Source organism: Gymnodraco acuticeps, unplaced genomic scaffold (assembly GCF_902827175.1).
Source record: "Gymnodraco acuticeps unplaced genomic scaffold, fGymAcu1.1, whole genome shotgun sequence".
Lineage (NCBI taxonomy): Eukaryota > Metazoa > Chordata > Actinopteri > Perciformes > Bathydraconidae > Gymnodraco > Gymnodraco acuticeps.
In genome coordinates, this window is record NW_022990743.1 from 1,284,102 (window position 1) to 1,356,190 (window position 72,089).

The 72,089-nt window shown below is 39.2% G+C and overlaps 4 protein-coding genes across 7 annotated transcripts; 3 read left to right on the forward strand and 1 right to left on the reverse strand.

Moving 5' to 3' along the window:
• Positions 1-2,590: 2,590 nt before the first annotated feature.
• On the forward strand, positions 2,591-25,618 carry tgm1l1 (transglutaminase 1 like 1). Its single transcript, XM_034232087.1, has 14 exons — positions 2,591-2,879; positions 10,976-11,265; positions 11,345-11,536; positions 14,598-14,849; positions 17,244-17,362; positions 17,840-17,947; positions 18,360-18,537; positions 19,116-19,254; positions 21,684-21,876; positions 21,988-22,141; positions 22,363-22,647; positions 23,307-23,467; positions 24,361-24,497; positions 24,593-25,618. Exons 2-14 carry the CDS (start codon positions 10,977-10,979, stop codon positions 24,735-24,737), a joined length of 2,352 nt encoding a protein of 783 aa, XP_034087978.1. The 5' UTR covers positions 2,591-2,879; position 10,976; the 3' UTR covers positions 24,738-25,618.
• Positions 25,619-26,477: 859 nt separating this feature from the next.
• On the reverse strand, positions 26,478-35,257 carry abhd4 (abhydrolase domain containing 4, N-acyl phospholipase B). Of its 2 annotated transcripts, XM_034232114.1 has the most exons (9): positions 34,909-34,984; positions 34,375-34,429; positions 33,434-33,519; positions 32,636-32,740; positions 32,253-32,541; positions 29,642-29,823; positions 29,450-29,561; positions 28,448-28,634; positions 26,478-28,051 (listed from the first exon to the last, which is right to left on the reverse strand). In XM_034232114.1, the coding sequence occupies exons 3-9, from the start codon at positions 33,471-33,473 to the stop codon at positions 27,962-27,964; spliced, it is 1,005 nt and encodes a 334-aa protein (XP_034088005.1). In that variant the 5' UTR covers positions 33,474-33,519; positions 34,375-34,429; positions 34,909-34,984; the 3' UTR covers positions 26,478-27,961. The 2 variants fall into 2 exon arrangements, with proteins under 2 accessions (XP_034088005.1, XP_034088004.1); XM_034232113.1 differs by lacking the exon at positions 34,375-34,429 and having other exon boundaries at positions 34,909-35,257.
• Positions 35,258-35,565: 308 nt separating this feature from the next.
• dad1 (defender against cell death 1) lies at positions 35,566-38,130 on the forward strand. Its single transcript, XM_034232115.1, has 3 exons — positions 35,566-35,916; positions 37,172-37,329; positions 37,910-38,130. The coding sequence occupies exons 1-2, from the start codon at positions 35,706-35,708 to the stop codon at positions 37,300-37,302; spliced, it is 342 nt and encodes a 113-aa protein (XP_034088006.1). The 5' UTR covers positions 35,566-35,705; the 3' UTR covers positions 37,303-37,329; positions 37,910-38,130.
• A 2,466-nt stretch (positions 38,131-40,596) lies between these two features.
• pigr (polymeric immunoglobulin receptor) lies at positions 40,597-49,307 on the forward strand. 3 transcript variants are annotated; one of them, XM_034231974.1, is made up of 8 exons: positions 40,598-40,782; positions 41,366-41,710; positions 44,577-44,658; positions 45,211-45,434; positions 48,344-48,425; positions 48,550-48,641; positions 48,727-48,773; positions 48,885-49,307. In XM_034231974.1, exons 1-8 carry the CDS (start codon positions 40,734-40,736, stop codon positions 48,966-48,968), a joined length of 1,005 nt encoding a protein of 334 aa, XP_034087865.1. In that variant the 5' UTR covers positions 40,598-40,733; the 3' UTR covers positions 48,969-49,307. The 3 variants fall into 3 exon arrangements, with proteins under 3 accessions (XP_034087866.1, XP_034087865.1, XP_034087864.1); XM_034231973.1 differs by having other exon boundaries at positions 40,609-40,782; positions 48,341-48,425; XM_034231975.1 differs by lacking the exons at positions 48,550-48,641; positions 48,885-49,307 and having other exon boundaries at positions 40,597-40,782; positions 48,341-48,425; positions 48,681-48,773.
• The last annotated feature ends 22,782 nt before the right edge of the window (positions 49,308-72,089 follow it).

Genomic DNA, 72,089 nt, shown 5'->3' on the forward strand with positions numbered 1-72,089 from the left:
TACAGTATATAATTCATCATGATCTTCCTGGAAATGGAAACTTTAGTCATCCACACTGTCTAGTCATCCACACTGGTTTGCTGGCACTTCTGAAGAACTGAAATGATTACATGTTGTCTCATTGCCATTCTGCTGAGAAAATGCTTTTGACTGTTATCACAAAAATACAATCACAAATTCCTTTTGGGCATATGGTTTAAATTGAAACTTTACTGGATGAGAGGTCACAATGGCTTTTCCTCTGAGGTTTCCAGAAGAGAACCAAACATGCACAGGGGAAGTTTCATGTCCTGTGAAGTTTTAGAGATCACAAGAACATTGGCAGGAGATTTCCTAAATATGGGGTTCAACCTTGAATCATCGACACAAATACAACTTTAGTTTTGATTTGATTTTTAGGGAACTATCATATTTGTATAGCCTAAATATACAAAATAGTTTATCATATGGCAGTGATAGAACACATTGCTGACCTTTATTGGCAGATATTTACAGATACACAGCTACATGCAGTGGTTTATGACATACTCAGATTTAGTACGAGAGGAAAGAGTTACTGTTATTGAGTATTTAAGTAAAGATCCTAAAAACAGTATTTTGGTGAGGTAAAAGTAAAAGAACACATTATGTTGAATGGCCCATTTCAGATGTATTAATTATTTCACTGAATTAAAAATGATTTTATACTTGGAGACATTTCTTTAATGTTGTAGATGAAAAAGGTGGGGCTGATTGAAATCACTTTATATATTCCTGGTTAGATTAACCATGCATTTGATCTTAGTTTTTATATTTTGTATTAGTTATAGAAATTGGTTAAAGTGAGCAAATAGCTAGTAGAGAAAAGGTATAAAGTATATAACGGAATTTTTCAAGTTAAGTACAAGTACTACATTTGAAGACATGTGGTGATCACATTATGACTCACATCACATTTAAAGTAACATTAAATGCTTATCTTCCTGCATTGCATTTACTGTTACCACTCCCTTCCTGTATTGACCGCTGAGGTTTCAGAACACAGAGAACCAAAAGTTTGCAAGGGATGGTACTGTAAAGTTTTAGAGATCACGAGAACATTGACCGGGGACTTCCTAAAAAGGGGATTCATCCACAAATCATCCAAATGATTCAAACTGTGGTTTCAGTTTATTTTTTGTGGTTGTATAATGTATTGTTGGAATTTACAAAAAGTTATATTATATGGCATTATATTACAACTTTCCAATCTTTACAGGTAGAAATGTACAGATACACAGCTACTTTGCAATGCTTTATGAAGTTCTCAGTTCTAACAATACAAGAGTAAAGAAATACTCTGTAACAGAGAATTTAAGAAAAGCTCTTAAAAGTACAAACATATTGTAATAAAAATATACCCAAAGTACCAGAAATAAAAGTACATATTGGTTAAAATGGCCCATTTCAGATTTATATATTTTATTACTGAATTACAAATAATTTTATAGTGTTGAATTGGTTAAAGGGGTCCCATTATGCTTTTTGGGGTTTTCCCTGTAGTGTGTTAACGTTTTTTAGTGCATGTAAATGGTCTGCAAAGCATCAAATCCCAAAGTTCCCTCAAGAAGGAGTTTCTCTGATTGATTGATTGATTGATTGAAAAGTTTATTAACAGCTTGTATATTGGGTACAGTACAGTACAGCTCAAAACATACAATTGTTAAGGGGATGCAGACCAGAGAAAGACTTTCGTCTTGTTTACATCAGGGTCCCCCATTTCCAATTCATCATATCATTTAAGACATATAAGACATATTTGACATACAGATGGCTTATTTACAATTTACATACAGGTGGTTTTTTTACATACAGATTGCTTGTTTACAATTTTCATTTTAGATTTCGTTCTAATACATCCTAACCGGACATTTAAGACCTCTCGCACACACTCTCCTGAAACACGTCCATTGCACTCTTTTTGTTTACTTCTGTGACAAAGTGACATCATTATGTAGCACTTGCACTTCTATTGGCTAGTGCGCCAACACATTCAACATAATATGCTAAGACAAGAGGCGGGACATCTCTAAGCGGTTGACCAATCACAACAGAACCGTCCAGCTAAACAATCACAATGGACTGGGCTCTGGTTTCAGACAGAGGGTGAAAAGAGATGCTGCAGCACAGGCAGGATGAGAAAAAATAAATACCTTTTTGAACATTAAAGCATGGAGACATGTCACAAAAAAATCACAAAATACTAATATAAAACCCGAATAGTAGTAAGTAAGTAACTTAAGTTATCAAATATTTGTAGTAAAAAGTGCAATGTTTGACAAAATATTATACAACTTAAACTATAGTACAACAATTCTAAATAGCATACAACTGAAATGCTCCAGTGCTTCGAGATGTGCAGGGTATGCTTTGTGTACCAAATCTTTGTATAATGATTACATTTTGACTCACAACACATTCAAGCTAACAATAAATGCCTATCCCCTTGCAATCCTCTGACTGCCTCCACTCCCTTCCTGCATTGGAAAAATAAGGCTGAATATTACGCAACACACCTCCTTCAGTTTCCCTCTCCTCATGTGTGTGTGTGTGTGTGTATTACTCATCATGTATTATATTCTACGTGCACACTTACGCAGCGAACCAATATCCCTGTCGACGCAACTGGACCTCGTGGTGGGATAGGGAAACTTCAGCAAATACAGGATGGGGTGGGCTTGGATGTGAGGAAGAGAGGGGTGTGTCAGCTTAAAGCACATTCCATGACAGCCATATAAATATTCAGATTCAAGAGCGGCGCGAGTAGAGGAAACAAACAACTTTCGAAAACTTTGACGCTGAGACATACGAACGAACCTGACGTTCCATCGCTGATCCAAAGAGGAATACACGGAGATAAAGTAAGATTTGGAGTCATACTCTAACCGTTATTTCTGTGATGTTATGTGAAGTGACTTGTAGCAGTGCGCGCATGACCTAACGGTTTCTTCTTTCAGAGAGGGGAAGTTTCTCTTCAGTTGAAGATTAGAGAAGATTAAAGAAATACACGTATAAACTTAAAGAACAGATCACAACACAACGTAGTATAGGCTTATAATAGGTCTATGATAAGTCATGTATGTTAGCAATTTAAAAGCTGGTCTTACTATAAGGTAAATATGTCTTTATTGAACTTTGTCATCCTTCATTTTTCTCATGGTCTTGCTCTTTAGTTGAAAATAAAAAAACACGAGTTCCCCTGATTGGTTTCCATCAGAAAAAGTCTTCCCTTTATATCTCTAATAAGTTGTTTTTAAAGGTCCCATGTCATGGCCATTTCTACTGATCATAATTCCATTGTTGAGGTATACTAAAATAGACATAGGCCTACAACCTTCATAATACACAAGGGGACGGGTAATAACCGGAAAATCATGACATGGGACCTTTAAAGCATTTTTCATTGAACACATCAATTAGTTGTAGTATTTCATGCTTTCACTGTAGTTGATTCCCTTTTCTTCTCTATGAAGGATGTGCACTGCGCATATTGATGTATTTGTTATGCATGTGATGTGTGTTGTGACATTTCTATCTAAAGTCAATTCATTAATTTTACACCATTGGGGAGCAAAATCACCAGACAAACAGGGGCAGTCATTTAAAGCTGGTGATGTTGATTGGAAACAGTGATTTGAATTTAAAAAGCTTATCTCGGGGCCCAGTGGGAATACCAGAGGCATGCCAACACAAACTGACTGAAGAGTCAGTGCAAAGCTCCAGAGGGAGAGGCCACAGCATAATGGGAGAAGTGATACACAATAGGCAGGGGAGAAAAGATGAACAACTAACTGTTGTTTTCAAGCTTGGCTGTGTTACAAAACCATTTACATGTGTGCATTAAAGAGTGAGTGAAGAGCAGCCAAAAATGAGGCTTGTGCAATGGATTTGCATGGTTTAAGACGGTTGAGGATGACTAATCGGTGAATTTCAAGCCACCTAAGGCGCAGTAGTGAGATAACTTTGCTTATTAAAGCATTACTAACAAAACAGCTTGAACATTTTTATTTGTGTTACATTTGGTAATATTTCCAGTATTTTTTGCCCAATTACAATCATATCTTGCATGATATCAAAACAAATATTAGATGGCTGAGTGGATGACTTTAATTAGGCAATGCTAGTCCTCCTAAGTTGCAGTAGTGAGACATCTTGGCTTATTAAAGCCTGAGAAAACACCAATTACCAACAAAACCGCCTGGAAATAATATCAGCGCACATATTAAGTCAGCCCTTGTCTGCAGAAAAAGGTATGCAATTGTTTTTAATGAACTTACATGAATTACTTTCTAACTAAAATGTTTAGAGTGCTGTCATATTCTTACTTCATTTAATGAACATGTTGGTTCCCTTTTTTTAAACTAATATTAGAGATGTAGAAAAGGCAGCACTGAATGGGTCAGTGAGCGTGACTTTAGTTTTGGGTGGAGATCGTGTTGCAATACAAACAGCTGACTCCATCCATTGTGACTATCACAATGATTATTAATGTTTTTGGCCAAATATTTAGAGGATCTGGAAGCAGTTAAAGGGAGGGGAATGTTATCTGACCAGCAGATGAACTTAGGAAGTCCAGGAGCTGAAAAAACTGAAGCAAACCTTAATATTTAGCAGACACACAGATGGTGCACACACAAAGACACTCTCACATGGATTTTGAGGGGCTGTGAGGTGCCCCTCCCTAACACCACTCACTCAGATGTTTGCCCTTTTGAACTGCACCACATAACTTCACTATCACTGCATTTTTTACAAATCCAGTGTGCCTGTCTGATACGGCTGTCCCATGCAAATATTTAACAAGAAATCTATAAATAAATGTTACCATGGTTTATAAATGACTCTAACCGATGCTTGTCTGTATAAAAGACTTGCTTTAACCCTTTATCTGCCGGACCAAGAGAAAAGCTATGGAAAAATTATTTTTTTGCTTTTTCTTATCAAATGGGCCACAAATAAGCACAAACTATATAATTTTGTTTGACTGACCACACAGTTTTGTTTTTATGAGCCTCTACCAACTGGTCGAGCTGGCCTTCTAGGTAAAAGTACATTTTCAACAATCATCATATACAGTACAGTATTTGTATGCATCAAACTCAAATAAAACACAAACTCAAATACATTTGTTTCTTTTATGGTAAATGAGCAATGTATACAACCATATATATTCATAAAAGATAATAAATTATAATTGTAAAAAAAAAAAATGGAAAAAAAGTAATATAAAGTGTTTTTCATGATAAAAAAAATACTTGCTCATCTTACTGTATATGCTGAATTGGCCTACAACAACAGGAAACCACTGGCCTAACAGCAAATGTCTATATCCTGTGTTGGCCTAACTTGCTCATCTGTGTGCAACTTTGGGCTGAATGCCATTCATGAAAGGGGCTATATAAATTATTATGACTCTTTCACTCTGAGACTCATAAGGCAGTACTAGATTTAGTAATATTACCATGAATCTAGCTATTTATTTATCATATTTTATTGGAAAACATCTCTGAAATTCTGAAAAACTCATATTGCTAGCTTACCATAAAAGGCCAATTCGACCGATTGGTTAAGCATATTTTCAAAAAAATAATTACACCCTTGTTAAAACTTTTTTTGTGTATCAAGTTATCTAATTATGTTCAGTCAGTGCTCTGACACTAAAATATGTCAAAAGGGATATGGTTACCTTACAAAAGTTGACCAAAAAGAGTGATTTCTAGCATTGCCAACTTTCTCAGTTGAAGTTAGCTGAAGGGCTTTCTGTTCGAACCACAGTGACATCTAGAGGTTGTTTTGTGCATAACATGTCAACCAAAGGGTAGAGCTGGCTGAATCAGATGGAGTTCAACTTTTTTTTTTTTTTTTCAACAAGATATCAAGACACAAAATGTGCTCTACCAAATGGTGGTGCTGGCAGTTAAAGGGTTTTAAAGGTTCCATGTCATGGCCATTTGTACTGATCATAATTCCATTGTTGAGGTATACTAAAATAGATTTATATTGTGCAATTTTCCAAAATCACATTGGTTTCTCATACAGCATCTCTGTATTATGTGTATTCACTCTCTGTCCTAAACGGCTTGTTGGAGCTCCTGCCCCCCCCCCCCCCCCCCCCTCCCTATGAGCCCACTCTGATTGGTCAGCTCGCCCACTCTGTTCTGATCAGTCCACCACCGTTACATCAGTGATTATGTGTTACCATGGCGTTAGCAACCAGAAAATGACACCAGTAATGACAAACGGATGAGAATGCAGCATGGGGTCTGGGTGCCGTGTTGGCGGGACGTTGCGGGGCTCGCTGCTGCGCCCTTTGAGGCTCGCAGAGCGGACAGTGTGAGCTGTATTACTGCTGTCATTTCCTGGTTGCTGCGTGGGTCTGCGAAAGAGAGCGAGACAACGCGAAACTCAGCCTGAGCGCACACACACACACACACACACACACACACACACACACACACACACACACACACACACACACACACACACACACACACACACACACACACACACACACACACACACACACACACACACACACACACACACACACACACACACACACACACTCGTAGCCTGGCTGTGAGTTTGTGTGTGCACGTGCTCAGGCTGAGTTCAGCCTGAGTTTCGCTCTGTCTCGCTGTCTCAGGCTGAGTTCAGGCTGAGAAATCCGCGGAGCTGCGGCTGAGAAAATATAAGGCGTATGTGAGTGTATGTGTGTGAGGAAGTCCGCAGATTGGTCCATTTAAAGCATATAAAGCTAAGTATATTTGCACATATGCTAACTAAGGGGTTAGCACCAGTTACAGCTCCACCACCTACTAGGAATGGCTGGCTATGTGTTTATCTTCTTCCACGCTAGCAGCTAACGTTAGCTTGTCCAGTGTTTATAGAGTGGCGAACATAGACTGTATGGACGTAGTGTCCGTGACGTCACCCATAGGATTCTGCAGAGTTGCCGTGAAGCCCTTAGCAGGCGGAGTCGGCACTAACGGCTTGACAGCAACGTCAGAGTCTAATCCCGCCTGCTCCAAATAAGGGCAAAGAGGCGGAGCCGAGGCGGGACCTGCTGCCTCCGAACTGGAAGTAAACAGAGCTAGCTCAGGCTAAGAAGCTAAGTTAACATGAAATACATGCATACCAAGTTACTGCTAACAGTGTGGTTCCCCTATATAAACGTTACATTCATAATCAAATGAGACAATCTGCAAGAGAATTAGCTATGTTTTATTATTCTTAATGCTTGTCATTCACACGTTGAGAAAAGACGGACTCCACCGCCCGGACCTAACGGAGCCGCAGTGGGCTAGCTCCGGGACGCCGGCTGGAGCTAGCCCCCTGCGGCTTCGTTAGCTCCGGCGGCCACCACTGGGATAATTGGGTCCCCTATTAACACTTGCTCCCGTTTAGCATTATGGGCGTCATAGCCATAGACTATAAAAGTCTTACCCAAGGCTGAATCATAAACTAAAATGTATATGTATGCATAAAGGGTTACGTCCTTAGCTGGCTAATAAGTAACAAGCTAAGCTACCAAGCACACAAACACCTGCGAACGGGGTTAACATGTATAATATTATCATTTTAGACTTCTTGGAAGTTCTGTTAGTACATTCAAGCGCACAGCACGACATTTTAATTGTCTGGTATTTGTAACAATATTCTCTAAAAGGCACAATCACCACGAACACGGCTAAAGCTAAAGGGTCAAGTACAGTGCTATGACTAACTAACGTTGTCGCCTCTATGGTTGTAGCCTAGCAGAGTGGACAAGTTGCTGTTAGCTGACAGTGAGGCATGTACGTGTCCATCAACGTGACCACGCCCTAATTTATGCAAAAACTTTAAGACCTAATATAAATAAAAGGGTCGTGTTAGAAAACAATTCACTCACAGATTCATAATCATGAAGGTGGAATCTAACTATATCGATAATAATATTTATTGCATCCATGGGTAGAAACATGTTTTTTTCTGCTGTAAAGCTGGGCATTTTAACATGGGGGTCTATGGAAATTGCTCCTTTCTGCAGCCAGTCCCTAGCGGCCCATGTATGAACTGCAGTGTGTGGCACTTCCGTATTGGCTTCCCGGCTGTTCCCCAGAGTTTGCCGCTTGGTGGCGAAGTCACGCCCATCTACTTCCGCCCCATGGGACCTTATTTCTGAAAAATTATGTATTGAAGTCAATGGGGAGAGAAAGATTATCTTTCGATCCCGTTTGAATTGTGCCACGAATTACCCATATGATGTTTGTCAATCTTAAAAAATATTTTCCATGTCAAAAAGTCACAGTTTGTCTTAAAACTGTTGAAATATAAGAATATGACAAATACGCAACTAGAAAGACTACAAATCCCAGAGTCAAGTAAGTGAATTTAGCTAGCTGACATTAACGTTACACATTACACTCGTGTTACTCACCGAAACCTTGTAAAGCCGGTCCCGCATGCTGTGTATGTACAGTTCTCAACATGGCCAGACTTGTAGTGATTTTCACCTTTTTTAATACTTTTCGCTACATTCTGAAAGAAAGAGGTGAAATGTGCTAACGTGACGGCCATCTTGGTGTTGGTGACATATGCAAGACCAGAGTTGTAGTTCATTGAGCGCTTCACACAAAACAAAGTGTTACTTCACAGTTTTACGGCACATTTTTATTTTTTTGACTTGCAAAATCATCTTTTAAATTGACAAACATGTGTAATTTGTTGCACAATTCAAACGGGATCAAAAGATAATCTTTCTCTCTCCATTGACTTCGATACATACTTTTTCCGAAATAAGGTCCCATGGAGGTCCCCCGGAAGGGGAGGGACTTCGCCACTCTATATACAATAGTAGCCTCGCGTTACCTTCATACTAGCCAAGTAGAATAGCTATCTTCGTTTCTTTTTAGGGTTACAAAACGTCCTTGGAACTGAAATAATGTCCGCTGTGTGGGAGCTAAGGTGCTCCATTTTTTACGAGTTTACGTTAGCCACTCTGTCCTGCTCTGTATTGGATTATTGGAGGTTAATTCTCAACCAAAAATATGCTAGCTTTAGCTTTAATCTTTTAGCATTAAGTCAAACAAGTAACCATCAAATGTTGCAGATGTCATCATATAAACTGGCTACACTAGTGAGAGCGACTTCAACTGATTTTCAATTAAAAAAAATTACACTTATTACCATAAAACAGTTATTCTGGAGTCCCTTTTATAGAAGTCTGAAATGTTTAGAAATATTTAAAGTAAGCCAAAGACCAATTATCTTACTTAGTAACAGTTAGCGTTAATTAGCTAGCAATCTATGGGTTGCAAACCTGTTACTTCAGCCAAAAGATGACAGTCCATAGTCAGAAAATATAATTCTGCTTCTGTGTATCTCTATGTGACATGCCAACCCCTTTTTTTTAAATAACTTACAATTTTAAAGGGCTAGGTGGCCACCATTATTATTGTAAACCCTATAGGGTGGGTGTCTTACCGTCATGGAAGAATTGACAGGAACAGCATATGGTACAAATGTGGGGAGGGCCTATCAACCGAACATCTCATATACATGTTTAGTTAAAAACAATGCAATTCGTCTAATTATACCACAGCTCATTACATTTTACGAGTGTTTTACTAGAACCCAAGAAACTCCTATAGTGCTTATATGTTTTGGTATGCCTCATACTGTTTTATATTTGTGTGCAGTGACATAGCCCTGTGTGGCTTTTATGATAACAAGTTACAGATGGTGAGAAAAAGGAACGGACAGAAAGTTCTCCTCCCCCTCCATCCATAGTAAACACTTTTTGTTTTCACTTTTGTTTTCAATGTTGACATTTCATAATGTTGACATTTGCTGTACGTGAACATGATTTTAAAATCTGAGGATGAGCAGAAAGAACAGGCTTATTTTCAATGTGACAAATGATCTAATTCCTTTGTGATTATTAGAGAACTGTATGAGAGAGGGGATGTGACAGTGTGGTAAATGTTCATATGATCTACAGTACTGGACACCTACATCCACAGTCTATGTGCAAGCACACACACATAAATGACATCATTCCACAGCTGGGGTGAGACAAATAGAATCCAGCTGTTAGTAGGAGGTATGTTAGATTGCTCAGGGAGTGTAGCCGACAAGGACGAAAGGCTGAATTCCCCAGAATGATTTGAGAAAGCCTGGCGACAGGGCAGAGTGCAATTCTGGAATGTTGTAATTGTGGGAAAAAGTGAAAGAAATAGTACATTTGCTTTTTGATGATGAGGAGATATAAGAAAAGGGAGAAGTGAAACTGGAAACATTTTCTGTTAATCAGGTTGTTATGAATGCAAACTCTTGGCAGAATTAAACATATTGTAGCACACTGCCAATGACCTCTACAGTGTGAACATTAGGGTTTTTGACTTTTGTGCTATGGTGTTGAGCTTATGGCCTTCAACATTATCTCACGTTATCTTTTTTGCAGATAGGTTTGGTTATTTTTTCCCTCTCTGAGATTGTATCCACTCACCCCAATAGAGATGAAGAGAAATTATGTTTTTGGCCCTCATCATGAAATGAAATTGTTCAGAAATTCAACAGCGGCATCTGTTTGCAGGAACAATGTAGGCATAACTCTGGAAAAAAACACAGTGCAGTCAGCAGTATTCTTAAGATGATTTTCCTTTTGTGGAGAAAGGTTCCAATAAAAACTGTTCACAGCAAAATGTTTCAAACCTGAGGAATAATTCTAAAACGATTTGCATTGATAGATAACACTTGTGAAATGGTTCCTAAGCCTACTAAATAGGTCCACAAGTTAACGGATCACAAGATGATTAAGGAATGGTTAAGGTGGTAGCTATTCTGATAGATACCCATTATTGTGTTAACGCCCATAACTTTAAAGCAGGATGATGTTGTCACGTTATCTGTTATGAGTTATAACTGGTATCTGCATTGTCATTCCTGAACTTAATTTTCCAAAAATGTCTCCTAGAATGCCAGGTGAGCGGTTGGCAGTAAGAGGCACGTCAGAGGTGGGGCGTTTCCCTGGAGCAGCCCCACCAACCAGGGTGGAGCTGACCATTCATAAAGATGGGGAGAAGAAACTGGAAGAGGGAGGCTGTCGCCGCTGGTTCAAGAAGATGTGTCCATGCTGCTGTAAGCGCCAGAGCAACACCCATGATGTTACAGATAAGGTGGAATTTGTCAAACCCCCAGCCCCGACCCCGACCCCTGAGCCTGCCAAGCTGACGGTTGAGAATGGAGAGGCTAAGGAAATGGAAGGTAATAATGTCACTAATATCACCCCTACAAGTCAATACTCATGCAGACACATACTTACATTTTGACCCTCCTCTCTCAGAAATGAAGTTGTCAGTGTGTTCTGTGGACCTGCTGAGCTCCAAGACGGATCAGAACAGAAAGGAGCATCACACTGAGCTGTTTCAGGGGGACGATATGATCATCCGCAGAGGACAGACCTTCCAGATAGAGATGGAGCTCAACAGGCCCTTCAGTGCTGACAATGACAAGCTGCACCTGGACCTGAAAACAGGTATGGAACAGATTGACAGTATCTGTACGCATGTCCGTATACCTTAAAAGAATCTCAAATTAATATGGTAAAGAAAGGTCATCAGTATGATCTTTAGGGTAGAGGGGTTTTCTACTGAAAAAGAAAAGATCGATCATACATACACACTCTGGTAGTGAAACAAAAAGGAAAAGCAAAGCATTAGACCATAACTAGGACAATATATTCTTAAAACCTCAAGGGCCACTTTTATTTCTTTGGGGAATTCACAAGGGAGTTTCTTTTTTTTTAAAAGAGAGAAAAAAAGGTAGCAGCAAAGGCAAATATACCCATACTTTAAGTTGATAGAACTGCATCCCGCAGTTCCCATAAAGCAATTCACATGGTTTTGTTAGACCCACCCAGTCTAGTAAATGCCTACTTTTTCACATTCAAACCCCAAGTGTGTTAGTCATCTACAGTAATTCCCAACCACAGGGTTTCTCTCAGCAGAATTCAGGGGTCATGTAGATAGTAGAGTGCATACATTAACTTGAAAAGCCAGAAATTATATTTTTAATGAGAATAATATTCTCATATTTAGTGAGTTTTATTAAATTAATAAATGTTCATAATATTTTTTTTATATTCTGAGATTATAGTCAACACTCTGAGTTTGAAGTCCACTGAAGAATTCAAATTCAGAAATATATTTATTATAAATAAAGTCTGACGACAAACTCAGAAAATCAATCAAATTACAACGTTAACCAAACTCAAACAAATATTTCACATGTATCTTTAATCCTCTTCCTTATATTGCTACTTTCAATAATATAAATGTGGGACTCTCCATTAACTAGTTGTTGCTGTAAGCCCGTGTGAAACCCAGAAGCTGATTCAAAACAAAGCATGGGAACTCTGTTCAAAATTCCAAGTATATATCACATTTAAATCGAGCAGCAGTTCAAACATAGCTGCACCACAAGTTTTGGATTCCACCCACCATCCCACAGTGTTTACAGCTTCAAGTCTGCTGGACACCAGACACCTCGCTCTGATATTTACAGGCCTCATACAACAACCATCCACAAAACACTTGGGAATAAATGGCCCTTACATCACCACAGAGAGACGATTTGCCGTCACTGCTGCTTAGATAATCACATAGCAGTGTTGGCGCACATAGCTATTCGACAGGCTATGATTACCTTTGCTTTCACAGTGCCATTCCTGGCAAAAAGGTTTAAAGTGCATCACTAAAAGCTGGGCTTTGTATTGTAGTTTCACCCTAAGCTGTTATTTTGTTCAACTTGGATGGTCCATAATGATACAGAGTCCATTTTCCTCAAAGGTGAGGTCAATCTGGTCGAAATCAGAGTGTTTTTCATTGATTTCCTTTTGTACAAGTCCCCAGGAAGTCCTGGCTGAAGTGGGCGAGAGAACAATGGTTTCTTGATAAACTATACTCGCTTGGGCAAATGGCAACTAAAGCCCAGCAGGGTGACACGAAGAAAATAGCGCACAGGAAAGCAACCAATAAGTCTTAATACTGCTCATGGGTTAGAATTTACTTTAGATAAACATTGTCTTCAAGAGAAAGTTTGCACAAAGTTGTTTTCACAGTTTGTTAGCCAAGCAACAAGCCATGTAAAAAGGAAAATCCAAGCTAATAAAACACTCACAGATGTTCTTGGCTTTGTGCAGAGATGTGTGTGTATGTGCAGTGTAAGAAATGTTGTTTACTCAGAGAAACCACCAGTCATCCACTGTGGCAACAGACTAACGACTAACAGACTAACTCACTGTGACGTGAATAATCAAGTTTACTACTTTCCCAGCTATATGTGGCAATGAAAGCCTTCCAAGACCACTTCTGCTCTATAACCTTATTTACATAAAACATTTCAAGGATAACTGAACATTGGAAGCATTGTAAAGCACATAGTCTAGCTGCACAAAAAAAAGTGTTTTCACCTTGTGAACAATTGACCAGAAGCTGTGTTCTTCTGCACTGCAAGTCCTTTCATTTACATGCATTTACAATAACATAATAACATTTACAATACAGGAATGGGTTTCTAAAATGCCTTTTTTATTTCCCTTATTAACAAATAAATATGTTTTGCTTGGTATTTTCTTCTAGATTTTTCTGGTAGCTCTAGTGCAGGGGTGTCAAACTAAATGTCCTTGTGGGCCACATCAGCATTATGGTTGCACTCAAAAGGGCCGATTGTAACTTTAAGACTTTATAAATATACATATATAAATATAGTTCTGGATTATGGGAAACGGTATTTCGATCTCTCTGTCTGTACACACAAACTGAAAGATTGACAATAAATATAACTTTGACTTTTAACTTTGATATACATATATAAATATATATAAAATAATGTATTATATTACATTGTTGCCTCTGCATTGGATTATTATCGGATAGGGGGATAACTTCATAATTAACTATGTCTGAAAGCAGAAGTCTGGGGCAAATAATTGCAAGTATTTTCACTGTGCATGTCACAAAATGAGATGCATTGTGGGACATGTAGTTTATGGGCAACGTGCTTCTGTAAAGCGACATGTAACCGATAATAAACTTGTTATATTCTTTCCAAGCTCTTGCGGGCCACATAAAATGAAATTGCGGGCCGGATTTGGCCCACATGCCTTGAGTTTGACGCCCCTGCTCTAGTGGTTCATAGCAAATCAGTTGCTTGTAGTTAACTTTAATCTCCTCATTTTTGGGTTTATATTCATATTGGTTTCTAGCCAAGTTAGATGTGAAGATTGATGCTGCATTTATCTTTTACATCTGAACCAATGTTAAAACCGTTAGATTAGTTTAGCCTAGCATCAGACTACGGGGAAAGAGCTAGCCTGGTTCTACAGTAAAGTCAATCTAACAATTACATTTGTATTTCCCCAAAATGTTTCCAATTTACATTGGGTAGACTATTGTATATGGTACAGAACTTTATCAAATAGTAGCACAAAAGTATTGTAACACATTGGCCTTTTGTTCATGAAAAAGTTTTCCTTTTATTTCTTACTCTTTGGAATACTGGTATCACATGACTCAAATAATACCTGTGTGCTTTAGGTCCCCTGCCCCTGGTGTCCAAAGGCACCCATGTCATTATACCACTGGTGGATCACCTGGAGGATGAACGCTGGGAGGCCAAGATTGTAGAGCAGAACGGCAACAAGATCAAGCTGTCCGTCAACTCTCCAGCCAGCGCTGTGATTGGCCTGTATGGGCTCACGGTGACAACCAGCACTTTGAAAGGCGTGGCGGCAAATACTTACAACTCCGACAAGAACATCGTCATGCTCTTCAACCCTTGGTGTGAAGGTAAGATTGGCATTGGTGGGTGCACACATGGCTGAGGGTGAAACACAAATTGAGGGCAGCAAGGAAGGAAAGACAGACAGAATTGCATAAAAAGTCTTGTATCAATTTATATCTGTCTATCAATATTTTACTTGCAGGCGAACTGTCTAATACAGCCCAACTACCAGTTCTCCCAGAATATAGCTGCTGCATTATGAATAGCCTTAACATTCTGATAGCAGGTGCTGGCACAGTTTTAAGCTGTGAGAGGAGACCTGATATAATTTAACACATGGGCGAGGAAGGCTAACTCAACCCATGAGCGTGTTGCTGTCCATCAAAAAGCTACAGCTGTGTAACTATGAGAGTTATGTAAGGTCACTGGCTTTGATTCAAGAATGCTAGCACTTAAGTATGGGACCCAAACAGATTTTGTGTAGGAAGAAAACAGACCATCTTATGAAATGTTTATACATAAAGACATGATATTTAACCTTTGCTTATGCCTAAATCAAACACTTTTAAACACTTTAATATCGTGAATATTTTTTTTTTAAATAGATAAAAGCAAAAACAAACTGTAATAAAAACTGAGGAGAAAGCAGAAGTGACACGAGTGGGGGAATGCTGAAGACTATTTTACGCAACCAAAATGTTACAAATGACCAATCAAAACACACTGTGAAAGTGTAAGTAAGATTTAAGAAGGAAACACCCAAACAGGACTACGCCCATAGTGAACCCTTATCACAAAGTAACCAATCACAAAATAAAACTGTTCCTTATCATCTATTTTACTCCAAATGAGACCACAATTAAAAAAATTACCACCATGCTGTATTACAGAAGACTTAAACTAATGATTGAGAGGACAAACTCATTAAGAAAATGCTAACTGAGTTGATAAATCAAGTGATAAGTATTGTCATTTTCTCATAGACTTCTATACAATCTGACTTATTTTTGTAACAAGTGGAGTCCCCCCTGCTAGCTGATAGAGAGGAAGCATATTTAAGGCACTGACTGACTTTTAAGGACCCTTGGGTTGCTGACTGGTTTTTCTGTTTGTATTTTAAAACAAAAAAGGTCTTATTTTAAAAGAATATGCGTACTTATTATTCTCTTATTCAGTTAATAAAGCCTTAGGAAACAAGTTCCATTGTTTATCTGGCTGAGTTCAGTTTGCTGAGCATTGCAAACTATCCGCACAGGATATTTGACCAAAAGAAATATATTTGCAACACAGAAAAATAAAAAGAGTTGGAACTGGATTTGATAAAAAATGTTAAATATACGGTCTGTCTTTCATTACACTGTTGCTGCTTTTGGCCCGAAAGTCCAATCTCTTCTTCCCTCTTTCAATCTCTTCTTCGCGAGACCAATCACTTTCTCACACTCGTAAAATTCAAAATTGCCATGGGGCAAGCTCACAGTAATCCTGCAGCTGGTGACAACCTGTCCTCACCCTCGCTTTTACTGCCTCCTGGTGCACTTCCTTGCTTTAAATGCCTTTCCCACCCAGACCCAGTCCTGCTCTCTGCTTGCTATCTGTTGACCTGATCCTCACTGCACTGCTCTGTTTTCTGTCCTCCTCCTTCTCCTTCTCCTCCCGTTTGTGTGTCTGTTTCTCCCTACATTACACTCCCAATATTCAGGAAGAAGTGAAAAACACAATCATCACTGCTGCCAGATGCTGTCAGCCTCAACCTCTACTTTCTCCTGTAAAATCTCAAGAGACTCTGTTATGCTTCACGCCCCACTCACACCCTCCCCCCTTTCCCTCCCAAGCACAACTTCCCCTCTTTCTCTTATTCGTCCCTCATGACTTTGTTAAACCTCTTCCTTCCACTTGATTTTTTCTCATGTCCATCTTCAACAGTGTTTTTCCTTTCTTTCCTTACATCAAATTCCTCTAACCCACTCACGGTGGCAACATTAAAGGATGAGGGATTAGGAAAAACAAAGACACAGATTTGTGAAGTTTATGTCAGAGATGCACTGCATGCCAGAGTCTGTAGGGCTGATGTCACTCAAAACAGGCCGCTTCCCATAAATGAACTTGGGCCCCACTGCAAGGTCCATTGAGTCATTGTGTTTCCTCATCATTTCCTGGCCTTGGGGATCCTTTCAAACAGTTTGTGAAAATAAATCACATTCCTGAGTCACTGAAGAGGTGATTAAAACATGGATAGTGGGTCATTTTCACAGACAGAGGAAGGCAAACATATTAACATTGAGTCTAATCATTAAATATAATTATAGTTTAACATTAAAGTGCCTCTTATTTCCTGTTGAAGCTGGTTTAATAGCTTAATAACTTAACCGTTTCAAGTTTAGGATAAACTGGATTAAATTATATATTCTCAGTATTATTACACTGGATTACTATAATCTAATATCATCATGTCTTTCCAGAGGACGCAGTGTTCCTGGATGATGAGGAGGAGAGAAAGGAGTATGTTCTGAATGACATCGGGAGGATTTATTATGGCACAGAGAAACAGATCGGGGCCCGCACATGGAACTTTGGGCAGGTACGGACTATCAAGACAAGATGGGACTGGAAATGACTAAATGCTTATGGTTTGGAAATGATATCATTGTATAGGGCCGTTCCTAATGGAAATACAGGGTCAAAATATATAGTTTTGTTCTTTAAAAATACTAACCATTTTTGTTTATTTAAAATGTAATACAAGATATAAACAGGGTTATCTTGGGACTATTTTTATGTGCGGATTACTACACATATGGTCCACTAGTGAGTATATCCAGCAGCACATTGTTTTGGCTTTATTTATTATCAGTTGCACATGCTTTAAGTTTCTTCGACCACAAATTATTTTCCTATCTGTGTCGTGTAATATTTCTCAGTTGGTGTAGTTATTGCTATCAATGTTTTAAAGTAGGACACGTCTTCAATTTGTTCCCCAATAATATCATTGAATCCCAATTCGGGTGACCTGCTGTCTGTTGCTCAGGATCTGTGTTTTTGTTTGTTTTGGCTGTAGTTTCATGAGGGAGTTCTGGAAGCATGTATGTTTATCCTGGAGAAGAGTGACATGCCTCCATCTGGTCGAGGGGATGCTGTCAATGTGGTTAGAGTCCTATCTGCCATGGTGAGTTTTGATTTATCAACATTCCACTATCTCAGGATATTAGAAATATGGGGGTCATGAGTCCAAGTCCTTGAATATATTTAGTTAACTTTGTAATGTATCTTTGTGAATGTTGCCGTTTCAAAGCCGGGAATACAATTATGGTGGGACAATACTAAATGCTTTATTTTTGGCCTAAAAGTAGTCGAATTTCCATATATTCATTAAAACAGTTTGCCATGTGTTTCCAATCATGTTTTGTAGCCAACATAAAGATTATTAAAAAAAACATATTCAGGAAACGATGAAGAGGACATGACCCCAAATGTTCTCATAGCTAGCAACGGTTGTGTTCTGCTTGGATAATTAGCATTTTAATGTAAACATGAGAGGATTCATTTGTAATTCACAGTGTCCCTATTTTTTTTTTTAGATAAATGCTCAGGATGACTTTGGGGTCCTGGTGGGGAACTGGTCTGGGGATTACTCTGATGGAGTCTCTCCTTCTGCATGGAGCAGCAGCGTGGAGATCCTGAGAAAGTACCACTCCTCTAACGGAACGCCCGTGTCTTACGGACAGTGTTGGGTCTTCTCTGGGATCACTACAACGGGTTAGTATATCAAGAATTACAGAGCATGTGATGCAGTGTGAAGGAACATTGTGTGTTTATGGAGACAGGTTGAGCTCGTCGAGAGAAAAGCTATATTTCTGACACAGAGGTGTGACAAGAGACTCCTCTATGTGTTGTTTGTGTGCAGGCCATAAAGTTCCCAGTGTTCACGTAAATTTGATAAACAGTCATGATGAGGGGCTCCCTGTCTATCAGGCCCTTTTCATTAGCTCTCACTGCTCTGTAACAGAACACTTCACTCATTGTACATGCATGCAGGAGCCCTCACATGGTAGCTAGCTGACCTTAGCACCTGATAGCAAGCCATAGCTCATGTACACACTCATATAAATACTTCAAATAGGCATTCCTATCATACCTACCACTTTTGTCCCCAATAGATCCACATGTGTTGCTTTCAGTCAGCCATCATTAAACAAGTTCCATGCAAGGGTCATCATGGTAGAAAATCATTATGCTCAAGTTTTAGCATCTGCCAACAAACAACAACATACAATTATTAACGAACTTCTGAATTGAGTTCTAACAAATCTTTCTCTGTCTGTCTTTGTTGCCAGTTCTTCGGTGTCTTGGCATACCCGCCCGCAGCGTGACCAACTTCCAGTCTGCTCATGACACTGATGTATCCCTCACCACAGATGTGTATTTAGATGAGAATATGGAGCCAATCGACTACCTCAATAGTGACTCTGTGTGGTAAGATGTGTAACTTTACCAGGCCAGGGCACCCTGCTGCTGAACCCAAACCTTAGGAATGTGCCTTATATTTAGATGTCCTTCAAAAGCAGTCCGTTATAATTTGAAACTTCCGAGACGTAAAGCTTGTTCAATTATTTACAACTCGGATGCTAATCTGGTATCTATCTGCTATGTGGTAGTACTGTTTTTAAAAATAACTCTAGAAATATTTGTGCCATCTGTTGTTTCCCCATAGCTAAAGTTCACAATTAACTTTTGCAATGTAGCTAAATGTAGCTAGTGTTAGCCGTCTTCATTTTGATCAATAATTCTTGTAAAATATAGGATCCATACTAATTCCTTACTATCGTTCTATCTTTTTACACCATTGTATCAATAATGAAATCTGATTCTATTTTTGCCCAAACTGCACACGTTCGATTCTGTAAAACTATAGTAACCCAAATCTGACTAAAGAGCAACTTGCAGGTTAGAGACCCCAGTGAATAAATGTGTAGGACAATGATGTATACACTAGATAAAAAAATATATATACAGAAATATACACTACAGTGACATCTGGCATAGTTTTTGTAAGACATTTTTACTTCCGCATAAAACAGACCACCCGCCGTGTGTGACTTCACATCAGGGAGAGCGGCCGGTCTAACGTATGAATAAACATGGTTCACAATGCTAGTTTTGACACAGAAGAGGTTGAAAATGTATATTCATATGCATATAATGGACCACAACCTTATAATTATGAGCCTGCTAGGCGTCCAAGAGACCAGGAGCAGCCAAGGATTAGAAGAAATAACAGCCATCGGAGAGAAATGGAGCTGTGGTGTGAGGAGAACCAGTGGAGAACTGGGCGGCTGTTAACAGTTAATGTTAGCTAACGTCACATCACAACATTGCAAAGTTAGCTATCATATATCAGGCTATAACTAAAGTAGTATTGATATAGTAACGTTACTGGCAGAACTGTTGATACTGATCCATAACAGAAACTAATGCGCAAGTATCAGCCGTATCTCGCGTTACCTAATGCAACTCCACACGTGCTGTGTACCGGAGGGGAGAGAGAGAGAGCAGCGAAGGGGGGAGAGAGATGTAATACGGTTTCCTGATAAACGTTTTGTTTGATAGGTCCTTGTGTGGGAAATGCCAGCTCATGGCCTCTGGAGAGAGTATGTGCTGCAGGGGGGTGGATGCACCTCGCACAACGCACCCAGGAACGAACGCTAGCTCCGGTCCTTTTCCAGTTAGGGAAACTGTGGACTCAATGTCCTGACAGGCTGGAGTTTGTGCAACCTGCACAAACACAATAGCTCACCATGATTACAAATGGTGAAATGCAATGTAAAATTACCAAAAAAATACCAGCTCAATAAATCACAACCGCTCAAACCAACTACCAACTACTACCGTGAATAGGGCCAACAGTCTCACGGCATTTCGTGTTATAGTCACGAAATTAATCTATTGATTCGTGTTCACAAACACGATTTCGCCATTTTTTTCGTGTCACACAGAACGATTTTAAAAGCAATGTAAATAATAACAAATTAGAAGGAAAAACAGATAAAACGAAATACAGATTTCAGTATTCTGACACAGAACGATTTTAGAAGCATTGTATTTCTATTGGTAGTAGGCTATGTTTCGTGCCTGCACCAAATAATAACAAATTAGAAGGAAAAAAAGATGACAAGAAATACAGATTTCAGTATTCTGAGGCTCTGAGCCCCATTTATTTTCCTCACGGATGGCGAAAAAACTCCGACATCATACAATTTAAAATAAAAGGGATAGGATTAGGCTTAGGGTAAGATATTGAGTAAGAAAAGGTTTGTATGAACCACACAGCTTCCGGTCTTCCAAGACCCGACCGGACCAAAAGACGTGGTGCAGGCACGAAACACACTACCAATAGAAATACATTGCTTTTAAAATCATTCTGTGTGACACGAAAAAAAAATGCGAAAATCGTATTGGTGAACACAAATAATAGATTAAATTAATTTCGTGACTATAACATGAAATGCTGTGGGACTGGGTTGATTGGGCAGAGAAGGAGTCCGAGAAAGTTGCTCCCCTATGTGACGTAATATGACGCGTTTGAAGTTTTTAGTAGGCTAGCAGAGCTCAAAACGGCTACTTTCCCCTCTGAATTCCTGCCCTTATGTCTCGTAAAACATAATGAAATCCTGCATTACGTTTTTTAATTGTAATTTTCAGGCAAGGTTAAGCATAAATGTAGTAAAAATAAAACCCTGCAAGTTGCTCTTTAAGATGCCTCGTTTTCTTGTTGAGAATTAGACACAAAGATTGATACCGCTTTTCACTTTGTTTGTTAAAAATTAGGCTAAGCTAGGTGACAGTTTTATCCAAGAATAACTTAATCCGGGACCTCAAATAAACATAATTTTGTAACCATATAGGAACTTTCATGTATGGAATGACTGCTGGATGGCGAGACAAGACCTGCCCCCCGGTCATGGAGGCTGGCAGGCTGTTGACTCGACCCCCCAGGAGACGAGCCAGGGCACCTTCCGCTGCGGGCCTGCCTCCCATAACGCCATCCGATCTGGCCAGGTCTACCTCAAACATGACACGCCATTTGTCTTCGCTGAGGTGAGTGCTAGAAATTGGCAAGTGCCGAAAGTTGATTCTAGATTCATGTTGATGCAATACCTTGGTTGAACTCCATCATCAGTATTAACGTCTCATGTACTTGTCTATCAGGTCAATAGTGATAAGATCTTCTGGCAAAGAAACCCGGACGCCGGTTTCACGCAGATCCACTGCGAGAAGAAAGCTGTTGGCCACCACATCAGTACTAAAGCAGTTGGCTCTGATGAGCGGGCAGACATCACACACCTATATAAATATCAAGAAGGTACTGGAGATAATTGCCTTGAACTATCCTAATATGTAATGATTGAATACTATCTCTGCTGCATAGATCACATTCCTCTTATCTCTTTACCTGCTCATATTATTAAAATGTGTATGTATCTGTTTGCTCAACTTTAGGTGTTATGTTCGTAATAACTGCAAATAAATCCTAAAACATCAGACAAAATCACGTGCACTCACATTCTCCTCCCTCTGTACCAGGTTCGGAAGAGGAACGGATCGCTGTGGAGACTGCCAGTCGTTTTGGCAGCAAGCCAGACACTTACTCCACGGCCCTTGCAGAGGATGTGTTAGTGGAGGTGAAGATGGAGGGTGAAGGGCCCAGGATGGGTGCTGACGCCAAGCTGAGCATCGTGGTGAAGAACCTGAGCTCGCAACCTCGCCGCACCACTCTGCATAGCCAGGTGGCCGTCATGTACTACACCGGTGTGCTGAAGGGCACCATTAGGAAGGAGCAGATACCTGTGGAGCTCCTTCCCAATGAAGGTATGGCCCTCCCACAAAGCTGCTGTAGTTAACATTCTTATACTAACAATGGCTACATGTATGAAAGAGGTCGCTCAGTCACAATCTTATAATTTAACTATGCAGATCTACTCATCTCTCATCTCTGGTTAGTATACGCACACTACTTAACCTTTTGACAGCCAGAAGGCAGACAAAGCAGTTGATTATTCTCTCAGGAGTGGGTGGAGACAAAGACACAGCCAAAAGGAGAGTGGTTGATGCTGTTTTACGTGTGCTACCTTTTCAATATCAACTTAAAAAGTCAGCACTGACAAAAAACGCTTAGAATATTGAATTGAGCTAAGGCATTTTGTATTGCTCATGACTTTTCATTTGTATATGTAGGAAGTGTGAATACAGTGGCCTCGCTTTAATGCAGTTGAAAGCACAGGAACGGCCAGGGGAGCTATAATAATAAGCGACTGTGGATTTAACAAAGGAACAAGTTCATCAGTGAGCTTTGAAGGTGTCAGGAGGGGAACTTTTTCTTAACCTTTGACCAGAGACAGGCTTGCTATTTCCCCTGTTTCCATTCTTTGTGCAAAGCCAATCAGCTTAAAATGAAAGAGAAAGTATAACTTGCATTGTGAAAATGTAAAATATTGAAGCATGGCTCTTTTCCTTACCTTACCACACAGAAAAGACCTTTGACTGGGTGCTGCCCTACCAACAGTACCAGAACCAGCTGGTGGATCAGGCCGCTCTGATGCTGACCCTGTCTGGAAGAGTCAGTGAGACCCAGCAGGTGGTAGCCAACCAGACCACCTTTAGGTTCCGTACACCTGACCTCAACATCACGGTAGGTTTTAGACTTACTGTACATTTTTAGAATTAAAGGTCACCTATTATGAAAAATCCACTTTTTCCATGTCTTTTATACATAAACCTGTGTCTCCTCTGTGTAAATAGATTCTAAAAGTTTCAGGAAAAAATATTTGCTCACTTTTTGTCCTGATCCATTTATATAAAAACCTGTCTGAAAATGAGCTGATCCGATTTTGGCCACTTTATGATGTCATAACGATGTTTTGGCTTGTGTAACCATTAGCCAATCACCAACCAAGGTAACCCCCCCCCCCCAACTTATCACCTGAATCTCCTCCTACAGCACCATTGTGTTCTTTTTAACCAAATACCTCTCAGAGGGGCTCCTTATTTTCTTCTAAAGTAAAAGACAGAGAATCAGCACTTTTGAAACAGGGCTGAAACAGAGGGGATTATGGGATGCTACAATGATCTGTTTGGTATTTGGAGCAAAACACTTGAGACATGTTTTGTATATATCTGAGACCTATAATATATTGATGAAAAACAGTATAATCGGGGACCTTTAAGATAAGATGGACCTTTATTAACCCCCCTGGGGAAATTCAGTAGTTTAACAGCAACAGGGTAAGAATGAAAAACAGGACAGCACAGATTCACACAGATTAGAGATGAATACAATTAAAGATCAAATCAAAGATAACATTATATATATATATAAGTAACTTTAAAATAAGAAATTAAATAAAATGAACATATACATATTTGGGTCCTATATACATATTAGATATATTTACATGTATGTGTGAAAACAGTGTGTATTTTATGTCCAGTACTACTTTTTATGTCTAAAGTTACTTTCATATAGAACAAAAGGAAAATGTTGTATTCAACCCTTCTGACTCATTTTTAATTCCCCTCTTGCAGCCTTTGGGAGACGCCATTGTTGGCAAGGAGATGACCGCCAAGATAACCTTCACCAACCCCCTGCCACGTATGCTGAAGGGAGTGGTGTTCAGAGTGGAGGGCCTGGGTCTGCAGAAGGGCCATGAAGTGATTGTGGGGTAAGAACACAAGACACTTCCTTCACCCTCACATTTCCCAACAAGCTTTACTTCTCCAGACTAATATCCCACTCCTCTTCCCCCCCCCCTCTCAGTGATGTAGGCGGCCACTCCACAGTGACACTGACCGAGCACTTCGTCCCAACCCAGCACGGACCCAGGAAGCTGGTGGCGTCTCTCGACTGCAAACAGCTCACACAAGTGCATGGAGTGGCTGATATCGTCGTTCTCGAGAATTGAGAGGCTTAATATCTTCCTCTATCACTATTTCCTTATAAAATATGAACTAAGAGCCTCTAGTTATATGAAAAGTGTGCCAAGTTCCTGTATCTTAAACAATTTTATACTACAGAAGCATTTTTTGATATGAAACTACGAATAGGCGATTAGAAAATGTAGCATTATTATCAGTATTATTGTTTTTGTAACTTATAATATTCTTATTCTGCCTTGCTCTGAAGTGTCTCAACTGTGGTGATGTATGCAGCAGTTTTTAAATGCATGCACAGAAAATGAAGGGCTTTAACTAACATGTGTTTTGTATACTAAAGTTTTAAAACTGTCACATTTCAGACTGTCCCAACACTAGTGCATTTAAAGACCATGACCAAAACATGTGAAGGTTCAGAAAGTCATGAACATTTTGTCATAATGTAAATATTGTGTGCGTTTTTTTTCCTTTAGCTTCTATGAGATTAAAAGTATGTGAAACATTTTTTTCACATTTGACAGAAAAAATGTGTGAAGTGAAATAAAAAGTCATTTCTATGTACCAATTAAGGATCTAGATTTCCAAAAATATAAAGCCACAACAACTCAGCTAAAAGGTTGTTTTAATCACCAGATATTCACGACGTTGAAAAACCAACACATTTCCACCTTTACAACTCTCTATTTGAAGAACCTTAAGCTTGGAATTAGATTGCACCATATCTAACCACAGTGGCCTTAATTCACCTTAGCTTTACCTGCTTCAAGTGTTTAACTCGAGCACTCAAAATAAAATGTGAATGCAAGTAATAACTTTACAGTATTTATCTGCCATATCTACCTGGAATGTTCTTTTCTGTATTGTACTTGTGATATAATAAACCTTGAGGGAGAAAACCACCTGAAATCATGACGTGACTTTTCCTTCTTCCATGCAACATTAGACAAGTCTTTACATGTACAGTTATTATAATGTCATCCTGAAATCAAAGAGGAAGCAAGTGGCTACCTGTACTTCTCTACAGTCAACCATTATTTTATCCGTGTGGATATTTTTATTACATTTGGCTATACATATGTTTTCAATACATAAAATCTAATAAATATGCTAACCCCATGTAAAGAAAGCAGTCAACAGATATTGACGCATATATTTTCAATGTAAAAGTGGGTATGAGAAAATACCAAATAAAGACTAAAGAAAAAACTTGTATAAAACATTACTATAAATAAGAATAATTAAATGTTATCAGATATATAACATTAATTTGGGTAATTCTGCATTCATATATATGATGTATCCAGTCTCTAATAGTGTTACGTTATTATGCTGTGAGTGCTCTCATACTTGTTTGATTATGAAATTGTATATTTATATAAATATATATAAAAAAATAATATATATATATATATCTGTGTGTGTGTGTGTGTGTATGTCCGCATCTGTAGCCTGTCATTGTCTCATTATACCGCACTGTCAATGAATCAAAGTAAATATATAAGTCGTCATGAACACATCTGTCCAGGCTGCTGTGCCTCCCGTCATCATTAATGGACGTCTCTTTAAAATGACTGCTCAGAGGAGAGGAGTTCTCATTTCTCTAAGGGGGAGGGGAAATTAGTGAAATGAGAAAGGCCCTAGGACTTCCTTTCTTCCTTTTCTTCACTGCTGACAAGCAGAATCTTAAAGCGCAATGTAAAACAAAGGTCAATTATATTTGTTACTGCCCTCTACTGGTTGGGCTACAAAGTGCATCACATGTGAATTAGTAACAGTTTCTTAAATAGGCTTTTATTGTTTTCAAGATATAAAATACAAACGGCTGTTTTTACGATGGAAAATATATACGAGAAAGGCGGGGCTTAGAGAAGAAGAAACGCATACAGTGCTTAATGTCAGGCACATAAATAGTGTGAATAAGTGCCATGTGGCCGCTCCGTAACACAGTGATCCAGAGTGGTGTGCATGTTTCACTTAGTTAGAAACACAGAAATTGGCAACATAATTTAGCACTGAATATTGTAGTTCAATTATAACTCTGTATGACCACATAAACAAACAAATTGAGTCATGTTATAAATAAATCATCTTCTATCAAAATAACTTTTTTTCTCCAGCATCCTTTTGTCCAATTTTCCAAACTCTGAAGACAATTAACACAACACCTATCTTTTCTGGACCACACCATTAATACCACACTTCATGATTCGTAAGAAAAATAGTAAGCAATCAATTAACATGTTTCTTAAATATTCGTTACATACAAGTTTACATATACCAAAACGACAGCATGTCAACAATGAAAAAGAAAACCTTTAACATAGTATAATCCCTCGTCTTCTGCCACTAAAGGAACCTAAACGGGCCCCATTATGCTTATTTTCCCCATTTGATAAATCAGGTAGATAAGGCATGGAAAGCGATTTTATCAAAAGGTGCAAAGCAAGAGACAACATTAGATGTGATGTGGAGAAGAACATGGGTTAGCGAAATGTTAAAGATGTACGGGTTTTGTGCTTTTAACTGTTTTCATGTAATATCATTTTTTTATATGGCAGCGTTTTAAACTGCTTGTATAACTGACTGTTTTCTTATGTACATTCTATAACTTTAGGATTATATGTCGCCAGAAATGCACAAATGCCATATTCACCCTAAAAAAAGATAAAATGGTAGAGTTGGTTTCAGTAAAAGGAATTATGAAACACAGTGATGTCCTATTGTGTTTTGTATGCAGGTATAGGTAAAAAGTCATACTCTTTACTGTTTTGATTGACTTTGTGTGATTGATTATGGAGATGGATTTGATGTGTTTTAGTAGTTATAGTATGTAGAGAAATCTTTATTGCATTTTGAAATATAGAGTTGGTATTGCATTGTCAGTGGTTGTGAGCAGAAACCCGACTATTTGGCTGAGTGTGAGATATAGGTGTGCTGTCGCTTGTAAGAGTTTCGAAAAAGTAACTGAAATATGGATAAGCATTTGTTAGCTTTGCCAAAAATACAGTGAAATCAATAGAGAAAAAAAAGAGGATTGGCAGCTTATAAATGGCATGACAACTTCACTACGATAAAATCAATAACCTGTCACTATGATTCAAAACACAATTACATTCAAACTCATATTGAGCTACAGGAAGTTTTGATATGCCTCAACGCAAAAAAAAGAACACAGTGCTAAAACCAAAGTCAAACTCCTACACACTTTCACTCCTTTACGCACAAACACACACATACAACACACAAACGCATCTCAGTTAACAGAGTTGCATATATTTTCCACCACTTTGTTGAACTCCTCTGGTTGATCAGCATACACGTGGTGAGAAGCATCATCTATCAGCTGCACAGTGGAATTTAAAGGGAATAAAAGATAAACGTACGTAACCAGAACATGAACAGACCAGACTTATTGCCATGCAGTTGAGTGTCTTAATCAGTGAATAAAAGCAAACATCCATGACTGACCAGAATTTCATTATTGAATCCTATTAGATATTTGACAAGTTCTCATAATCAGTTTATCCTTCAGTTCTAGTGGACATTTGTGATATATTTGAGCAAATTCCCTCAAGGCGTTGCTGAGATTTCACCTTCCTGCGAATGCAGACAACGCGAAAACATAATGCCCAAAAGGCACGAAAAACAAATATGAATTAAATTAAAATGACTAATTTCAAACTCAATGGACCGTTTCAGACTCCTAATTGGATAATATCTCCCTCATGACTCTACTCACCAGCACGTTGGTGTGGGCCTGGTTCCTAATCTGGACCACTCTGTCCCCAGAGGAGCTGTCCACCCAGGATCGTGCTCCGTACAGCATGGTGAGGGGCATGGAGGGGGGCAGCTGGTGAACACGATCCAGCATGGGATTCTTGGCCCAGCCCAGAGACTCAGACATGGCCCTGAAACCCACCTCACCACTGGGAGGGGGAGTAGGATAAGGACATGGACAAGGTGGTAAAGGATTGGTCAGCTTTTTGTCAGCCTTGTGTGTAGTTATGTGTGCCAAAGAGGTTACCTTTTTGCAAACGTTTTTGCAAATGGAGTGTATTCAATCTCGCTTTTTTTAGTCATAATATCCCCTAAAAAGCTAGTTTCAACACATGCCAGGACTCACCCATTCACACACTGATGGCATATGCTAGCTTGCTACTTGGCTACCTGCACCATGGGTTAGCACACATTTACACACACAAACACACATTCTTGGTTCAGAATTTTGCCCAAAATAACATTTGACATGCCCAGCATCAAAACAATGATTGTTGGATGACAACTCAACCTCACGATCCAAAAACATTCTCATGCAGATTCCAGAAAAAAAATGCAGGCAAAATGTTCATGAAACTTGTTGTAAACGGGAAGCAAGAACCCAGTTCATTTTAGAAACTAAAACAAAAAATGTACACTTTTTTTGTACATGCTGAAAAGAGCATTTGTGTTGCATTCATCTGGTGTAGAAATAATAGGATGGACACGATTCAGACTGGTAAAATACATGTTACCACCACCCTTAATTAGTAGGCCCTGTTGTTTAAACGCTCTGAGCAATAAAATAGGACATGTCCTTTTATTTGTAGAAGCTAAATTGATTCCACATTTAGCCTAAAGCGTATGAATACACTAACATTTGGAAATGTATCCTGGGATGCACCATTTGCCTTGGAGGAGGTCTTTTGCTCTCATAGTTACATAACATAACAGTCAAATGTGGTTGAGCAGTGCTTTTGCTTACCTCGGGGTCTGTGCGTTACAGTGGTAGATGTACTGGGTCATTGTGTCATCCTCAAACAGATCTTCAAATTTCCTTTTGAAATCAGGACGGAATCTGTTCACCAAGCCCGGACCTGAATCAACGACACACTGTAAGATGGATGGAGTGTGAAATGGAACATCACAATGTTACCTAATCAATAAGATATCTTACCCCATGGGCCTGCTGCTCTGATGACAGCCAGTGGGTTGAATAGGGAAACCACAGCGGCAATAGCTTTTACCCAGCGCGGGAGGGGGGGCCTCTTGGTTACCTCTGATCCCTGACCCTCCTGGGTCTGTGGCTGGGGTCGCTCAGGGAAACCCCAGGGGTCCACCAGGATCAGATGTGACACCCTATAAGAGGACAATATATATTCATTTCAACTGACATTACATTTTTCTACAGTAAATGCATTTAAAGAAGTAGTGCGCTTTGCTGTCTTTGTGAATACTACCGCTAAGAGGCGTCATGATGTATGGCATTTTCTTATTTTGATTTTCTTTGCTAGCCAGAGAGCCAACTGGACAATATGGAGGTAGGATTTTAAAAAGAGAGAACCTGATAATAAATTGGCTTTCTTGCTGAGATTTGCTGATAGATTATATTGCAGACTATTTATTTCTTGGGCAGTTGAAGTCACTTCCTGGAGTCTTGGAAGGTTTCTAATTTCCCCTCCTCGACTCCTCGAATCCTCGGTCCTCCAGTAGTGACCTGGAAATGAATTTCAGCGCGCCATGTTGAAGGACATCTAATTTCTCTAAATGCACATCGAGGACCGAGGATCGAGCGTCGAGGAGGCTCTCTGGAGGAGCTCTAATCGAGGATACACTAATGGTTTCTCCGCGGATGCATTTCCGGCAACAGTGATGTTTCAGAGTCGTGACGCACGGTCGGACTCATCTCAGCCAATGACAGCTCTGCATGCATCCCCTGGATATTATTTAAGTAACTGCTTTAATCATGACGCGATGTTTCCAGTGAGAACAGCTGTGAGGTCCGTGCAGAAAGCAGAGCAGTGTGTATAATATATCACTCAGTATAACAGGCCTACTCTCTTTATTTGCTTTAGTTTAGTAGATATCTACAAACAAAGAGTCGATATTTTTCTAAGACCATTTAGTGCTTCACATAATAAAATACACAACGGCTGTATGCTGATATATATTATATGCTTTAGGAACTGTAGGTGTGTGTGTTGTACAGTGCGTAGATGCGGCGGACAGACGGGTCTCAGTTGGTTTGGTGTCCTGTGCTTACTTTTAATACTTGTAAATACAACATTTGGGCCGTAATTTCAATTCCCCATTTCAGCGACCAGAGAGAGGGGGGGGGGGGGGATATATCCAGTCTCTGATTGTGTTACTTTATTATGAGAGTGCTCTCATACTTGTTTGATTCTGAAATTGTATATTTAGATAAATATATGTGTGTGTGTGTCCACATCTGTAGCCTGTTATTGTCTCATTATACCGCACTGTCAATTAATTAAAAGTAAATATATAAGTGGTCATGAACACATCTGTCCATCAGACAGAGGGCTGCTGTGTCTCCTGTCATCATTAATGGATGTCTCTTTAAAATGACCGCTCAGAGGAGAGGAGTTCTCATTTCTCTAACCGCCTGCTGCTTCCCCTCCTCTCTCCTCGGTTCCCCTCCTCGAGTTCGCCGCTCGCATCTCCTGTGGGCGGGACTAAGACACGAGTCCACGAGTCGAGGAGGGGAAATTAGAGAAATGGGAAACCTTCTTGGTGCTACTGTGACAGCTAGAAGTGACAGCGACTGGCCTAAAAACAGTCTAGCCGTGATTTCCAGTCTTTGTACAAAAGCTCACTGGTTGTTTTTAATATCTCCATATATACACTGTACAAAAACAAGAAAGGGAATAAGCTTTCCTATATCCTGAAATGTACAAGTAACCTACACCAATGAAACCTAAATCATAACATTTTACAATTAAATGATGTCACATTTGAATTATAAATATATATTTAAAACACTAAAATCATAATAAAATTGATTAAGGGTTAAAATAAATCTATTAAAAATGATTGTCACTTAAAAATAATGTTGCATTAAAAACAATACTGTAAAACACACGAACAAATAAACGTAATATAGTTCTTAAAGGTCCCCTATTATACTGTTTTTCATCAATATATTATACGTCTCAGATATATACAAAACATGTCTCTGAAGTGTTTGGCTCCAAACACCAAACAGATCATTGCAGCATTACCCATAATCCCCTCTGTTTCAGCCCTGTTTCAAAAGTGCTGATTCTCTGTCTGTTACTTTAGATGAAAATAAGGAGCCCCTCCCCACGCCCCTCTGAGAGATATTTGGTTACAAAGAACACAATGGTGCTCTAGGAGGAGATTCAGGTGATATGGTGGGGGGGGGGGGGGGGGGGGGGGGGTTACCTTGGTTGGTTATTGGCTAATGGTTACACAAGCCAAAAAGTCATTATGACATCCTAAAGTGGCAAAAATCTGATCAGCTCATTTTCAGACAGGTTTTTATAGAAATGGATCAGGACAAAAAGTGAGCAAATCTTTTTTACTGAAACTTTCAGAATCTCTTTACACAGAGGGGACACATGTTGATGTATAACAGACATGAAAAGTGGATTTAGCATAATAGGTGACCTTATATATTAGATGAGGCTGGTTAATATATAACATGACTTATTCAATGTTCAGTACTTACTAAACCACTACCAGCTACAACTATTCTGTTCCCCTCATCATCTTAAGTTTAAAATGCATTCCACTAGTAATATTACCTAGTAGGGTACTGGATGGCGTAGGAGGTAGCCAGGTACCCTCCCAGACTGTGTCCCAGCAGGATCATGTTCTCCAGGCCTAAATACTCTCTCCACTGCTCAATAGAGTCCACAAACTGCTTCTCTGCCTGGGTAGCATCCGAGGGGAAGGAAGGCCTGGAGCTCCGGCCGAAGCCCAGGAGGTCAAAGGCGTAAACAGGCCGCGATCGACTCAGAGCGTCAATGTTCCGGATCCAAAGGCCGACCCCTCCACCGAACCCGTGGACCATCACCAGGGGAGTCTTCGGGGCTAGAGGAAAAAAGGACAGAAAGGAGTTTGTCGACGGTCTTATGATGCATTATTACAGCTGTTGTCTTGTGATAAACAAAAAGTAGGACGGTACCCTGTTCTGCAGTTTTGCGCACCCCCTTGTTGGTGAGGGACAGAGTCCATATTCGATCGCGGTTTGGCAGGGTCACAAACCGAGACCATACGTCATTCTGGATACCTGTTGTGACCACACATAGAGGAAGTGATTAGCTAAATATAGAGTGCAGAAATTACATTTCTTTGAAGGCCATCCAGGAAGTAAGCATAGAAAAGGCTTCTCGGACAAAAAGACAAAGGGATTTTTCCATTTGATTTCGGTATATTATAGATCATAAACTCTGTCGCAACCATACATTTACTATACTTGCACGTTTGTTCAGCAGGATAATCTCCTCATATTACAGTACCTACACTTTATTATTTTTGAAGCAAAATGCAATTGTCACAAGTAAAAAGCTTTAGTTAGACTTTAAAATAAATTACATCAAGGTCATATGACTTCACGTCACCACCGCTAAGGTAAATGCAGCTAATACTTGCCGCAATAACTTATCGTAGTCTTATTTAGTAACTTTTAACCTCTTTTTTGACACATAGAAGCATTAGACATTTACGAGTTGGTTATTTACCGACATATTTTATGTTGTAGAAAAAAAAAGTAAGCTTGTGTTAACCACAGATCTTATTTCAAGCATGTAACCACAAACACGTTCAATACATGTTTTTACTTCGAGAAGAGGGAACAAGAAGTGGTAAAATGCTAATTCAATTCTGGGTTTTAGGACTCATTCCTGCACCACTCTATTTGAGATCAATAAATTACATCAAGCTATAAATCAACAATCTGCCGTGTATGTCAAAACACACTTACATGCAAGAATCTTTGACTCTGCAGTCTTTAGAAGGGACATGGATGTTGGACGCCAGGAAGGCCACCAGCTCCAGACTGAACTTGGCCTAACGAGAGACAAACAGAAGACAAATAATGAAGAGATGGTAGATAGTAAAGGAATTATTCATCACGTGTTATCTTTGTTTCCATTGAGCAAACAGGCCAGGGACTAGTGTCAGACTTCACAGCCATCATTCTGTCAATCATAGTCATTGCCAACACCCACAGCAAAGGGGTGATAGGAAATATCAATCATGATTACCTCTGACTTCCTAAACCTTGTGCCTTATTTGTTGTATTGACTGCCTATGTTTAATAAAAACCACATACAAATGTTTCCACCAAATTATTCTGAATTTTGCCCGCCGAGTGTCACGTTGTGTTGGATGACAAAATATGTTCCTTCCAAACACTGCAATTAACCACCAAATGTTTTTAATTCAGAATTGTAAACGTTTAATTGCCATTTTTTGTACATAATGACGCTGTTGTTGTTTTAAAAAAAGGTGTTATGGCTTTGTGTCCTCATGTCTGTATTTTCTTGTACAAATGTATACCATAGGCATCAACACAGCACAACATGGAAAACACAATTAAAATGTCAAAAATGTCTTCTGTAAGGCAAACGGTTTAAGAGTAATTATCACTTAAATTCCAGGCAGTTTACTGTTCCATGCAAACACTAGGCAACACATACAAAATAGGTTATTGACAAGCTTTTTATTTCAGGAACGAAATGTGAAAGTTGGGTAAATTTAGCCCAGGTTGGTTTTCCCCGACCGACTATTTGATGGAGATAGAAAAAGCCATTTTCACATTTCAACCTCCAGCATTATACCAGGTACACCATCAGGGATTACACCTGTTCTGCAATCAACATGCAATACAAAATTACTGAGTCATCCTGACAATTGGCTCACCGTGGAGGGTCACTCACAGCTGCTCTTCTCTCCAGTGAATACAACTTACAAAGACCTGTTTGACAGGAGTGTCACAGTAAAGTAATCCCATTTTATCAGTAGCAACTCCTCTGGTTCAATAATAACCCTCATATCCCTGCAATACAGGTTAAAGTTAGCAATTCATCTATTTGCATTTAATTTACTAATTGTTTCCCCTTATTTCTGTCATATAAAGCCAACTGATAGTAGCAGTTGTGTTTTATTAGTATACTATAGTTAACTGACAACCTCTCTATACAATTATGTAAGTGAAATGTCACATATAACTGACCAAAACAAGAATAAGGAAATGTACTGTATTTCCTATTTGATATTGGTGTAATAAAACAGCACTATGGTATTGTAACACAGATCTTAATGTTTGACTAAATGTGAAAAGTTACATAATAAACAATATATTTGTTTCAAGTTGAACCATGATGTAATCAGAGTAGCAGTGTGCTGGAGAAGGCATTGGTAATCTCCGTCTGTTTATGTATTTGAATGACTTACTCTGTTTCACAATCGTTTTGCATCGGAGCTGTGGTAGTAGCAGGGTCCATTGAATGTCATATTCCGGTGACTACATTCAAGGAAATGAAATAACACGCTGCTCTGTACCTAGCCCCTGTATGCTAGTTTTTAATGTTTTGTAACTCCGTTCTTTAAATCAGCTGACCATGAACACAGATGGTCTATTGTGAGGATGCGTCAATTTCACAAAAAGCATCACTCATTCATCTTTCATAATACAAAGTCTAACGGGGCGTTCATAGTCAACATGAAGTTATATTCCTACCTCGCGAATTTGACAACGGGAGAGCTTTAGTGTTTATAAGCTAGCAACAGTCAAACGGACGGGGAGTATGTTTATACACAACATCTTCGTATGTGCTTGTGAAGATGAACTATATTTTGTGAAATTCAAACCTGAAAGACTTAACATGACTCGTATGATTTATGATGTGACGGTTGAGAAATTAGTTACACCGGGCTTTTGGGTCCCGGGAAAAATCTTGGGAATCGATAATGCAGTTGACAAAACCGTATATCGAAATACTGTCTGAGTGACCATCTTTCCTTTTTTCACAGCTCTCTGTAGCACGGTGGGAGGCGCCAATGGTCCCTTCTACAACAACAGAGCTCCTTTGCTCCAGCTTTGTTCTTCTCTTCGACCTACACGGAATATAATATGTGTAACACCAAGTCCGCTTCCGGTTTACGAGGACACGTCACTCATTCGACTGAGAAAGGGGACCGGTGCAAAACTCGTCTATTGACCCCATTTGTTCACATTAGACGGAAAAATCATGTCGAACTCAGTCCTTTCGGTGGTTTCACGGTTTCTAGAGGAGTACACCACCACGACGCCCAACAAGCTGAAGGTGGTGGATTCATATTTGCTGTACATCTTGTTGACAGGAGCTCTGCAGTTCCTCTACTGTCTGCTCGTCGGAACCTTCCCCTTCAACAGCTTTCTGTCGGGCTTCATCTCCTGCGTTGGCGCTTTCATTCTTGGAGGTAAATACTTATTCTGCAAATGTTGTAATGTGCTGGCAATGATTCTTATAATGCATCCATTTCGAGGGGTTTCAGTCAGTCACTGGACTTCCGGTCAATAAGTGAACGTGTGTGTCAATTTAAGCTAACCATGCTAACATCCCATGATTTGAGCTGCAGTTATATAAGAATTAAACAAATAAACGCACTCTCAGTATGAAAATGTAAACCAACTTTATCAAATAAACATTGTACATTATTTTGTGACAGCTTAAACACATGTAGTTTGATCACCTTACTGCAATAAAACCATACATTGATGTAGGTTAAGTTATCATATTGAGTTTGATCTAACATGGACGTTTTTTTGGTGCTTTTATGAAATATACTACGTTACACTGATGTTTTATTAAGAATATTTGTACAACTTCTGAACAAGTGAAACAATTATTTGCACAAGGCATTTGTAGAATACACAGCAGATTTGTAAATGTAATACATCCTGTTTACAGTAGAGGAGTTTTAGGGTCATTCTTGTTCTAATCATACTGTCTCTCGACACATATAGGGCTACTATCTATAAGCTGGAATACCTTGTCCTTGGAGAAATACAGGAAATTGCTTTAGGTCTCGTTTTAAATCCAGAAAAGAGAGACAGGACAAATGTAATAAATAAAAGAGGGGTTTAGAAACTATTAAACCTTTTCCGATTGAATACCAGGAAAACACACAAAAACAACTGAAAAAGGCGAAGACTTTAGTTTGATGGCATTTTCTCAAAGTTTTGTTGAGTTAAACACTGAGAGGAGAATCTTCTCAAGGTTTGGACAGGGATAAATCCCTCCTGTCCAATTCTCATATTGGATAAGCGTATACAAGAGAATGTTTAGCATGTGTCCATGATACATTTATTGTAATTGATTATTTAACTAGCCTGAGATTTATTGACTACATTTTTATTTTATTTTCATTTAAAAAACCTAAGTATGTGCTGTACGATAACAGTCACCTCTGTGGAGGTGTATATATGTATATGTATTGGTATAACTGCCTTTTTAATTTATATTTGAGTGTTGTATGTCTTGTAATAATGGACCAAGAGTCTCTTTAAATAAAGATGATGATATGTCTATCATAGTGCTGAAGTCACTACAAGTTTTAAAAAGTGATATTCGTGTTATGTTTGAACATTTATAAAAATAGTCTTAGTGCAATAAGTGTTTAGTTATGAGTCTAAAGTGCCATAATACTAAATTCTGCATGTCTTTTTTCTCAGTATGTCTTCGTATCCAGATCAACCCACAGAATAAAGCAGACTTCCTGTCCATCTCTCCGGAGAGAGCCTTTGCCGACTTCCTGTTCGCTCAGACCGTCCTTCATCTGGTCGTGATGAACTTCATTGGTTGAAACAGATGTGCATCTGCCTCTCAGAAGGTGAATATTTATATCACACATGCATTTCTCAGTTCAGAGATTTTTTGGGTTACACCTCAGAGGGCATTTTATGATTACTATGCTATTGCCCAAGTCTTGTGCAAAAACAAAACTGGTTAAAGTCATGATGGCCAAATAGTTTGAAGGAAAAAAAATGTGTAATGTGTTTTTTGACACATTTGAATATGAGAACATTTCTCTGCAAGATGTACTTTAGTGATTATAGCAAAGAGTATTTTTTGTCTACAAAAGAGGGGAGATTTAATTAACTTTGAAGTTGCTTATGTAGGTTTTTAAACAGATTGAATCAGTCGAATTAATTATGCTTGGCAGTTTATCACTCTGTTCTTATTCAACTCCAGATAGCATGTGGGATAATGTAGACTCCTATATCACTTCTCCTGGGAGATCCACATGATATCGCATATTGCTTTTTCTTTGCTAGGAAACATTGTTATTGAATTTTTCAGACTTGGGGCACAATTAATTCTGTTGTTTCTCATTTGCTTCTAAATATCTACTCCCTATAATCTCACTTGTTACTAACCCATTAATCTGTTTTTTCTTTTCTTTTTTATAGATCACAACGAGAAGTTACTAAAAACCCCCCCTCAATACATGGTGATTTTGTGCCACTGAGTCACATCCCATCATCAAGAATGAATTAGTTTAATCTTGTCACCCATGATGCAGTACAATTTAATAATGATTCATTTGTTGCATTCTTTTTTTTATTATCAGAATTTGTAAAGCATTCCCTTTTGCACTGAGCAGAAGAAATAAAAACCTCTCAAATGGTGACCTGGAGCACAATGAATTATTTATGACTTAAATAATAATACACTCTTAGTATCTTAACGTTTTGAATGAATGATTTCCTCCAAATAAGAGCCAACAGGCATAGTTTTTATTAGAAAATAGGATTGTACATTCATACGAAATAAGTAAATACAGGTTATATTTCTCATTTGAACATATACAAAAATGTTCCCTTTAATAAATAAGTATATGTCAATTAAAAACACATTTCATGAAACATCCAATGGTATACCCCCTAACCAAACTTGTATATTCATACTGTTGACTTATTACATCTTGGTATATTGGAACATAAAACGGAAATAATACAGTATATTATATGCATTTAATACATAGAATTAGATGTAAAATAACTCCTGAAAAATAAAGACAAATTAGATATTTTTTAAAAAAAGTTCAGAATTTGTACCAATATTTACATAACTTGTCAATACCAACAATATAATCAGCAAGGAAAGATCTCCATTCTCTCCTACTCTGTCTTTGTAAATATTGTTTCTTAAACTTAAGTATTTTACTTCATGACGTAGCAGGAATTTGCTGGTTAAACTTTTTTGTTGTGCCCCAGAAATGGCACCCTCTCTTGTACATGGAAAACAGACTACATTTAAGTCCTGAGCCAATGTGAGTCAGTGTGTGTAGCAAGCCTAGCATGTCAAGAGAGGGAAACTAGAAGGCATGAAAAACTGACTGAATAAAGTTTGCATTCCAGGTTTCTGTCAAAGTGACATCTTCAATCTCTTCCTCTGTTGGATTAGTAGCAGATCAGAGAGGAAGTACTGTACAAAATAAACACACCACATCCCTTCTGAATAAGAGTTATCAAAAAGTAGGGAGAGTGCTGATTCTGGTAACAGAGACTTAATTCAGGACATTTGGGACATTAAATAATGTAAAGAGTTGGAGACAAACATGTATGTTAACCAGTCCCTTTCCAAAGCTGAAAGGAAGGTACTGTATGAGAGCATCTCAGAGGATTATGGTAAGTTTTCGTTTATGTTCCGACTGCTTCTTTCACCGGACGACCATAAAAGGCTTGGCAGCCAGAGCAAGGGACTTAAGGGACACCGTTCACCGAGCAAATGTATTGCTTGGAATAATTGCTTGTTAATTCAGTGGTGTGAGGAGCTTACTCGGAAACATTAATGCCCCATCTACACGGGAACGCAAACGAACCAAATTCGATATCTAAAAAGTCTTCCGTTCACACGTATACTGCTCAATAAACGTGTCCCTTCACACGAGACCGCTCGACCCGCTGGAGACGCTGTAGTACATATGCCGGGCCTGTAAGTGGCGCTGTACTTCCGCCACAAAATACAAAATTATCGTATAGGACGTACACACGGAGCCGTTTGGCCCCCCAGAGCGTTCCGTCCACAGATCTATCCACCTTGGGACCCGTTATCGTTTTAGGGGTCCGTTTCCGCGGTTCCGTTACGGCCTCGTGTGAACGAACGGGCAATACGAAAGAGAAAAGTAGCGGATACAACCCGTTTTGTTCCCGTGTAAACAGCACCTAAGGCTGGACCCAATCCAAAGTTCCCAGGCATCGAAATCAAATCATTTCATTGTAGCCTTCCAAATCAATCCTCTGCATTCACGCTGGGAAGGCACTCACCATGTGGCTTATATGAGAATATTAAGCTGTCCCAACCTATTCATGTGGCTTTAGCTAATAAGCCTTTTTTCTATAATTTCCATAACTTTATAACACCTTGGATATTGTGGAATTTGGTTTAGTCCATACAGGAAGTGACTGAGAATGTAAAGTAAACAAACGTATCTTTTGGCAGAAATGCAACAATTTGCCCCCTACTCCTTAAAAGAGGAGAGCTGATGTCATATAGAATATAATTCCTTTATTGTCATCGCACCAGGTACAATGACATTTAAAAAAGCAATCCTCGCAGTGCATTTCCACATAAAACGAAAAAATATATATCTATATAAGCATAAACACACATAAACATATGCTCACACATCCATACCAACATGCATACATGCCCGCACATAATTTAAATACAGTTTACAATATAAAAAAACACAGGGATGATATTTGGCATCTCTGATGTCGATCAGTCAATAAATTAATAAAACTATTAAAAAGTAGTGCAGTTGCAAATTGTTACTGTGTGTGTGCTAGTTCAGTGTTTGACGGTGTTCAGTTCTTGTATGGCTCTGGGGTAGAAACAGTTTTTCAGTCGGTTTGTCCTTGATTGAATTGACCTGTAGCGTCTACTGGAGGGCAGAAGAGCAAACAGGAAGTGTCCAGGGTGTGAAGAGTCTGCAATTATTTTGCCTGCTCTGTTGAGGCAACGTTGGCTGAAGAGTTCCTCCAGAGAAGGCAGTGAGCAGCCAATGACCTTCTTCACACCATAGAATTGTGGTTAAATATTTATGCTACAGAAAGTGATAATAAGTCATAAAAGTATTCCTTACTATCTAACTGGCACTTACATGGTTAACATCTGGAACATCTGGACCCTGCTCATGGTCACATGACTTTGGGTGATATTGCCTTTGCGCAACTTAGTTTCTGTTTTACAGAAAGGAGATTCACTTGGAAAACCTTGAAGTGAAACATGCTGAAGCCCTTTCTACTCACCCTCAGCCTGTTACCATGGATCCCAGGTAAAAACTGAGCTCATATGCTTGAAGAAAATTGCCTTTTTTTGCAGATTATGATGAAAAATAGTTCTTAGGATGTTGTATATTCCATGGCTTCAACAGTGTGCTTCAGGCAAATGCACATTGGCAATATGCTGGAATGACAACTATTGCTTCACTTCCCTTTACTATTTTATTACTTTTTTGTGTTAATCATTTGCTGAATACAAACTATAAAGGCTGGTAATGCTATTTTCCGTGGCAGCCAGAGAACGCTTTAGTGTTTTGTTTTTTAAATCTTCTAAGCTTCTGTTCTGCATGCCCCTTAGCAAAGAGTATGTTTGATGTTTATTTTGTCAAGGCTCCAAATGCCTGTTATATTCGTCCCCCCGACTCTCTATTATAGAGGGGATAATCTAGTTTTAAAATATGGAAGAGGAAGTAGAAAAGTGTTTTGTTAGAATGGAAAACAAAACCATGAATGTGGTACAAGTATTGCTCAAGGCCACTTTTACCCGGCCGTTCCTCAAAACGATTAGAAACCTTTGAGACATGACTGACACTCCAAAATAGAGCTCCACATTAAATAATCTACACTTTCCATCAGTTTTCCTCTGCGGGACAACCACCGAAGAAGAGCTCTCAGTCATGGAGGGTCAAAGCCTCACTGTCCCGTGTCACTATGAGCCCCAGTATGCCAGCTATATAAAGTACTGGTGCCGGGGAAAGATGAGGGAGTTCTGCTCCAGCCTAGCTCGGACCGATGAGTCCCATTCTGCCAATCCGTCTGAGAAGAAAGTGAGACTCTTTGACGACCCGGTGCAGCAGGTGTTCACTGTTGCCATTAGCAACCTGATGGAGGAGGACTCTGGGTGGTACATGTGTGGCGTGGAAATTGGTGGCCTGTGGAGCGCTGATGTTGTCACTCACAAAAACATCAAGGTCATTCATGGTGAGTAATGGATGGATTTTAAATGTGATCTATCCCCATTCAAAAATGATTTTCACATATGATAATAATGTGTACTTATCATGTGTTATATCTGAACATAGCACTGTATGATTATAGCTGTAAGCACCAATACATAATTGTAATGCTTTTTATAACAATATTAATACTTTTAATCACTGACACTGTTTTTCCTTGTTTTTGCAAGGATCTAATGTATTATAATTCCCTTATGATACATTCTTATCACTGTTTATGCATTATTATTCAAGAATTTCCTTAATTAAAGGTGGGGGTAGGTTTGAGAAACCGGCTCGAGATACACTTTTTGTTATATTCCATGGAATGCTCTTAACATCCCGATAGCAATGAATATGCTTTTACAAAAAATAAATGTCAGTCTTCCATCTGTGCACACACTTATCTCATGCCCTCATTGGTCATGTGCGCGTTCGTGTGTGTTGGAGGAGGGGCTCTGTAAGGAAGTGGCAGATTTGTTCCGGCTGTGTATTTTCAAATTCTAGCGCACTCGAGCTGGTTTCTCCAAAATTACCTACCCCACCTTAAGTACAAAGCATCAAATGACCATGTTGAGCAATTCATAACCACATATTAATCCATTATAACGCGAATGATAATGCAATAAAGCAATGTGAAATGTATGTTGGTAAATGTAAGCAGATTATAATGCATTATAAATAAATGTATAATACAAAGTATAGACATACAAAGTGTTACTGAAAACAAAATCATTTCAAATGCTTAGATTACATATATGAATAAAAAGTATTTATATGAATACATATATATATATATATATTTAAGTTTGTATTATATGAAAGGTGGCTTATTATGCAAAATCCACTTTTATACATATGTGTCCCCTCCGTGTAAAGAGATTAAGAAAGTTTCAGGAAAAAATATTCTCTCTCTTTTTGTCCTGAACCATCTACATAAAAACCTGTCTGACAATGAGCTGATCAGATGTTGGCCATGGTGTGATTTCACAAAAACATTTTTGGAGCCTCCCTTAACAAAGTCGTAAATCAGTGTAGCGCCAGATGGGAATAGACAGCAGCCGGACCTGCGCATGCAAGTTTTCTCTTTAGGATAGTCGGATGTTTCTCTTTGCCCTCCAGAGGGTGAAAAAATAAGTGTGAATGCCTTCTTTTCTGTGGGTAAACAAATTAATCAAGTCTAGGCTCCTCCAGTCTCGACAGGAGTCAGCTGAAAGGTCATGCACAGTTCCAACAGTGTAAGATCACAGTGGCACACACTATTAAGCCGTATTTTTAAAGGTTAAAAGTCTCAAAAATGCTACAACTGCTGTCACAAACTGGATGAATGTGAAGTATTTAGTTAAAGGAGGATGAAAGCGTAATTAAGGAGCACTATTGGAGTGACTTTGATGGTTATTGGACTCAGGATGAATTCATTTGGATTCCCGCTGTATGAAGAAATGAAAGGACGGCCAGGAAGTGGAAACAATTCACAAAGGGATTAAACTGTTTAAAACACATGCTCAAAGTAAACCGGATTTTGCCGATGTGTTGATGTGGATTCAAAAATCGTAAATAATCTACAAAATGGAGGAGACCGATCTGATCGGAGCAACTGTGACAAATAATCCAACTGAAACCGGCATGGACAATGACTATGTTTTAAAAATGTGCTTATGCAGACAAGCCTGGTTTGGACACTTTACGGGCAGAAGAAACATTTCTATTAAAGAAAAAAGTATACATTTCTGTCTTTTTATGCCTTTAATATAGCTAGGCCTACTAACTTGAATTTTTATTAAAATTAATTATCAATTATTTTTTATATTTTATTGTAATGTAGAGACAAGGCTTTTAGCGTCAATCATGTATTGCGTTACAATTATATGTAAAAAAAAAAAAAGGGGCTCCCCAGGTTGGGAACCACTGATCTAGACAAATCTCTCCAAAGGGAGACTTATAAACAGCTGAATACATGCCCATAGCTTCTGAGATCACATGTGCAAATTCAGGCTACCAATTGCCGTGCATACAAAAGGGACTTTGTATCTTTTTTCCTCCTCAAAGCAGGAACTCTATCTTCTAAAGGTGAGAGCTCTGCACAGGGTGATCAGAATAGTCCAATATGGCCTTACCCTACTTACAGTATGACCTGCCTATTTTCCTACAGTGACAACTTGTCAAATCTCAACAACGTAGGTTATTGAGGTTCCATTATACACATTATGGAGTTTTTGCGCGGACATTGTTGCACCATTGGGAGGAAGCTGAACTTTTTACCGAAATACTAGTAATTTTGCATCAGTTCACCTTAAAGGGGCCCTATTGGGCTTTTTCTGGTTTTCCCTTTCCTGTAGTGTGTTACAATATGTCAATGGTCTGCAAAGGCTAAAATCCCAATGTTTCCTCCAGAGGGAGTTTCTGTCCCGCACACTCACCACCTGCCTGAAACGCCTCCATTGAGCTAATTTCTTTACTTCCGTTACATAGTGACATCACTGTAACACTCGCGCTTCTATTGGCTAGTGCTCCAACACTACATGAAAGGGCCGTGACATCTCTGAGCAGTTGACCAATCACAACAGAGCTGGCCAGCTAACCAATCAGAGCAGACTGGACTCTGGTTTTAGACAGAGGGTGAAAAGAGGTGCTGCAGCACAGGCAGTATGAGAAAAATAAAGACCTTTTTGAACATTAAAACATGGAGACAAGTCACAGTAGAGACACAAAATACAATTATGAAAGCTGAAAATGAGCATAATAGGGCCCCTTTAATATCTGTACGTTTTGGGTCGGTTGCCAAGTCCCTTAAGTCAATGATAATGTTTTTTGTTTTAGACACGTTCATCAAGTTTATTCCTTTCCTGCAGGTATGACAGTGGAGAACAGCCGCCTGAATGAGGAAGAAGGGAGTAGTGTCACAGTTGAATGCCAATACAGCGAGAGATACAGGTATTTTATTGCCACATGCATCATTTTACAATTGTGTCAGCTGTATTTACCATCAGACCATGTAGAGTCCTCACTTTTAAGTCGACATTTTCTAGAGCATCAGCAAAGTTAGGAAAGATTGTTATTTGTTCAATATATTTTTATATACTTTTAGTTATTGATATAGTTTGTCTATACATGTTAAAAACACAAACTCTTGTTTTACATATAGTTACAAAAAAAAGGGTAAAGTGTGTATGTAAAGTTAGAATAATGCTGATTGAAATAGTTAGCATACTTCATGAAGGGCAGAAACACAGAGGGATATTATATATAAATATACAAACATACATAAATACATACACACATACTCATATACATATTCACACCTAAAGATAAGTTCATACATGTGCATACATACAGTAAGTAAAATAATTAAAAACAACCAGTATACAGTGAAGAAAAGAAAAAACAGATTAATATTTTGGCCCTACTTCAATTTGTTCAATATCTGCCATTCTTGCTAAACTGTGATGGACAGTCGCTGACTTCCCTGTGAATGTTTGCCCACAGAGAGAGTGAGAAGAAGTGGTGTCGGAGTGGAGACTGGAGCTCCTGTCTGTTGGCGGGATCTGAAGGGAGCAACGACTCTTCAGTGTACATCAAAGATGACAGATCTGGGTCTTTCACCATAACCTTTAAGAAGCTTCAGATGAGGGATACAGGCTGGTACTGGTGCTCTGCGGGACTTCAAAAGATGCCTGTGCATGTGCAGGTCAAACCACGACCCATGACTAGTAGGTTGACAAATACAAATGAATATATCAAGTTAAACTTTATATGAACACAGAATAGAATTTAAAATTCTTCTTCTCGTCTACAAAGCCCTTAATGGGCAGGCGCCATCTTACCTTAAAGAACTCATTATACCCTACTGTCCTATTAGGACATTGCGTTCCAAGAATGCAGGGTTGTTGGTTGTTCCTAGAGTCTCTAAAAGTACAATGGGAGCCAGAGCCTTTTCTTATCAAGCTCCACTTTTGTGTAATCAGCTTCCAGTTTGTGTTCGGGCGGCAGACACTCTATCCGTTTTTAAGAGTGCGCTTAAGACCTTCCTTTTTGATAAAGCTTATAGTTGATAAGAGAATCTAATAAGAGTGCATTGACGTAGACATGTTGTGCCTCTTCACCTATACATTTGAATTCTTACTCTTTTCCCTTACTGATGGTATAGATGTAATTTGGTTGTGTGTGTAGACGGTGGAAGCAGAGAGAAGCATACACATGCCTTGATCCCTGCCGAGTCGACGCACAACTGTTGATTGGTGTCAGTGCCAAAAAAACTTTTTAGGACCAATGCGCTCATGGTATAGATGTGGCGCATACATCTTAGTTCCTACTCTTTTCCCTCAACCTATCCTAAGGGAGTGCATGTACGTACGTAGACACGTTGTGCCTCTCCACCTCTGTTCCTTACTTGTTACTTGCTACCCCTTTCCATCAACCTATCTTAAGGGAGTCCATGTACATAGACACGTTAGTTTTGCTGCTATAGGCTTAGACTGTTGGGGGACACCTTACTTCTTCCTTCTGTCTGTCTGTACCTGTGTACTCTCATGTTCCGAATAACCCAGCTTCCCCCAAATTTATTTTTGGTGACTATCTACGCCGGGATCCTGAGTCGTGGCTGATCCTGTTGCTGTGGTCCTGTGTCCTTGATCCTGAATCATGTGTCCTGGATCCGGAGTCCTGAGTCCTGGATCCTGAATCCTGGATCCGGAGTCCTGGATCCTGAGTCCTGGATCTGAGTCCTGGATTTCGAGTCGTGGCTGAACCTGTCACTGTGGTCCTGCCTGACTCTCATCATACTACTTCCCTGATGGCTCCCACAGGATTGTTGACATCCTCTTGGATTCATCTTCTTCTTATAGACACATGCATTTCCAAACATTTGGTCTACCTATGATGTAAATGTATTATCTCTTCGATTCACACACGGCATCTATTGCACGTCTGTCCGTCCTGGGAGAGGGATCCCTCCTCTGTTGCTCTCCCTGAGGTTTCTCCCATTTTTCCCTTTAAACTGTGGGTTTTCTCTGGAAGTTTTTCCTTGTACGATGTGAGGGTCTAAGGACAGAGGGTGTCGTATTGTCATACTGATATTCTGTACAAACTGTGAAGTCCACTGAGACAAATGTAACATTTGTGATATTGGGCTATATAAATAAACATTGATTGATTGATTGATGAAGGAATGTCTGTAATTCATTATACACTTCCAATGTATTATTATCTGCGTAAAGAACGGTGTAATTATGAGTACTTTATATCAATAATCATTAGATATTTTTTCAAAAGGACATTAAAGATCAAGTATCATAATGCTTTATAACTGCAGTTGATTCACTGACCCTTATAATTTGCCAGAATCATAGTGTATTCTTCTCTAATATTTGTAATACATTATAATCATTTTAATGATGACATGGTTTGATTTAGTAAGTAGTAGTAGTTACTAAATCAACTTTTTGTTGTGTTGTTCTGGCGTAGATTACACTTTACTCATAACACATTATTTCAGGAATTATAATGCATTGCAAAAGAGATGTATGACAACAATTGGAATTGTACACTATAATCCTTGGGAAAAAAGGCAGTGAGAAACCAGCAGTAATGTATTCAGTATTAAGTGTCAAAATATTGCAATTAATGGGAATCTGTTGGCGAGTCATTTTGAGAAACCAAAACAATGTGCTGAAAGACACTAAATGTATCAAGAGAACCTAAATAGTTGGTTAATAATTCTCTGTGAGTGTTCCACTGTGAGAAACCACATTCACATGTGTACTTGTACCTCATGTCAAATGTATAATACACTGTTTTGCCCATAAAGTTGGACACATTTAGTTTTCAGGCACATTCCTCTTTTTATTTCTATTTACACACACAATTTATGGGCCAGAGTGTATGTCACATTTAAGCTTTAATATGTCTAAAAACATCTCAACCTATAACATATATATATTGTTAGGTTGTACACTAACAATATCCCCAATGTTTCCTATCGCTTTCAAACTTAGAGAAGTCCGTCATTTTATTCAAGGTTATGGTCCGTCTAATTTTCTCGCCTTTAATATCGACGTATCCCATTGTACATGGTAAGCATTGTGGTTGTCTGCCAGAAGTGATCATACCTTTCTCTGTGGGTTACTCAGCTGCTAAGCCATGAACCCCACCAAGCCAACCTAAATCTGACAAGATCAGATTTCAGCCTGCGATTTCATTCTGGGAGACTTCTATTACATGTTGAGCCTAGTCTGTGGATATCACAGAAATCAGTGTACTGTGGCCAGTTGTTGTTTAGATCTGACTTGCCAATTGAACCACCAAATTGTTATAAAATAGTATTTAAACTAGGCATAATAGGTTTGAAAATAATCACAATAATGTAACTATGCTGCCTTTTTCCCCACGTCATATTGCGGCTGCTGATATAAAAAGCAGCCGAGAGCAGCTTTGAAGATCAATATGTGTTTGTGACAGATTGCAGGGGCTCATGGGTATCCAGCTGCACAAGGTATCGATTATCACGAGTCACTTATCAAGAATATTGATCTTAAGAACTCTGTGGATACTGTTACAAACACTCTTTTTCTTATGATAGTACATACTGTTTCAGCTGTACCATCTCTTTCTTTCGCAGCAGTGTCTGTGACATCCCAACCTCAGACTGTTGCAAATCCTCCTCCCCCCAAACCCATCACTAAGGAGTCGTGGAGCGGTCACAAGTAAGAGTGAAGCACTACAGTCAATGAGAAATCTGTCATCATGTTGGACCTCATGTTAATATGTTGCAATTCAGGCCTGGGCTGCTATCAAAGCTGCTCTGATAACTGTGTGTTTGTGTCTTAGTTTTAGTCACGTCTTGGGGTCCTTGCTGGTGTGTGGTTCTGTAATCCTTGTGGGTTTAGCCATAGTGGCGAGGAAGTGGTGGAAACGGCAAAGTAAGGCAACTTCTTATTTCTTTGAACATTACATTTTAGCAGTATCAAGCCACGTGGCTTAAAGACCCTGAATATCCATTTCTAGAGGACCCTGTGCTGAGACAACTTAATGGGATGAACGCAAGGCGAAATGTAAGCCCCCGTTATAATATCTGTCACTATTTTATTGCACAAAATATAAGCACAATTATCAAGGATATGCTTTAACGATTATTGTTTAATGTATCTTTCTGTCTCCCACAGGAGTACAGCGATGTGGGTTGTGACCTGCAGAATGCTACTGTCGTTTTCCTTAACAAGGATTCCCAGGACGTACATATGTGCTGAGCTTTGTCAGTGCAATGTTTTATTACTGCTCTTTGGGCTGAATGTATTTTCTTGCTACTTCACTGCACACAGCAGATACTTTACTTTGAATGTCTTTTAAACATGCCAGCACATTTAAAGGCGCTTATTAATATTTTTGGTCAGATGTACTGTACGTACTACTAACAAACCTGGGGTCATGTTATATGTTTTATAGTATTCTTTTTATGGAATGTGGGGAACTTTTGCAAATTGGTTGGTTACATTCTAAAGTTTAACACATTTCAGTTGATTAGGAAGTTTTTGTTATTATTTTCATAAATACAATTAAATCAATAAATACATATTTGATTGATTATTTTTCTGGATTGGTAGAATGCATTATTTTACATATCATTTTCTTTTTTTAAAGTTTTGTGGAAAGACATAGAGACAGTGTTAAACCTGCAATAATTGATATTCGGAAACACACGTTACTCTGAATTCATCTATAGATTTAAAGCTGCATATTTAAACATAATATTTCAAGGGAAAATACTGACTTAACGTAAGTAACTATCTGGGGAAGTTGTGAGGTGATGTGTTTTTTTGTTTTATCCTTTTCACCTGCAATGCCTTGGTAAATGCATGCAAATTAGCGCATTTTAATTAGGCCTAGTTAACGCAATTTGCATATCAATGTGGCGATTGTGATGACGTAATTAGATACACATTTGACTGTATTCACCTGTAGTGTCTCCCCTTACACTAAGTACAGTAGCCTGTATGCCCATGATAAATTGCCTTAGCTAAACCTTGAGCTAATGTATCCAGTAGCTAGTAGCCTACCTTAGTTAGGCCGAATTGTTTTTGTCTTTTGGCTAATTAGCTGTAAACTCGAGGCACTGGCAGCTTATGCTGCAGCCACACGGAGACAAAACGGGTCGTATCCACTACAGTTCTCCATCTTATAGACAGTTCGGTCACACAAGGCCGACAGGGAAACGCAGATAACGATAACGGGTCCCAAGGTGGTATGGGATATGATAATTTCCTGATAACGATGACGCAATAGCCCCGCCTCTCCCCACCTCTGCTGCTCACTGCTGTAACATGGTCAGTAGCTACTGTCAGTAGCTACAGCTACTGCTACTGACCATGCTACAGATGTTAGTGCAACATCTACAGCTCCTCTACCACAACCATCAGCAACAAGTGGACATGAAGAACTACATGAACTACATGTTGCTAAATCCACCTCAGAGAATAAACAGAAGGGCAACCAGGCAACCATGGCAACCATGCTCGGGGGTCCTCTTCGCTGCTTTTGGTGTATTTTGTTGCGGAAGTACAGCGCCACTTACAGGCCTGGCATATGTACGACAGCGTCTCCAGCGGGTCGAGCGGTTTCGTGTGAAGCGACTCGTTTATTGAGCCGTATCCGTGTGAACGGAATACTTTTTTGATATCGAATTCGGTTAGTTTGTGTTTCGTTTGCGTTCCCGTGTAAATGGGGCCTCAGAGAATCAGGTGAGCTAAAGGACTCTCTGAGTGTTTAGATAGTTAACTTAAGTCTAAGTTATCTCAGTCGGTCTGAAACGGTGTGGTCACGAATTATGTAAAAGATTATTTCCGAGGCACACCTTCATACGATCATTATAGTTATTAAAAAAATAAGACAATAAATGAAAAACAGTTATGAAATACTATATGACAGTAAAACAAGAATACAGTTTAAAAGGGGAGTGATTTGTAAAATATCCATAAAGAAAAAGAAAATCTGTTTACAGTTGTGTTTCATATGGGTGTTGAGAGATGTATAGATCTCTTCATGTTGCTCTCACAGTGCACCAGATTGATGCTTTTAACTTCAATATTTAAAAAAAAAAAAATCTTCCCTGGGGAGCATGCCCTCGGACCCCCCTCTAGAATGTTAGGTCCACCCACTTTACCTCTGCTTACAACTATATGCCGCGAGCTGATTATCGAGCCTTCATTGTAACAGTTGCGGGTGTACTGTGTACTGTATGTGCGTGTGGGGAGTGTTGCAGTAGAAAGTTCCACTGTAGCCTGGTACCTTAATGGGAAACCCTACATGTTTGAGCACCCTCTATGAAACGTCAAGCTACCCCACAGCACCCCCAAAAGAAAATCTCTGGTGCCGCCACTGTGGGCTAAGCCCCGAATGTTTCCAGGTCCAGGAAACGCCCCTGGTAGAGACTAGAGAGCATCGGAACTTCACAGTCTAATCTCCCGACCTGATATTTTTATTTTGTATTCAATCAATATATTTTTATAGGGAAACTGTGCACAAACAGCAGTAGATATATATTCATTTAATTAAAAAAGAAAAAAGGGCACTTTCTCTGGAGGAAGAAAAAGAGCATGGGCTCAAGCCCACTTTGATGTCTATGTGTGCACGAGCGTGAGTAGGGCTATAGACAACTTAGGCCCATGTTAGTTTTATTATTAATCAAATCAGATTGACCAGAGTTTTCCACATAACTATGTATTGTATTTGAGTCAGGGCACAGTAAAAACAATACTCTTCAGGTCTAATGATTACACTGGTCATGCACACTAACTGCCCCTGGTTTTAAAACAAATTGAGTCCTGCTATGGGAATTGGTGTCAGTTCCAAACCGCTGTTTGTTGCACAGAAAACAGTCCAACATGGATGAATAATGTGCTGAAATGGTTCATCCTGTCCGCGCAGAAACCACATGGGAATGACAGTAGATTTTCAGCAATTGTTGGTAACTTAGTAGTACTTGAAAGAAGCTTTTATTTCTTTCATTGTACATAATTACATTAAATGATTATATTCTATTCTATTCTAGACTGCAGTGTTTACTTCATGAAAAGATATTGAAATGGCTAATTAACGGATTTCAATTCAGGCATTTATACCCGTTCCCTTTGACAGAAAACTTGTGTTAGCAAATTCAAACCAAAAGAAAATGTTTTGAAAGTTGCTTGTTATGAACTGAGCAAATGAATACAGAAACCATATGAAGTAGTTCACAAATTAACTCTGAAAGAGAACAGCCCTACATTTCATGCTTGAACTATTTGTTCTCATACTGAACCTCAAACGACGTGTTTGAATTCTAAATTGAACAATTTAATGAGACGACCAAAACTGCTGTGGAACACACCAGAGCTTGGAAGTCTTGGTAATAACTTTGTCTTGCCTTCATTTGACGAAAGGACCATTCTGTTTCTAGTGATAAAGCCAAATGAAATTATATATTCAGGGTCCTTTGTGTTGTCATGTTAGGATGTTTGAACTCATGTCCGACCTATTTCTTGCTTTTCAAGACATTTCGTCATTTAGGTCAGAACTGCCGCAAGAAATGTAGAGATAACCAGCTTTTATTTTATGTTGGACATGGATCTACAGGAACGTAATTGTTTGAACCCTTTTCAAAGTCATGTGTACATTTATCAATAAGTACATTCCGCACAAACTTCCATGATCTATTTCAGAGAGCAAAACACAATCTGCTGCATCATGTCAAAGTCATGCTATGTAAATAAGGGTTAGGGTCGTTTTCATTTCAGTTCATCCCATTACAAGGAAACTATTTTGTATGTCATAACATTTAAGGCTGTAATTGCTATTTACATTGTGAACTAAACATGGTGCAGTTCGCTGCTTTCCCTCCTTAATGTAATACTTAATTTAATACTCACTTACTCATTTACCAAGGAGTTTGTCATAGTTTGAAGATTTGCAGTACTACATGTACATCTAAATAAGAATGGTTAATACAAATTACATAAAAAGATACACTTCTTTAGGGAATCTCCTTAAACTAAAAACTGTCTGTGTTTGGTGCCCCATGATTTGGTGATGCTTTATGAATTACACAACACCTCTGTTTTATTCTATTATGTTCTATATTTATTATTTTCTCCTCCATTTATTTTATTCTACTCTATTGTTCTAAATATTCTTATGTTCTGTTCAATTAGGTTCTAATCTATAATGTTCCATTATTTGATATGCCATTGTATTCTGTTATAGTATGTGTGCTGTCCTTTTATTTTCACTCTTTTGTGAAAAGAGAATATTCTCTATTCAGCTCCGTTCTATTTCATTCAAACTGTTCTATTGTATCTTCTGTAGTTGAGTTTCACTGCTGTGACGTGACTGTGACTATGTTACAGTGACTCATTAATCTAAATGCGTTTCAAGTGGAATCAGTTCTGCCACTAGATGGAGGTCAACCCTGTATGAAATATGTTCCTATTGTTATATATTGCTGTGTGTGTGTGTGTGTGTGTGTGTGCGTGCGTGTGTGTGCGTTTGTGTGTGTCCATGAAAAAAAGGTTCCTTTTTCTAAACCAAAGACCACAGACATTCTGTAAAACAAGTGATGAAAAGCCAGAGGCAATTTGTTGCCACCACAGTGCACCACAAAGAAAAATACAGGTTTGTAACATCTTGACATTCATGCATTTTCCATTGAATATGAAAACATTAAAATTCGTGCTCATACATTAGGAATTACATTTCTGTATACGTTCCCTTGAGTCGTGGCATTTCTGTGCATCAACAATCAATACATTTGTTCAATCATTGTGCATGGCTGTAGCAGATAATGCATCAGTGGGAAACGCAGAGCGCCAGCAGCATAAGCGACTTTTCTACCCATTCTGACAAGCGGTATGAAGGCCAGGCATTTCACAAGCATGCCATGTCCTAATTAAATCCTGCGCTATTCTTGTTCATCCAGACCAAAGGGGACAGAAGGATTAATTAGGATAAAATTAGTTAATTCATATTCATTACTATAAGCTACCTGGAAGCTTGAGATGCTTTGAATAAAGTGCTGTTTCTGGGACAATGGTGGTTGTCCATACGCAAATGTAAAATTTCATTCACACACATTCATTATAAGCATGTTGTAAAGCATGATTTCATCATATTCTTATTGCATATTGGTTCAGTTACTTGATCAAAGGACCACCATAAGCTGCATGAGGAAAGAGGCAAAATCCCTCTAGTGTTTCTATTTTAATGGAAGATTAAAGAAAAATGAAATGAAATGATGGACCCTGTTAAAAAATGTGATCCATAGTGGCTTACCAGAGTGCCTCTTACCGGCTGAGCCAGCATGACACGTCTTGGAATGAAGTGCGAAGGCTGGCCTCCTGCGTAGTAGTACTAGACCTTGTATTACACCTATAGGTAATACTTCCTGCACCCCTGAACATCTATTATTTCATTTTCTCTTTCAACAGGGAAATAGTTGCCACATTATTAATTGAAAACAACAGCTTCTGAAATTAATGAATGAATTAGGTTAAGATTCATATTTCCATAGATACATATTTGTTGTTGTTTCAGAGGCAAAGCTATGGGTTAAAGATGTTGCAGTTTAATGTGGGGTTTTGTAAGGAAGACAAATGTTTGTTTTTCCTTTTACTAAGCACACATTGCTGAAACAGTTTAGTCGTTTGGCTTGGCAAACCTAGAGAGATCAGAAATTAAGGAGGACCCTGAGGAACACCATAATTTGCCTTGCACATGCTGACAGAATACCAATACAGAAGCAACTGCCCGCTCCCTAAGTCTGTGGCCCTAGTCACACAGTGACGAAACGGGTCGTATCCGCTACAGTTCTCTATCTTATAGATGGTTCGGCCACACAACGTCGACCAGGAAACGTGGATAACGATAACGGCCCCTACACACGGCGGTGTGCGTTGACGCTTCAACGCTTCTGCCCATTCACTTTGAATGGGGTGACGTCACGCATTGCCGAACTGCATTGTGGGAGCAAAACGTAGCATAGAGAGGCGAAGTCCCTCCCCTTCCGAAAGCCTCCATGGGACCCCGGAAGCGGAAAATTATACATTGAAGTCAATGGAGAGAGAAAGGTTATCTTTTGATCCCGTTTGAATTGTGCCACGAATGACACATATGATGTTTGTCAATTTAAAAGAACATTTTGCAAGTCAAAAAAATAAAAATGTGTCGTAAAACTGTGAAGTTACACATTTTTTCGTGTGAAACCGCTCAGTGAACTACAGGTCTCTGGTCTCGCACAATACGCGTCACCAACATAAAGATGGCCGTCACGTTAGCACATTTCACCACATTCTTTCAGAATGAGAATAAAAGTATTTTACGAGGTGAAAATCACTACAAGTCTGGGCACGTTGAGAGCTGTACCTATATGAAAGGGGAGTTAGTCGGTTCTGTAAGAGCCAGCATGCGGGACCGGCTTTACAAGGTTTCGGTGAGTAATATGAGTGCAATGTGTAACGTTAATGTCAGCTAGCTAGTGATGGCGAGATGAAGCCTTATGAAGCTTTGAAGCTTTCCAGCCAATTGGTTCGCAAAAGGGTTCATCTCATGAGGCTTCATCATGGGCTTCATTTGAACACAAACCCCCTGTTGGTCAAAGTGTGTAAAACAGGCAGATTGGACATCTCAACAGTGTGCTCTATCTCATACCGAGTTCCCAATGAGTAAAGCCTTAGAATAACTCTAAACAACGAACATTAAATCATATTTTCATGTTAACAATATTGTTTTTATTCCAGTTTAATGATTGTGATTGAAAAGCCTAAGGAGGCTGGTAAACATTACAAATAGGGATTTGTATTCCTTAATAATATTCATAAACGTAACCATGTTGTAGCCTGAGAAAGGCTAAACCATATCAAAGAATACATTTATTAACTACATTATCTCATTTAGCTGTAGCTTTTATAAACAAGAAAAAAGACGTATTGACGAGTCGTTGAACCAGAGACCCTGCGGTCATGAGTCAACTGCTTTCCAGCTGAGCCACAGCACACACGCTGAATCTCCCTGAAAATACTGTAACATATTTATTCCTGTATTTATTCATTCATGTTTTTTTTCCTACATTTATTTATGCTTGTATCTATTTATACTTATGACATGTTCCGACCTCTATATAGGTGAGGGTCTGAGCTCTCTTGATTCCATCGTGTCACCGGGCCCGGGTACAGGAGGGGTAATATGGTTCTTATTATACATCCATTGGTATTATGAGCGTTGTGGTTCAACGGTTCAACCGATCTGAATCGCTTCCTGAAGCAGTCACATGGTATCGACAGGCAGCGAGGCTTCGTTTGTCATCGATGACGTCACTGGCCCAAAACGATACAAGCCTCGATACATGCTTCACAAAAAGCTTCGGGGATTACTCGACACACGCTCCGAAGCCTCGGCGCAATACGTAACATCACTACAGCTAGCTACCATTAGCTAACAAGGTACACTAACGTGTTTTGTTTTAGCAACTAGTTTTCTCCTTAAGAACTTCGTGGTCTCTGTGTATGCTGTGGATAACATTAGTGTTCACAAGAACAAGGTACACTCCCGTGTTTTGTTTTAGTTGCTCTTCAGATTGAAGCGGACAGTTTTATATCGACTATACTGTATGTGTGATCTCCTTTTTCTCATTGTGTCATTTGAGTTTATTTGCTGTGTGTAGATTCAAGGATTTTGGTTATCTAGGCACAGCTGTGTGTGACTCCCTCTGGTACACTGGTATGTGTTTTCCTAATGTAGAGAGCATTGATTAATTAATAAACTACACACTGAGTCTAGATCCTGACCAAATCCTTTTTTATTGTTGATCAAATGTTTTTCAAAAATGTATTCATACACATTTAGAAAAATACAATGTACAATCACAACCAATACAACACAAATTACAAAAAATACAGAAAAAACATGGTACAGGTATGGACAAATAAACCCTCCTACCCCCAGATCCGGACCATCCTTGTATTATTGCTCATTCAATCTATTATAGCATGCTAACAAATGGTACTTACTTTATTTTTACAGATCTGCATGGGAGACGATGGCACGATGCAGAGCGCTGTCTGTGATTGTGCACAGGAGATGTACAAATGCAGCCACGCTGCAGCATTGGCAATATTTGCCATGTGGCAGATCAGCTCCACAGATGTTGAGTGCCAGTGGAGGAAGCCTGGCACTTCCAAAGTAGTCCAGCCGGTGTCTCAACTTTACCAACAGCGAGAGGAGCATACAACCCACTGGCCAGAGACATCGCCAACTGTCAACTGGGGGGTTGTAAACGAGGCCGAAGGGGTGAAGGCTTTTGTGGAGGCTTTTGTGGAGGCCTATCAAGTGACAGTGTTCGAATCGAGTCTGGTCTCTTTGTGAGTGAGTCGGGTGTTTTGGGAGCATCACCCGATGGACTTGTGCAGCCATCTGCCCTGCTGGAGGTGAAGTGTCCACACAGCCAGAGGAACATGACCATCGCGGAGGCAGTCCAGTTACCATCCTTCTGTCTCCGTGAGGAGGGTGGGTCATATATTCTCAAGGAGAATCACCCATACTGGCACCAGGTCCAAGGGCAGCTGCATATCACAGACCGGAGTCTCTGCTACTTTGTTGTGTGGACCACGAAGGAGGCGATCATCATCCCCATCCCCAAAGACCCTGCATGGCATGGAAATCTCCTCCTCCTGGAACAATTCTACACCCTGTGCTCATATGCTCCCTGTGTTGGCCAGTAGAGAGGAGGACATTTCAATAAACATACTCTTAACACCCTCGGACTCTGCGTTGTGTTTTGTATGTGTGATGGGGTGTTATGCAGAGGGGAGGAAAACAGGACACAGCAGATTGGGATTGTGGTGGAGATGCTGAGCAGTTATTTAATTGTTGCATGTAATTATTATTATACTGCGTGCTTCTGAGTTATTCCATCTTTTGCTGTAACATGGATCTGTATGTAACTCTATATTTACTTGTTATCTAACACACTTCCTTCTACATCATACACCATCATTATACATGATGGTGTATATAGGATATATATATTTGTATACATATCTGTAAATTGTATAATTTTATTTAAACGTCTTTTGATCTCTCAAACTGAGTAAGATTGACAATAAAGTTGACTTTGAAAAATATATATATTCTTTATGAAAATAGTTGACTGTTGTCAATTGAAACGTTGGATTGAACTACAACTACGCCTTTAAATCTCTACGGACTGTTTTTCAGTGGGATGGCAAGTTCCTATCTTTAAACATTTATTAGTTTTTTCTCAGAACAGATTTGATTTTCTGAAGTTAATTTAACTTTGCCGACCATGTAAGGTCATCATTAAAAGGTACAATCAATTTGTTTAGGGTTGACTAAAATAATGAAAAACATTCATTTGGATAATTTACTGACAGAATAAGAAACTCAATGATGCTCTACTCACCTGTTCCTTTTTATAAAGTGAAACAGTTGAAACGATAGATTTTAGTAAACTTAAAAACAACCTTCTCCAAAAGCTATCAAGGAATATACCGAATACTTGTTTTAGAACTTTATTACATATTTTTATATAAATAGTTTGAATGATCCATAATTGACAGAAGCTTGTGTTTACACTGACCTGTTACTCATATATTAATGTCTTTGTAACTTCAGTAAACCACTACCTCACTCATTTCTTTCATTCTAAACTAAGTGATACATGAACCAGTTTAATCATTATAATAACGTAGGATTGCAACTCTTTGAAAATGTAGGTGGCTCTTAAAAGAGCCGTTGTGTTTGGGTGTGCTGGTCTCAGGTCAGTCTAAGCCCTCTCCGCGGATGCGGCGGGCCAGCTGGATGTCCTTGGGCATGATGGGGACCCTCTTTGCTGGGTTCATCTTACTGGGGGGCAGCTACATGGATGTCGGTGCAGTCCACAATCATTGCGCAGTTGAAGGCAGAATGAATTTATTATTGACTCCGAATGAAGCACAATTTAATGTCATACAATACAATGACTTTATTTGTAATTGTGTAAAAAAATATGAGCATTGATTAGCAAGCAGGACCTGCAGGAACAGAGAATGGTGATGGATGGAGCTGGGAAGAGAGAAGAATAAAGAAAACAGATCAACTTTATTATCGGATATTAAAAATTCAATTTCAAAACAAGTTGCCGCTACTACAGTTTTCTAGTATGTAAAGATGATTTCACATGACCTATGCAAAATATCACACTCAATACATGTGTGTCTCTGGGGGGTGCATTGTGCCTTTGATGTATATAAATAATATACCATAACCAAATACTATTACGTACAGTGGAAATCAGGTTGCCAGAGCAGGTCAGTGTGCATGTTCCTCAACGTCTCAGCAGTTACAGGTGAGGTAAAGAAAATAAAAGAGAAAAAGGTCAGTAACAACAATTTAAAGTAACAACACTTTGAATAATTATCTCTTCTAACAATTTTCTCTCAATAAGCACACAACGACTGTCTTTCCAACAAACAGATTGTCATCACAATGAAACACGTCCAGAAGAATGACATGCAAAGCTCCATGCCTGCCTTCGACTCTCCCTGAACTGCTTCCTTAGCACCCGGTGGAGGGCGCAGAAGGCTACTCTTCAAATGTTTCACGAAATACTTACCATCATGTTTGGTTACTGTTTAACATTTTGGTTTACTTCATGTAATAAAATAATAACTTCATGGTAAGGCTACTAAAAATGACAAGGCTAAGTAATGTAATGCTAACTAACGTGCTCGCTACTCGTCGCTACTAGCTAGGTAGCTAACTTGACTATGCACATGAACATGCACAACATGTATATTACCTATGATATTACCTGATATGTCTGATCCAGTGACTCCTGGTCCTTTCATCAGACAGGAATCGATAGAAGGAGCAAGTGGTATGATCACTTTTATGACTACAACCTGGTACAAAGCACACAGCCATCTTGTAAAAGTGAATTTATTTTTAGCGATCTATAATTTATTGGAGGGAATAAATCAGTTATGAGATCTTCTTCTTCTTCGCTTTAATTACGAGTCTTATTATAAATCACCGAGCATGCCTGTGACATCACTTACGCGACCCAGAATGGGATTTGGGATTTGTAGTCTTTGTAGTAGCGTATTTTTCATAGTCTTATATTTCAGCAGTTTTACGACAAAATGTGACTTTTTTGACATGGAAATGATTGTTTAAGATTGACAAACATCATATGTGTAGTTCGTGGCACAATTCAAACGGGATCAAAAGATATGTGTTCTCTCTCCATTGAATTCAATGTAAATTTTTCGCTTCCGGGGTCCCATGGTCCGGAAGTAGATGGGCGTGACTTCGCCTCTCCATTGCTCGATTCAAAAGTAGAGCAATGTTCTACTTTTGAAGCTTCGACGGAAGCGTCAGCCAATCGAATCATATGCCAGTACAAGCTCTAGCCAATCAAACTGCTGCTTGTGTGTCTGGGGCGGGAGATTCAGGTGATTGGTTGTTGGTCTAGCTTCAGACATGCCCGCCGGCAAGCATCAACGCACGCCACCGTGTGTAGGGGCCGTAACGATAACAATAACGATAACGATAACGGGTCCCAAGGTGGGTAGATCTGCGGACGCAACGCTCTGGAGGGGCAAACGGCTCCGTGATTACGCCCTATACGATCATTTCCTGATAACGAAAATACTGACGGGCTGTCAGGAGAGGGGGAGGAAAATAGAGGCTCCGTGTATTATTATTATATTATTATATAGAGTCGTTATTCTTTTGTTTTAAAGCTCAATAAATAACAAAGAAGACCTTTGACTGGCACTCAAATTTTGTCCGGAAGATTTAAACGGCGGAAAACAATTCTAACGGAAACTTTGCCGCACGGTTCCCTCGTCCCTTGGAAGAGGCGGAGAGGTGGGTGTTTTCATCTGCTGGTGGATTACCGGGGAGATTTACAGCAGGAGCACACGCTTGCCTCGGGAAGGGAGGAAAAGAGAAACAGCCAGGGCCCTGCCTCTCCCCACCTCTGCTGCTAAATCCACCGCGGAGAATAAACAGAAGGGCAACCATGGCAACCATGCTCGGGAAGTCTTCTTCGCTGCTTTTGGTGTATTTTGTGGCGGAAGTACAGCGCCACTTACAAGCCCGGCATATGTAACAGCGTCTCCAGCGGGTCGAGCGATCTCGTGTGGAAGGACACATTTCTGGTGCCTATTGCGTGTGGATGGAAGACTTTTTTTATATCGAATTCGGTTAGTTTTCGTTTCCGTGTGGCTCCAGCCTGTGTAATGACTGATAAACCATCAGAATAGAGCCGCTCAATGCCCGGAGCGTTCATGGCAAGCAAGTCAACGAGCCAATGATGTTTTTCTATTGTGTGACTCAGTCGGGAGAAGACGAGGCAACTTCTTACAGGAAGGACCGATTTAGAAATCCTTCTATAATTCTAGAATAAGCAAAATACTTGGTTGTTTATGACCCAATTTTGAACCGGCTACATGATTACATTGTAATCTGCATCATATCGCCTGAACCAAAATGAGTATTTCCAGTGAATGACACAGACAATCTCCTTTTGAGTACTACATGTATGAGTTAATTACAGTCTGTGTTGTAGTCAGTGGTTGAATTGATAAGAAAAGATGAATTGGTCGTAAATGTTTCCAGACAAATTGGATTGGAGTTAGTTGAAATCACATTCTGAGTAAAAAACAACTATACAGTCTTGCATAAAAGAAGTCCATTTGTCAAAGATCCAGGGAATTTTCGAAAATTATACATTTTCATTTACAAAACAGATATCAATATGATAGTTTCAAATATTTGACAAGGTATTGCTGTTGTTAAAATGTCTTCAAAAATATTGACACAACACCTTATTAGGAAATATAGGCTTTAATATTGTCCAATCTTGACAATTTCTCATGCAGTATGGTCTAATGCTAAAACTGACGAGATGTCACAAAAGGGACAAACACAGCACTGTGTAGGCTACAGCGCTCCGTTGTGAATACAGGACAAATGTAGTTGCACAGCATGACTGTCTATTTGGTTATTTGTTTAAAAACGGATCTTTCCAATTTGTACTTGCTAATCCGTGCATAGTCAATGTGTATAAGTCTGTTTACAGACCCCTAGAAGAAAACATGCTGCAATGATGTAACTAATGGGGACCCAAAAAAAACGAAACTGTGTGAAAGTTCAACTCCGCACCGGATTCTGATTTAGTTCATTTGAGGAAACAACTTTATGGTGTGTTACAGTCCAGTTCTGACAGAGGAAGTTTTATAACCACACCAGCTTGTGCGACAAGATGCTTTTCTTGATGTCTATTAACCTTGAAAGTTATCCTAGAGCATTTATTTTCTGTAAAGCAGCAAACAAATTACAAATCCAGAATTACTTCTATGTTTATTCATATCCATGAGACCACACTTATCTGGACAAAGCAAGAGACCTTAAAGGTTAATGTCTTACATCACTTAGGCAATTTAACCACTGACTTATTGACAGAACAGTTGATCATAAATATTTTTCGAGGACACAAGACAGTGTTTTCCATCACCTTAACATTGTGTGTCAAAGACAACTGATTACTAACAAAGAGTCAAATGGTATAGCAAAGTATTCACCAAAATAAAAGGGATTGTATTAAAGTGTGTTAAATTAATGCATTTTGTCAGTTTTTCTTATTTAATGGTAGCTGAATATAAACGTTTTATTGAAACAGTCTAGGAACTTGCCAGAGAAAAAGAGATTGTGTTTTGACAATTTGCTGATGGGGCTAAGCCAGGGTTCAGCCTTTCAACAGAGGATTGAAGAGGATTGTGATTTTAAATGTCATTGCCAGGGCGAAGCAGCATTTCTGCAAAGGGGTTCCAAGTGGGTCAAGAAGCATTGTGTTCTCATCATCTGCAGAAATTGCAAAGCAATAACAAAGGGCACTGAGCATAAGCAGAAGGCTATCTTGGATTTGACATCCACTATGTCTACTAACATCCTTAAGGTAATCAGAAAATAGCTCCTGAAATGTCTGGGCCTATTTCTCATTTTATGCAGACAATTCACAAAATGGAACTCTTCCACTTTTCAAATGAGCTGCCACCACTTGCAATGTTCTCTGATGAACGGTACACAACATTCTCCCATATTCAGAGACAGAAGAAAACCACAATTCAGGGATAGTTAACATATATTTGCTTGACTGAGTACTGCCCTTGAATAACATTAATCCATTATCTGTGAAATGTTTATTAAACTTTAAAACATTGCGAGATTACTGTAACTTCCCTTAGCGTTTGACTTTGAAACATTTGATGCAAGTCCTTACAGTGCACTCACTGATAGTGTTGGAACGTCAGAATCCAAATATATATGAATCCCTGATAATGGCTATTTGCATATGAAAAAAACTCTCTGCTCCAGAAAAAAAGATGTAGCCTACTTGCTGAATACTTTGCACTGCTGAAGGATGCTGCATCTACAAAGTTCTGTCAAATGTTATGTCTTTATATTGTTCATCATTTAAAGGAATGCTCCACTCATTAGATAATTAATCAAAACTTCAGTATTTAGTGAAACATTATGTTTAAACCATACCCTGAAGAAATCAGCGATATTCCCCGGTAAATAATGATTTTATAGCTCTTTTTTATCAAAACCTGTATATTCCGTCAGGCCGCTGCCATTTTGCCCATTTTCAGTAGTCACGTGATGGTCGTGACGTCATCCATGCGTTCACTTTGTAAACACCATATACAGTCTATGGTAAACACACGAAAACATGGCGAAGTTTTGAGCAATATGAAGAGATTGGAAGGGGGAATTCAGCCATACAGGTTCGAGCCTACTTAGTACTACTTAGTAGATACAATGATTTTGATTACTAGATATGTATGCATGTAGTACCACCCTTGCTAGCGATTCCCTCTCTAGTTTAGCATACTCAGCCTCGTTGTCCCTGGCCCTAGAACCACGATTTTATGGGGCCGGAAAAACTGGGGGGAAATACCCACTAGCCGGTACTACGCTATATGGAAAGGCCACCAAAAACTGGCCTGGCCTGGACGATAAAGGACGTCTAAACGGGGCTACCCGCTGCAATGGAAATGCGCCATAACATACCTTATTCTTACTCCGAGCACTACTTCTGGTCCTCCGTCGCTTCACACTTGCAGAGGGCGATTTCTCAACTGGCCGAACTGGTGTCCTGGTCGGTGATGACACCAGAAAGACCGATGGTACTGCATCTCCATTAAGTAATGGTTGTTCAATAAATCCCATGTTATGTTTTATCATACTCTCAGAGTAGTCGTCCGGAAACTTGAAATGTTCGCTGCATACATGCGCCTGTGGATCTTTCAGTTCGGGCCGGCCACATTTCGCTAGCCACTGCCTCCGAACGTACTTCCTACGCTTACCTTTTGGCAACAGATGGAACCGAGCATTCCGTGGATTGTTCCTATCAGAATTGTGGCAATGTTTCGCGATACAATGAGGCATATTTGAAGAGAGTAACTACAGTAAATAACATGAACATCAACGTGTCCTCGAAACCAAACGCATGGTTTACGTCACGTCCGGTAAAATGGCGCCGCCCACAGTGTTGATGTTATTTCGGTAATTAATCAGTTTAAAATCACTGATAATGTCATCGGATAAAAAAAAAAAAAAAGAGAGACTGGCAGAGACTGGTCTGTTTTATCGGATGATAATTTAAAAAAAATGAGTGTCATGAGCATACCATTCCTTTAAGTGAAACTTTAGTTACTTTGACAATAAAGTGGAATTGCTATTCAATAAAAGCAAAATAGGCTTTTAAGTGTTATTACCCCTGGCTTCTGCAAATGCTTAACTTCGACAAGTCTTGCTAAAAAAGATATGCTGAAGAAAATAGAAACGCTATGGGATCAATATCTATTTTATGTTCCTGTAGAACCATTGGCATTTAACAATTTATTGTTGCAACAATTTAATTTTGAGCTGCTCATTGTTTAAAAGTTTATATTAAGTGAGTGTTTGTTATTTAGAGGTGCTGATGCTCATTGGTTTGATGTCAGTCAAGTGGACATTTCGCCTTCACCCCCGTTCCCTTTGCCTGAGGAATCTAGCAATATGGGTAACTGTGACAAACTGCTGTTAAATTAACAAGTAAAATGTACCTGGGTAAAAGAATCAAGAATAATACACTGTTGCAAAATAAATCCAGAGAATACTGTAAAACTGAAACATGGTGCGGGTGCTAGTGGAGCCTCGCAGATGAGGGGTGCTGCAGACCCCTCAGCTCCCCCCCCCCCCCCTTCCTGTGTCCATTCACGATGTCTCGCTGTCTCGCAGATCCCATGCAGCAAGCAGGGAATGAACCCAACTCACACTGTCCGCTCCTCGCAGCAGCGAGCCACGCATCGTCACGCCAACAAGGCACCCAGACCCCACGCAGCATTCTCATCTGTTTGTCCTTACTGGTGTAATTTTCTGGTTGCTGACAAACGCCATTGTAACACATAATCACTGATGTTCCGCTGTAACGGTGGCAGACCTGGCAGAGTCATCAGAACAGAGTGGGCGAGCTGACCAATCAGAGCACAGTGGGCTCACAGGGAGGGGGGGCAGGAGCTCCAACAAGCCGTTTAGGACAAAGTGAATATACATACTATACAGAGATGCTGTATGAGAAACCAATGTGATTTTGGAAAATTGCACAGTATAAATCTATTCTAGTAGACCTCAACAATTATGATCAGTACACTGTAAAATATTACCATAATTTCACAATATTTAGCTGTAATATTTTACAATAAATTACTGTTTTACCACTTTACAGTCTTTACCTGTAAAGTTCACAATATAATACTGTCATTTTGAATTTCACAGTGAAATCAATGCAGGTACAGTTAATTACTGTGAATGTACAGGATAAATGATTACCAGGATTTCACAACATGTTACTGTATTATTTCACAGTAAAATACTGTATTTAGACCATCCTCTGTGATAACACAACAAATTAAGTGATTTTCTTGCTTTCATCGCTATTGCTTGGCTTTAAATACTAATGTCTTTCTTTGGTGCAGGTTTCACTTAAATTAAAAGGGTTCACCGCTGCATGAACGATGCAACATATACATCTATGTAAAATAGAAATTGTTGTCTTGGCTTATTGTTTTCAGGTGCTTCCTGGGCATTAATCCTGAGACGGGCTCGAAAGCCAAAAAGAGGCATGGCAATTTAAACCCCCATGTTAGCACATTCTTCAGAAAAATTGTTGACTTCGAGTGGATGTCTGTAGACATGTGTTAAGTGCTCCCCTCCTTGTTTTCTTTCTGTCTCCCTGCTGCAGGTGCACCTGGTCTGCCCCTGGCTCCGCCTCTGCCCAAAGCTCCGAAGACATGAGGGCATCTCCAGAGTCAGTAGATCATTCTGTGTGGATTTTTCACCATCAGCAACCCCTTTTACACTATGCATAGTCTTTTCATCCATTGTTAGTATACACCTATTGAAAAAGTGTAGCTTAATTATGGTGCCAACCTTTAAAGCAGTCTGACAGTCCCACAATGTGATAATGCCTTCAAAACTCTGTCCAAACTGGTTGCAAGGGGTCTAACAATAATAAGAAGTCAGTTTGTTTTTATTTATGTGGACAACTACAGTGGGTTAAAAATAAAGGATTAAAATATCAAGGAAATATGACATCCAGCATTTATATTCAAGGGAGTTGTTGTTTTTGTTCAATTGAAATCTGTTTTTGGTAAACATGATAATACCTCCATTAAAGGATTACATGATCCTGTGCATGCCTCATGAAACCTTTTTGAATAATTAAATAAAACCCACTAATGTGAAAGATATCAAAAAGGTTGTTATTCCATAAATGTAAGATTTGTAATAGAAGAATACTTTGTACCTGACTAAATGTACACACCTTGCAATGACAAAATAATTTATATTCTTGTTAACCTCTCTTTATATTTGGATTATGTACAGGTTTATGGCGAATATGGTCAGCTCTAGACTGAGTGGGGCAGAGAAAGGCAGCAGAACTGATCAGTGTTCAATCGCTGGATACTTAGCAGCTAGTGCTTTCAAGGTCTTCAATACCGCACTGCCGTTCACATTTCACTTTGTGACAAGCACTGCTGAGGGATGATGGGAAGGAAGCAGCCACCGTGACGGTGAGGGATGAAGGACACTCCCTGCTGCTAGATCAGTTACAACAGTGTCACAAATGCAACTACAGGTTTGTCCTACGCTTTATTTATTGAGTTATGACCCCATTCTAAAAAGACGATAACACAAAACCTTAAGAACTTAAAGGTGGGGTAGGTAAGTTTTAGAAACCGGCTCGAGATACACTTTTTGTTATATTCCATGGAATGCTCTTAACATCCCGATAGCAATGAATATCTTAAGTGCTTTGACAAAAACTCCATAAAAACATTTCATCTGTGGAAGCCGTAGTACTGTAAAAAGTACACAGGGCGGCAATCCAATCCGTTTAGCCGGCCCAGCTAAACGTTCATATATGACACACGCTCCGACATGGACCTGAGATTGTGTGTGTGAGTCAATCCTCGCAGACAACGCATGTCCACGCATCACTGTAGAATGGTGCACCTCGGTCTGCGAACAGCCAGCACGGCTCACAATAGGCACAGTCCAGGGTGGGGGAGTAACATAGCCATGTCCGTGGCAGTTTGATACCTGCTCTGGTAGTGGTGGTGTAATACATCTCGGAGAAACACCTGTTTCCTTGATGTGTATCTCTGGGGAATGGGCCGATAGGCCTACATGGACCGGTTGCTATAATATAGCCTTTGATCTTAGCGTCGGGGGTCTCAATAGCGCCATAGAGTCCCCTATCGGTTGGGGGCGGGGCTCTTGCGGGAACTGTAGGACCACCGCCGGGCACAGCCAAATCCATCCTCTCCTCCTGGCTCATGGCTGGAGAAGAAGGTCGCACAGCCACGGATACAGCTTCACTTGTGGAGCTAGATGATGGTGAGGCAGGTGAGCTATCGTTAGCCTCCGGCTCCGGCTGCCGCTGCACGTCAACATTACCAACGTTAGCGTTCGATTTCGAGGACGATGTATGACAAAAAAAACGGTCTAATTTTGTCTGTTTAGCCTTTACATCTCCTTGTTCTCTCTTGTCCTTTCTCTTTTGAGCACCGCTCTTGTGTTTTGGTTTGCTGTACATTATAAATGCAAGCTATTCAATTTGTTATAATTCTGCCGATCTTGCTGCTGCTATAGCTGTGTAGTACATATAACTTTTGATGTTGATTAAACGGTTCGCTCGTCACGCAAGGTATCACATGACATGAAAGGGAGCAAGGTCATTGGACAGACAAATGACAAATTAATTTAGGTTGCTAGGTTACTTTGAAGACTGCGTGAACCAGTCAATGCCATTGGGGCCCCAAAATAAAATATATATTTTAAAAAAATGAAAAAAAATGATATATATAATTACTATTATTATTATTATTTATTTTTTTGCATGAGCCCCTGGACGGCTGTGGGCCCCGGTGCAATGCACCGGCTGCACCGTCGATAGTTACGCCACTGGTCTGAACGTTGCCATTTTAATCATCACTCTCATCTGGGTAGTTAAAAGTTTACCCACAGTCAAAAAAAAATATATAAAAATATATCATAACAAGGGTAATACAAGTAACCATGAAACATCTCTGTTGCTGTAACAAACCAAATAGTTTGCTCCATTATAATTTAATGCATAATGCATTGAAATATTGTATCATCAGATTTGTTTGCTCCTACTTCCAAACTCTCTTCCACAGGTGACCACAGGTGGTCTGCAGGACTCGGCCCATTTGAAGGAAGGGTACATTTTGTAATTTCATCCAGTAGTAAAGAAAGGAAACATATTTGATTATTAATTCAGAGCCGTCTTTGAATTAATAAAAAGCAGTTTAAATACCCATTTTTTGTACATTTATACAACAATAAATATGTGTGAGTGCATTGAGAGATATTGTTGTGGAGAGTCATTTATATATAAAATGCAAAATACATTTGTGAATCCTTCTGTGAGCATTTATTAATATTGAGACTGATCTGACTCCATACAGATGTTAAGTTCACCTAGGAATGGTATTATTGACTTAAATGTTCAAATAAATGTTGCTCTTCTGTCTATATTGGTCATATGATGCCCCTTGACTGAAATGTTTCCTGTTCAATATCCCCACTGATTTCCTTAAAATTCTGGGATGAGAGTCCACATCACAATTTACTCTAAACTGAAATCTCCCTTTCATCACTCACCTCATCAATGGACCTCTCTCCACTGTCCCTGTGTTCTGCCTCTGACTCACTCTCAAGCGCCTATGTCAAGAGAGGTGGTGAAGTGATCATTATTTATTGAGCAGTAGCCTATACTCTTTCACATTGAATCATAACAAGTCATACTGAATGTAAATACAACTGACTCTAAAGTAAGTCCCAGTCTGTGACATTGGACATTTTGAAGACTCAAAGTCCCAAGCAATAGGTAGAATATTAGCTAGTCTATGTAATGTGCACAGAAAATAAATAGTTAACTGAATACTGGGATGGAAATGGCCTATAAGCACTCAGTAAAACATAAACACACACAAAAAGCTTCTGAATGATAAGAAGTATAATTAAAACATAATGCACATTATCATTTTGAGAGAGAGTACCGAAGTTAAAGAACTCAGAAAATAACCTCTTATCGAACTGAGGCTCCAGTAAAACACTGACTGTGTCTCTACATGGACATCATGGTGTTTATATGAGCACAGAGAGATGGGGTTATTCATGTTCCCTGTTTACATGATAAATACTAGTAACCTGGCATTTCGATGCCTTTTCTCATCTAAACTATTCAGTATTTGTATCTCTCTATCATGACATAAAGACGAAACTCCTCTCCAGAACGCCGCCACCATCACTGTTAACTGATTAACTGCTACCAGCTGATGACTTACTTTCCTCTTATTTGAAAAAAAATGTCTTATGTCCATGTTGTCTGGGGGAGAAAACATATCAAACTAAGAGATCGTCAGCTTTGATTTTCGCTGTATTAACCATTTCCTGAACATTTGGTGTGTGTGCCTTACCTCCGCTACCGGCATTGCTTCATACAACAGATCGAGCGGTCCAACTACGACAACACTCCTTGAACATGCACGCTATGTGAGAATCTGCCTTGGTACAAAGTAGCAGTGAAAACATGGTACGGAGTTTCATTGATTTGGGCATTCTCTCAATAAGCAAGTGGAATGGATTTGATAGTGAAGCACTGACACAACGCTCTACAAAGTGCGGCGAGTGGATAGACCGATTCACGGACTTTCCGCATAGTAAAAGTGGGGGGGTCTAAACTAATCATTTGAAAAGTGGGGGGACTTGTCCCACCCTCATATAATGGCTGTGACGCCATTCCTTTGTATTCATCAAAGCTGCATTAATCAAAAAACAAAAATGCAAGGACAGCATCTTACATCGAACATTCCACAGATATTTGTGCAAAAAACTTCTTCTGGAAAAAGTCATTGTAGAGGCTAGGTAGAACTGCATCAATAATTCAGTCCCACACATCTTATATTTGACCTCGTATGAAAATGTATTTCCTTATGTTGAACCAAGTTGGAGAGATGATGAGAACAGAGACATGAAAGGAGTTTGTTTGGTAAAAAGGAAAACACAACAGCAGTATTATAACCATCAGTTATCTCTCTTCCTTTCTGCATTCTCATTCTTTATTAGACGTGACAGGATAACACTCAACCTTATCTAACAACAGAGGAATCTGATTGGTACAGAATCTCAGCAATAATGGTTGAAAAAGACTTAACAAAAAACTAGGCTTAAATACAAACAGAACTAATTGCAAAGACACAACACAGCTGGAGAGGGCGGGCAAAAACACAAGGTCAGCAGATAATTAGACACAGGTGGACAGAATCAAGCTGAGGCAAACAATCACAAAAAGGCGGGAAAATGCAACAACAGGAAGAAAGCGAAGGAATGTGTTTTGACAAAATAAAAAAACAGCAAATACCAAAGAACATGTTACTCTTAAGCCCCACAGACCCGTATCCGGGCCCAAAATCGCATAATTTGCAGGAAACAACGTCTAAGGAACCTTCATATTTAATAAACTATGAATGTTTTATATCGATATAACGGAAAAAAACTAATTTAACTGATCTTTTTCATAAAAAAAAAAAAAAAACTCAAAATGCTAACAGTGACCCTCTGAATTAGCCCGAGTGAAAAATGCTAACCTATTACTGCACCGAAAATCACTCCTAGCCAGGGACGTGCACAGGTACGGGCTAATGTTGCCCGGGCAACGGCCCGTTTTCCCTTTTTGGCTGACCTGCCCCTCTGGAGAGAGCGAGAGTTTTTTTTCTTTTCTGTTGTGGTCGAATCAACATGATGAGCCCACAATTAGTATTGTAGTGTCTCGCTGCGGGAAAACCATGGGGAAAACACACCAGCTTCACTCTTCTTCTACTACTTCTTTTACTTCTTCTTCTTATATGTATTTGCCCCTACATTTTGAATGAAGAACCCTTTTCAGTGTTAACTCATTCCAAAGTATGACCACAAAAGTGTTTTAAACCAGGTAGGCCTACGTTTTTATTATTTATGTTCTATATCGCTAAGTGTGTGATTACACATGTTACGTATTATATATATTATATTTATTATAGGCTACTGTATCGGATTTTGGAAAATGGACTTTGAGTTTTCTCATGGGAGGGACTTTACTTCCTCTTAACACCGTCGGTTATTTACAAAAAACACCTACATATACTTGTTATTGTGCTTCTGTCTTTCTGTGTCTTTCCATCTGCTCCGTAAACTCCTATTAAACATCCATGGTAAACTCCCTCAACAGGGCCGCCCTCTCTCAGGAGAACACTTCACTGTCCCGCTTCATTGTAGGATTTCTGCCATGTCTCCACTTTAGTTTGAGCATCTCTGTTATTAAGTTATGGAATACTAAATAAATAACTAATTAGACACCTTACCATTACTGCGCTCATAAAGAATGATAAGAATAATGCATATTGAACTGGTTTAATTAATTAGTGAGTTTATTTAAGGTAATTAGAGAAGCCCTATTTTATCAGTATGTCTGTACAGCAGTTACAATGGTCAAACTACATTAGAACAGAATTTTCCCCATTTTTTCTTTAATAGTTTCTAACATTAGATAGTTTAATGAGATATGGACCGCAAAACTAAAAATGTCCCTGGTTTTCATTTTAAAAATCAAGTCACCGAATGCAAGTAGTTGCCTACTTATTTTGTAATGAGATGATGATGATGTGAATTACTGTTCAAATCAGTTAATGTAATAATCGTTTTGGTCTTATATTTTTTTTGGG

What these genes read in the sequence shown, in the direction of transcription:
- pigr (XM_034231973.1), top strand. Translation starts at nt 40,734, where the DNA reads ATGCTGAAGCCCTTTCTACTCACCCTCAGCCTGTTACCATGGATCCCA. An exon ending in CAAACCACGACCCATGACTA is followed by an intron (nt 45,435 to 48,340) that starts GTAGGTTGACAA and finishes TTTCTTTCGCAG; the next exon opens with CAGTGTCTGTGACATCCCAA. An exon ending in GGATGAACGCAAGGCGAAAT is followed by an intron (nt 48,774 to 48,884) that starts GTAAGCCCCCGT and finishes TGTCTCCCACAG; the next exon opens with GAGTACAGCGATGTGGGTTG.
- tgm1l1 (XM_034232087.1), top strand. Translation starts at nt 10,977, where the DNA reads ATGCCAGGTGAGCGGTTGGCAGTAAGAGGCACGTCAGAGGTGGGGCGT. An exon ending in GCACATGGAACTTTGGGCAG is followed by an intron (nt 17,363 to 17,839) that starts GTACGGACTATC and finishes TTTTGGCTGTAG; the next exon opens with TTTCATGAGGGAGTTCTGGA. An exon ending in CTCTGGGATCACTACAACGG is followed by an intron (nt 18,538 to 19,115) that starts GTTAGTATATCA and finishes CTTTGTTGCCAG; the next exon opens with TTCTTCGGTGTCTTGGCATA.
- abhd4 (XM_034232113.1), bottom strand. Translation starts at nt 34,958, where the DNA reads ATGGACCCTGCTACTACCACAGCTCCGATGCAAAACGATTGTGAAACA. An exon ending in CAAAACGATTGTGAAACAGA is followed by an intron (nt 33,520 to 34,908) that starts GTAAGTCATTCA and finishes GTCTCTCGTTAG; the next exon opens with GCCAAGTTCAGTCTGGAGCT. An exon ending in AGAGTCAAAGATTCTTGCAT is followed by an intron (nt 32,741 to 33,433) that starts GTAAGTGTGTTT and finishes TGGTCACAACAG; the next exon opens with GTATCCAGAATGACGTATGG.
- dad1 (XM_034232115.1), top strand. Translation starts at nt 35,706, where the DNA reads ATGTCGAACTCAGTCCTTTCGGTGGTTTCACGGTTTCTAGAGGAGTAC. An exon ending in TGGCGCTTTCATTCTTGGAG is followed by an intron (nt 35,917 to 37,171) that starts GTAAATACTTAT and finishes CTTTTTTCTCAG; the next exon opens with TATGTCTTCGTATCCAGATC.